The sequence below is a fragment of the Acomys minous genome (assembly GCF_964271855.1).
Source record: "Acomys minous genome assembly, chromosome: 16".
In the NCBI taxonomy this organism is placed as follows: Eukaryota; Metazoa; Chordata; class Mammalia; order Rodentia; family Muridae; genus Acomys; species Acomys minous.
This window is the reverse complement of record NC_140498.1, coordinates 46,301,664-46,373,206: the sequence shown is the minus strand read 5'-3', so window position 1 is coordinate 46,373,206 and position 71,543 is coordinate 46,301,664. Positions and strand designations below refer to the sequence as shown.

The 71,543-nt window shown below is 48.0% G+C and overlaps 1 protein-coding gene and 2 long non-coding RNA genes across 5 annotated transcripts in view; 2 read left to right on the top strand and 1 right to left on the bottom strand.

Moving 5' to 3' along the window:
- Positions 1-5,814, top strand: part of LOC311586545 — a 7,448-nt gene extending 1,634 nt beyond the window's left edge. For both annotated transcript variants that reach the window (XR_014775570.1, XR_014775571.1), the window contains exons 3-4: positions 3,861-4,039; positions 5,157-5,814. This is a non-coding gene — a long non-coding RNA (uncharacterized lncRNA). The remainder of the gene's footprint in view (positions 1-3,860; positions 4,040-5,156) is intronic.
- A 6,025-nt stretch (positions 5,815-11,839) lies between these two features.
- TMEM114 (transmembrane protein 114) lies at positions 11,840-29,905 on the top strand. The gene is made up of 4 exons (XM_084764762.1): positions 11,840-12,549; positions 12,840-12,917; positions 25,463-25,600; positions 29,401-29,905. The coding sequence occupies exons 1-4, from the start codon at positions 12,333-12,335 to the stop codon at positions 29,631-29,633; spliced, it is 666 nt and encodes a 221-aa protein (XP_084620888.1). The 5' UTR covers positions 11,840-12,332; the 3' UTR covers positions 29,634-29,905.
- A 23,048-nt stretch (positions 29,906-52,953) lies between these two features.
- LOC311587474 lies at positions 52,954-69,895 on the bottom strand. Of its 2 annotated transcripts, none has more exons than XR_014775876.1 (4): positions 67,675-69,895; positions 67,308-67,499; positions 54,424-54,517; positions 52,954-53,406 (listed from the first exon to the last, which is right to left on the bottom strand). It is a non-coding gene; the product is annotated as an uncharacterized lncRNA (long non-coding RNA). The 2 variants fall into 2 exon arrangements; XR_014775877.1 differs by having other exon boundaries at positions 69,603-69,895.
- Positions 69,896-71,543: the final 1,648 nt, after the last annotated feature.

Sequence of the window (71,543 nt, the reverse complement as noted above, 5' to 3'; positions counted from 1 at the left end):
TACTTACCCATTTACTGAAGGATACACATAATGGTCAGAGAGTGAAAGAGTTGCCCAGCGCCATTCAGCTAATATGGGATGGAGGTGACATCTGAAGTGAGGGAGATTCCCTACTATTCTTAAAGTCTTTCCAATTTATCTCCTGTGTTGAACTACTGCCAGGGAGCTCATGTTAATCTGTGTTGACTGACCACCTCGTACATGTTAGTCTGGCTTCATGTTACTGGAATACAAAGTCACGGGCCAGCTCAGCGTTCCAAGTGTGCCTCTAGGTTTAGACAAACTCATGTTTGAGTTACACTCTGAGAGCTGGGTGATGTTAATCCACTTGTCAACTTCTCTGAGCCCTAGTGTTCTCATCGGTATGCATTTGTATTAGCAGATGTCTTTTGTAAGGCTGACATAGGATTCATAAAGGAGGTTCGCTGCAGGTGCCTGCCTCATTGTAATGTTCCAGCACCTTCATTAGCTGCTGGGGAGCTGGGGATATGCTCAATAGATAAGTTACTTAAATCACAAACAGAAGCACCAGAGGTCAGACTCCCCAGAACCCACGGAAAGCCTGATGCAGTAACACGGGCTGCAATTCCAGTGTTAGCATGGGGAGACAGGAGGCAGATATGAGGGTCTCAGAAGCTCCAGGGCCAGCTAGCCTGAGCTATGTAGTGATGGACAAGCAAGAGACCTTGTCTCAGACCAGGTGCAAGTGGACTGATTTTTTGAGGTTGTCCTCTGCCTTCCTCACATGTGCTATAGCACACACATGCCTGTACTCACGAACACTATTATGTACATGCATGCACATATGCACACACATACACACACACTCACATACATGCACACACACACACACACACACACACACACACACACACACACAGATGCTGCTAGCATGGATTTCCAAGAAAGGACTTTTCTTAGCTCTTCTTGCAGATAGGGAAACTTACTAGGCTCAAAGATGCAGCTGCTTCTCATTCTAGTCTGAGCTCCCAGTTTAAGTCACGTGTCACCTGCCAGCATCTTCTTGCTGGACCATCCAACCTGGGAAAGCCTGTGTAATAGAGGGACAGTAGCTCCAGCCTTCCTCTCCTGGCATTACAACAGGCAAGTTATGGGAAGATGGGATGTAGATCCGTGATCCCTGTTTATTTCGAGGTGATTACATCATACAGACCATGGAAAGTGTCTTCTCTGGAGCGATCTAATGAGAAGAGAAGGCTCAAGCTGAAATGGCTACGTGTGTGTCAGGATGTTGGAGTCCAGCTGACCAGCAGAGCATCCTGACCTCAGGCAAACAGTGCAGCAGTCATAATAATTGCAAATATCCTGGCTGTAACTGTGGGGTGCCTCAGTTGGCTTCTGATGGGTTTGCCTTACAGAGTAGGCAAGGCACTGTGCTTGCGGCAAGAGACGTTTTTTCCCCCGGAGTTCACTTACTCATTTCCGAAGTCAACAAATCCTCGTTGCACATCTACTGTGTGTTGTGGGCATACCTAAGAGCCGATGAGCTGAGCTGGGTAAGATCAATGCCATCCCTCTCTGATCAGTTCACAGTGTGTCCAGTGGCACGTACCAGGCACACCTAGGATGAGAGGTTTATTTTTGTATGCTCTAATGGAATTTGGGGGTGGGCATTTTTGGGGATGGGGTAGCTCCTCAGTGGTGCCTCCAGAGACTTATTTTTTCTGAGGGACTCTGTTTCGCCACTTGCATGATGGTTTAGTCTAATGGATGCAAAATGGCCACCGTAGATCCTGAGATTACATTGAGCCTCCAGCTAGACAAAAAGCCCTCGCTTCCCTGCGTACCCATCATCCCCTTGTGGGACTTCTTCCCAGAGGCTTCATTTTGACTGAATTGATGAAATTTTTGGCCTGTGGCCACCACTGGGTGAAAAAAATGTTCAGAAATGTGAGGGAGGACGAAGAAAAGGAGAGAGAGAGAGAGAGGAAGGGGAGGAAGAGGAAGAGGAGTAGGAGCCAGACTAGAGGAGGAGAGGAGGAGGAGAGACGTGATGTGAATCCTAGAGCGGTTCTGCAGGATCTGTTGTATTCCTTCATGAGGTTTACAGGTTGGAAGAGCAGACGGAACATAGTGAGCAAGCTCATCCTTAATTGCTGGCTGTTGGGCAGGGCTTGGTTGGTGTGTGTGTGTGTGTGTGTGTGTCGGGGAAGACAGTATCTCTCTTAGGCTGAGTAGGAATGAGATCCAGGGCCTTGTTTGCACATGCTAAGCAAGTGCTGCTGAGCCACGTGCCCAGCCCTGGCAGAGTGGTTTGTTTTGTTTTGTTTTTGAGACAGGATCTCACCAAGTATCTCCAACTGGCCTGGAATTTGCTTTGTAGACCAGGCTGGTCTTGAACTCACAAAGATTCCCCTGTTTCTGTGTCCTTAGGGCTGAACTAAGGGCATGAGCCACCATGCCTGGCCCCCTTGTTTTGAGACAGAGTCTCAGTTGGACTAGTACGTTTGATTGTTCTGCCTCAGTCTTCCCTGTGCTGGGATTTCAGGTGTGTGCTGTCACGCCTGGCTCTTGCAGGGGGTGTGTAAGTCGCTGGGAATGGCACTCCAGGCACTCTGCTCCTTGGCATGTGAATTGTTCATCTCATCCAAAGAAAACATCCGCTATGTTTTCTCATACTCATTTATAAATATTAAAATAGATTGTAATATATATATATTTAAAACACTTAAATCCAGTCTTCAATGGCTACTCAGCCTTCCTTCCTTCCTGCCTTTCTTCCTTCCTTCCTTCCCTTCTTCCTTCTGCCCTTCCCTCCTTCCTTCCTTCCTTCCTTCCTTCCTTCCTTCCTTCCTTCAGATTGGATCTAGACCTTACTACTCAAGTACTATGTCCCAATACTCTTTACTTTAAAATGTATTTATTTACTCATTTGGGTGCCCCTTATGCTATGTCCCAACACGCTTTACTTTAAAATGTATTTATTTACTCATTTGGGTGCACCTTAGTTTGGTTTTTATTGCTGTGATTAACACCATGATCCAAAGCAATGTGGGAAAGGAGAGGGCTTATTTCAGTTTACATTTCCACATCACACTCTATCTCTGAAGGAAAGTCAGGGCAGGAACTCGAGGCGGGCATCTGGACGCTGGGCTGTAGAGGCTTGCTGCCTGCTGGCTTGCTCCCATGGCTTGCTCAGCCTGCATTCTCAAACCACCAGGACTACCTGACAAGGAGTCGTACAGCTCCCAGTGAGCTGGGCCTACCCACACAAATCATCAGTCAAGAAAATGCACTTACACACCTGCTGTTAGGCCAACCTTATGGAGGCATTTTCTCTGTTGAGAGTCCCTCTTTCCAAATGGCTCTAGCTTATTTGAAGCTGACAAAATACTAACCAGGATGACGTGTGTGTGTGTGTGTGTGTGTGTGTGTGTGTGTGTGTGTGTGTATGTATGTGTTTATGTGTGTGTGTGAGAGTGAAAGAGAGATAGAGACAGACAGACCGAAGAGAAAAACAGAGACACACAGAGAGAAAAAGAGACAAAGAAAGACAGAAACAGAGATACAGAGGCAGAGATAAAGATAGAGACAGAGAAAGAGAAAAACAGAGACAGACAGAGATAAACAGGCACACAGAGAGACAAACAGACAGAGACAGACACATAGCGGCAGAGACAGAGATAGAGACAGACAGACAAAGACACAGAGAGAGACAGCATACCTGTAGGGGTCAGGAGACAACTTTCTCTTCTCCTGTGGTTTCTGATGGTTGCACTCAGGTTGCTTGTGCACTAAGCACCCCTAGTTATTTCACTGGCCCTCTATTGCTTCTTATTTTCAGATAGTCTCACTAAGTTGCCCAGGTTAGCCTTGAACTCTCCATCCTTTTGCCTCAGCCTCCTTAGCAGCTGTGATGACAGGCCTGCACCACCAGGCCAGGTGTTCAGTGATGAACAGATTCCAGCTGTGGACCCCGGTGACTCACTTGGCTCCTCTGGAAGCTGGACTGGACTACATTCCAAGCTTCTTCAATCCCCAGGAGACTATGGGGCTGTTTATTCTCCATTCCCCTCAGGTGAGGCTGGGAGCTCTTCCTGGGGTTGTGACTGCATTGGCCTTTGCCTTCCCACCTCAGCAGGGAGGGACCACAGCAAGGACCAGGATGCTATCAGCATGAACTGAAAGTGGAGGCTTCAGGAGATGGGGTGGGCATCAACCCCATCTAACCAACCTTGGTGAGGCCAAGGCCCCAAGTTGACAATTTCTGATGGATTGATTCATTGATTATGGTTTTTTAAGGGTGGATCTCATGCAGACCAGGCTGGGCTCAAGTTCACTGTAGCTAAGGATGACCTTGAACTCCTGAACCAAGCAACTAATTAGCCGAACAAACACACCTTACACCCATCTGTGTTCCACAAAGCATCCTCCTTTCCTGTTCTCCGTGCAAGCTCTCCATCCATCCTCCAGGGAAAAGCAGCTGCTCCCATCTTATGTCCCCTCTAGGGAAAGATGCCTCTGTTCCCTAAGAATTAACTGCAGAGTCAGATGTTCCTAGGGAAAAAAGGACTAAAATTATAAGACTCACAGGCTTTTTAATTAATGACTTTCAATCTTCCCTTCTGCCATTTTATTTATCTGATTTCTTTTTATTTTTGCAGTGTTAGTGGTTGACCTGGGGTTCCACACAAACTAGGTTAATGTTTAGTTCCCAGCTTCCTCTACTTAAAAAAAGAAATTGAGATAGGCTCTTGTTAAGTTGCCCAGGCTGGCCTTGAACTTCTGACCTTCTTGGCTCGGCCTCTAGCACAGCTGGATGACAGGTCTGCACCACCAGATTGGTCGTTGTTACTTTTCTTTATATTTATAGGAGTCAGAACCTTGCATATAAAGCAGCCCACGTGTTAAAAGAGCAGACCACCCAGAATTAGTAGCTGCTCTGGCATGTGCCCCTCTGATCTACCATGGCCCCAAATGCCTGAAGACACTTACACCTGAAAACCCAGGGCAAAGTGTCTTTGTGCTGTGTGTGCATGTGCGCGCGCGCGCTTGTGCGCATGTTTGTATGTTCAGGTGTGTGTGCAGATGCATGTGTGACAGGGTGCACATGCATGTATGTGCACTTATGTATGATGGCTAGAGGACAGCCTTGGTTGGCTTTTCTCAGGCGCTATTATCTTTTCTTTTGACAGGGTCTCTCATTGGTCTGCATCTGGCACAGGAGGTCAGGGAGCCCCAGGGATCCACTCATTTCTGCCACTCCAGCACTGGCATTACAGGAATACACCTCCAAGCTTGTTTTTTTTTTTCCTTTATGGGTTCTAAGGATCGAATTCAGTTCCTCATGCTTGCAAGACAAGTACTTGACCAACCAAACTATATCTTCAGCTTTTTTGAGGTTTTTTTTTTTGTTTTTTTTTTTTTTGGTTAAGGCAGAGCCTTATGTTGTTTTCAGTTTGCTGTATAGCTGAGGATAGCCTTGAACTCCTGATCCTCTTTGATGCTGGGACTGCAGGCATGCACTGCCGTGCCTGGCTGTGAGATGGACACAGACCCTCATCTTCTCACTTGCTGGCTTGTTGCCAGCTCCCCATCCTCCGTCATGCCACCTCCAGGACGTTTTGCTCCACCAGGTGGTAGTGGAGGCAGTCTAAGGAGCCAGTAGCTTAAAGGTCCATAGGTGAGAAAGAATTTCATATGGTCCAGGTAACTTAAAGATTGGGTCTGTGGGGCTGGAGAGATGGCTCAGCGGTTAAGAGCACTGACTGCTCTTCCAGAGGTCATGAGTTCAATTCCCAGCAACCACATGGTGGCTCACAACCATCTATAATGTGATCGGATGTGCACTGTATACATAATAAATAAATCTTAAAATAAATAAATAAATAATAAATAATTCTTAAAAAAAAAAAAAAAGGACTGGGTATGTGAGGCTGGAGTTGCCCAGGTGCACTGGTACCCCCAGGTGGTCCTAGGAGATAGCACTGGGCAGTGTAAACTTGTCCATCATGTCCAAAAGTTTGGTTGTGGCTACAGATGCACACCTATGTCCATCTCCTAATGACAGATGGGCTTTCCAGATTCAGAAGACTCCATCGGGAAGGATGGAAGCTTCTTATTTTGGATGATGGGGTCAGTGAGCTGTAGACTCACAGAGTGGAACTAAGGCAAAAGCAGTGACCACTTGTGCCTTAGCAACCTGGATCCGGAGAGAAAGAAAGAGGGTGGTGATGGCTGCAGGTAGCCCGAGTCCCCGCAGACCAGGTCTGGCCACCCGTGCATGGCTGACTAGTGCTCTCCACGAATTCACAAACTCCAGGGCCTTTATAGGATATGATCTTCCCTGGAAACAACAGTTTCTGATGAGTTCGGGGTGGCCAGTGACTACTGTCCTCATACAAAGACTGGACAACGGGAAGAGGGCCCTGTGATTGGAAAGACACTGCCAGCCAGAACTTTACAGATAAACTGGGGTTACAGGGAAAGTGACCTACCCAAGTTTACGTGTTGGTAAGCCAGAGAGATGGAGAGTCACCCCAAGTCCTGTTGATTCAAACATATATGACTTTCCTTTGATGCTCCAGGCTTCATGGTGAAAGATGAATTCCAATGTGGTGTTTAGATCCTTTAGAGAAAAAAGGCTGATTGAGAGCAGATATAATGCACATGGAGACTTATCATATTATCTTACATGATATGGGATGGGTAGATAAAAAATACTCCCATCTGTATACCAGAGAGGCTGAGAACCTGGTGGCAGCACAGTTCGTGAAGCTGCAGGTCTCAATAGTCCCACTGCAGCATGGAAGGGATGTGAGAGTCCTTGAGGACAGTTGGTTTTCAGCCCACATTAGAAAGTGTAAGAAGCTGGGTTCTGATGTCAGTGGAGGTGGTGGCGGTGGTGATGGTGGTGGCTGTGGTGGCTGCAGTGGCAGGGACAGCTGTGATGGCTATGGCATTGGCAGCGACGGCAGCAGCAGCAGTAGTAGCCATGAGAGAAGGAGAGAGGTGCTCTCAGCAGGAAGTTAAGCCAGGCAGGCAGCTGCATGGTTTTTTGTTTTCGTTTCATTTATGTTTTCTGTTTTTCTCCTCTCTGATCTCTTTCCCTCTTTACATCTGCTCTCACAGCTGGAAGGTGCTACTCACCCCTCCCCCCACCCAAGCTAACCCTCCCACACAGCGCCCTCACAGACCCACTCAGAGGCGTGCTTAGCAGATTCCAGATCTAACCAAGTTAGTAAGCACCATCATCACCGGTCCCGACATCTCCCCTACCTCCTCCTCTCCACCGTCAGTGGTGCATTCCACAGCCTGTAGTGACATTGGTCTGAAGCTCCTCACAGGACTTTTGCCCACAGCAGCTCGTCTCATCTCAGCGTTGTTCTTCTGGGGTTGCTGAGGTGATTAAGGCTGGGGAAGCAAGTTCTCGGGGCTCTCACAGGCTGCTGGATGCTGGCTTAAGATGCGTCCCTAGCCTGGGGAATCCACGCTGGCAACTGCTCTTCGCCTCTCTGCCCCTGGCTAGCAGGGTGTCTGGGAACATTTTCACCTTCAGTGGACTGGCGCTCAGCTCCTGCATCAGGACTCATCACATTTGACCAGGGCTCTGTAGCTGACTGGCTCAGCCATGATGCCGTGCAGTGTTTGATATGGTCTCCCCTGCCAAATACCTCAGCATTATTAAGAAACATTATTGACTGGTCCCTTGAGAGTGGCTAGGCACAGTTCAGCTAGATTATGTTAAAATCCTCAGGAGGAAAATGGATTTTTCAAAATCTACAAAGTTATCTTTTCACAGAATCCTCTCAGGATGTCTTCTAGAGGCGAGGAGTCCAGTAGGGGACATGCTCCTGCTACGTTAAGGGATATCCAGTGGTTTCATACCTGTGATTGTTCACACTGTTGGTTCTGGTCCATATATCTTGGTTTTCCTCCCAGAGCCAACTGGGTTCACCGCACAAAATGCAGGATACCTAGTTAAATTTGAACTTCAGACAAATCTATCACACACTACTTTTTTTTTTTAATCTCACAGATATTCTTTTGAGAGGAGTGATGGTGTTTGATCTAAGCCAGGCCAGCCTTGACCTCCTTATGTATTGGAAGATGGCCTTGAACTCTTGATTCTTCTGCCCCAGTTTTCCACTTGTTGAGATCTCCATGTGGAAACTGTGCAGCATGAATCTGAAGTTCTGATTTAACTGGGCATCTCCTGTTCTTATTGTCTATCCCCACAGCCATGGCCCCCTCAACTCAATCAAGTGGGTTATGGTGGCACTCTGCACAGGTGGCCCAAGGATGGCCAACCAGCACGTTATATCCTTCAGAGCCGTAGGGGTAATTAATTTATGTAACCAGAAGATATAAGCATTCAACCAAACAATGGGCCAATGAGTTTGATGTTCCTGAAAATCTGGTTGGCACCACTGAGAAAAACAGTCCTTTTTCTGTTGTTGGGCTGCTAGGCTGTGACAAGTGTCTCCAGTGCCCCAAGGGAGAGCCAAACTGAAGAAGTAAGCCAGAGGTCAAGAGAGAGGGGGAGAAGGAAAAAGGAGGCAGGGAGGAGATGGGGGAGATGGGGGAGGGGAAAGGGCAGAAAGCATGTTAGATGTAAGTAGGCTTTCTGGGTTGTAGTCGAGTTTTACCTTTGTAAAGCTGTTGGTGTGATTCTTTTCGGTGATGTTTCAAATGAAAATGATTTTAAAAGTTTGGCCGAGTTTAGAAGCAAAGCTGAGGTCAGTGGCATTTGTCGTGCAGCTCAGGACCTACTTTTGAATTCCTTTCACAGCCATGTGAGGGACTCTAGTTTCAAATCATGATATTCAGATCCACGGAGAGACCCCGTCTCAACAAATAGGGTGCAGCATGTTGGAAGGAGATGCTCAAAGTTGACTTCCGGCTTCCATGTGCGCACCACACAGACATGTGCTTAGTGGTGACAGTTAGGGGGAAGATGGTCTTACGGAAGACGGCGGATAGGGATGGTGGGGCAGAGGAGATGCCATTTTGCAGTGGATAGCTCTGTTAGCTGGTAACTGTGAGTCCAGGGTCACTTCTCCCCAAAAGAAAGGCCAGGCTGCTGTCACAAGAATAAAGATCTGTGTGGAACGCTAGAGTTATCATCACCAGCATGAGGCATTAGGGAGTGGTGAGGAGCATTTTAGAAAGGCAGACGATGGTGTAGTTACAAATTACGGGGTGCTTCCAATTTTCAGGGGGGGCCTATTTTTCTGATTTGTGGGCCGCTTCTGTCTACAAGTTCTGTTCTGGGTTCTGTAAATCTGAAGATAAGTAGCTGCTCAAAAGGTCCCATGGCTGATGTCCTCCCAAGGACTGTTTGCTCTGCTGTGATAGCTTGGGATACAAAAGATCTTTTATTCAGGGGACAGGGAAAGATAGAAAGAGGTTACTTTTGCCAGAGGAGCAGGGAATGAAGAGAAGCCAGCGGCCTCAGAGGATGGGAGAGATAACATTCGCGCAGGAATGGTGTTTAACCCATTAGGTGGCTTCAGTCAGAGGGAATCATTTACAGGAAAGCTGGTCGGAGAAATGCATGACCCGGCTGGGTGACTTCCGCATTTAGTGACTTTTGGAAAGCCAATGAAGAACAAGTGAAGTCGAGGGTCTAATTGAGGTGTCCTGGGTAACACACATGTGGCTGAGGATGACGATGAGGGTGAGAAGGATGAAGATTAAGATGGCTTTGGGAATGAGGGAAACAATGACAGTACAAGTCTCCTCATTGATTTGGTGCTGTCCTTCCCCATTCTAACCTCTCAGTTAAAAACGCTGCATACGCTTCCTTCCCTGGTCATCATGCTACAGCCTAGCCCAAGTTCCTGGGATCCCCTGCTTTTTCTGTTATACCTCCCAACTCCTCTTAAAATTTGTTGTGTGTCGTTGTGTGTGTAACGTGTGTGCATTCTCATACATGCCATGGAGACTGGGGATCGGGGATGTCAGGCTGTATATTGCTTTGTTGATTTCAGACTGGGTTTCGCACTGCATTTGGAGCTAGGCTGGGAGTCAGCAAGCCTTGGCCACCCTCATGTCCTTGTCCTTCCCACCCAGAGCTGGGCCTTCAGTGTATCCTTGTGCAGCAAGGGTTCTCAGCTGTGGAGCAACCTCCCCAGCGCCTACCCCCCGCCCCCATCACCGTAACTCTTCTTGCTTCTTGCCGTTTGTTGGCACACATTACTATCACAGCTATTGAGGCCCCACCCCCACCCCCATGTAGGTTAGACATTTCTCCTACTTTAGATTGTCCAGTGATTTAAGCTGAGCTCTGAAGTCCCAGGGCCCCCTCCTGAGTCTGCAGACCTGCACACCACTGCCCCCGTACCTTTCTCATCTCGCTCTTCTACCCACCTTTCCCTCCCTAGATTCTTGAAACTTCTCTAGGATGTATGAAAACATTGACACTTCTAAAAGCCCAATAGGCTGCAGTCTTCTTCCTGTCTTGGGACCAATGTCACTTTCTCAAAGAGAGTAACTGACACCTCCCCCTCTGGTTACTCACCCCAACAACCACCACTCAGGCTGTTCTGAGCACACTTTGATGATCCCAGGCTTGGACATAGTCTATTCACTTTTGGACTTTGGCATGGCAGTTCTTTCAGACTATGTGTGCGTGTGCGATCTATCTATCTATCTATCTATCTATCTATCTATCTATCTATCTCAGTGTCAAGGTTTGATCTCTCAGCCAAGAGAGCAGCAATGGGGGTCCATTGGCAGCCGCAGCCCCCAAGGCAGCTCTTAGAAGCTGCTTTCTTCACTCCCACTCCATGCACACATGAGTGGTTTCTCTGGGTGTCTAGCTTTAGGAGGGCTGGGAAGTCTAGGTTGTGTTTGAGCTGCTCACACCTTTCTTCTCAGTATGGGCCCTCATGCCAGACCCTGCCAGACATGCTGGCTTTGGAAGCATTTCCTGAAGGAATGAAAGGTTCTGTGCTGACTAAGAAGATGCTAGGGTTGAGAACACTGATGATGGTAAGGAAGAGGACCGTCATGGTGTTTGTGCTGCTGCTGGTAACAGTGGTGATGATGGCTGTTGTTGGTGTTGGTGGGGGGAGGGTGGGAATAGTTGTTGGTGATGGTGATGGTGGGGTTGGTTGGTGGTGGTAACAAAGATGGTGGAGTAAGGGTAGGATGGGTGGTGGTGATGGTGTAAGGGTAGAAATGGTTGCTGGTGATGAAGATGGTGGGGCCAGGGTGGGAATAGTTGTTGTTGGTAATGGTGATGGTGGAGTTGGTTGTTGTTGGTGATGGTGGGGTTGGTTGGTGGTGGTGATGAAGATGGTGGGGTAAGGGTGGGATGGGTGGTGGTCATGGTGATGGTGGGGAGAGGTTGAATATGGTTGTGGTTGGTGATAGTGATGTGGAGTGAGGCAGGGATGCAGTGGTGATGGTGATGGGGTGAGGGCAATGGTGGAGATGGTGAGGGTGATGTAGTCATGATGGTGGTGGTAGCAGTGGTGAGCAAGGTGGGGGGTGGGGGTTAGGGTCGTGGTATTAGTGGTGAGAGAGGTGGTGGCTGTGATGATAACTTTGGTGACAAAGAAAATAGTCATGGAACCTAACCTTCCGTATCGCTTCAAAGAACTTTTGTACAACAACAACAACAACAACAACAACAACAACAACAACAACAACAACAACAACGCCTTTTCCTTTTATTGCCAGACCAGAAAAATTACTTGAAGGTGGATTTTGGAAACAAAATCTCTTCTGGAAAAGGAATTGCAGGAGAATATGTAACCCCAGACTTGAGAATGTCACCCCCCCACCCCACCCCAACTCCTTAGCGTCTGAAGTCCGGCCTCTTCACTGCACCGCCCCCTTGGTACCTCCCTCAGTCCAGCCTGCTTGCTTTAAGAGCCCATCTTCACGAGGTTTTAGGGCACTGGCCCTGAACTGGAGCTGCCGGAAGCTAAGTTAGACCCGAGCTGAACTGTGGGGAGGGCTGAGGTCGATCGCATCAGAGGCAGGGAGCGGCTCGAGAGGCTCGTGGAGAGTGAGGCAGCAAAGTATGAGTGGGGAGAAGAGTACAGAACTAGAAGGAAGGGGATTCTGAGACTGAGCACCCAGCAAGCGCAGGCTGGAGCTGAGGGAGGAGGCGGCGACAGTGCTGGTGTGTGACCCATGCTCCGAGGACAGTCGGAAGGCACCAGGGTGGAGGGCTGCAGGACCGGGGAGCCCTGAGATCGCGGGTCTGAACCGGAGCACGTGCGAGTGTGATCGCTCTGGTGAGGGTGGTGGAGCCGGAGTTTGAGCCTGGTGCCAGATCCACGCTGGAGAATTTAGGGTGCAGCGAACAGACGAGGAGCGTAGCCAGGAGCCGCCGCCTGGGGGCCCTACGCTGGGAGATGCGGGTGCGCCTGGGCGCTCTGGCAGGCGCGGCGGCACTGAGCGGGGTGCTCAGCTTCGTGCTGCTGGCGGCGGCTATTGGCACCGACTTCTGGTACATCATCGACACCGAGAGGCTGGAGAGGAGCAGCCCGGGAGCTCAGGATCGGGGACCCACCAACCGCAGCCAGCAGGAGTCTCTGAGTTCCCACTCGGGACTCTGGCGGACTTGCCGGGGTAAGGGTCCTCCTCAAGAGTCCGCATTCTCTCACTGGGGTGTAGGACCTGCAAGCCTGGGACTTGTTGCTTGGCTCACACGCTTTAGCGGTTCCGGGGCCGGGGCGGGGGGGGGCATGGACAGAGAGTCTGGTCTGCAAAAATTGCAAGGTCTAGCTCGGCTCACAAGTGCACAGTACTCTCCACTTGCTTTCTTGGGTGGAAGACATCTAGGGCGACTTTGGGGCGGGGGATCGGGGAGGGGGGAGAGAATGCCAGGGTTCTGCCCATTAATTCCTTCTTCGCATCAGTCCAGAGCTGCATGCCGCTGATGAACCCCTTCTGGCAGGGGAATGTGACCGTCAGCGACTCCAGCCGACAGCTTCTCAGTAAGTCAAGGGATAATGGAATGAGGGAGGGGACAGTCCCTTTCGGCCCCTCTCAGTTTTGACACTCTTCTCCAAACTTGGGTTCCTGAACTGCTGTGGTCAGGGAGCCTTTGACCACAGGGCCTGAGAAGTGGGTGGGGCTATGCCGGGGGCGGGGCCACCTTGCTCTCCCCTCGAAGTGTACGAAATTCATCCAAATCAACCTGCAGCTCTATGTACCGTTGACCTAGAGAGAACTCAAATACAGTCGCGGAGTCGCTGCAGAGAGAGGTCCTCCTTACACTAGCAATTGCGTTTGAGCGGCCACAGAATGAAGGTGTGGGGAGCCTAAGCCGATGTCCTTGCATGCTGAACGCTGAATGAAATGTCTTATTCCATACACTGAGGGACAGCTTATCAGTGGAAAGTGTGTGTGTGTGTGTGTGTGTGGGATTCACGGCAGGTACTTAGGAGGGGTCGAACAGTCTGTTCCCTGAAGGGCCACTGCATGTGCCTTTGTTGGTGTCTGGTTTTCCCAGCAACCGAATCCCTCATCTCCACCCCACATAGAGCCTGGAACTTAGAGAAGGGAGGCTCAAAAGAAGGGAGGGGAACGGCTTGATGGCACTTGTGGTAGGAGGGAAACAAAGGGAGTATTTTGTTTATTGAAACTTCGGGCTGTCCAGACACTCAGCCAAGAGCTTTCCATCGCTGTCCTTGATTCTCACATCCACTCTGTGAATGTGGGACCTCCATTTTCTCTCCACCCCCACTTCAGTGCTGGGCTTTAAATCCAGGCTCATGTTCACACAGGCAAATGCTCTCTACCACTGAGCTCTGTCCCCAGGCCCCCTCTTTCCTCCTTTCCAGCTTTTACTTTGAGCAGAGTGTTCTAAACTGACCCTGAACACACTCCGTGACTCAGTCAGGTCTTGGACTTGCAATTTTCCTGTGTCAGCCACCCGAGCAGCTGGGACCTTCGCCAGCCTGGGTGTCACATCCATTTTTTGGCTTTCCCTTGGAAACTGAGTCCAGGAAGGGTCTCATAGAAGGGATCTGAGCGGAGAAGGAGGATGGGCATCCATAGGCTTTGGACGTGCGCGGCCTTGGACAGGCTGCCGGAGGCTTAGCGAGTGAGCCTTAGCCTGCCTCTCTGTGTCATTTATTCCCTAGCCTTTCCCTCTGCATCCCAGGATTCCTCCTTCCACAGGACTCTGTACACCTAGATTCCTCCTCTTCCTGATGTCTCTCTGCTCCCGCCTACCAACTTAGCTTGCCTAATTCCTTGTCACTGTACAGGTCGTTTGGCTTTTTTTTGGGGTATAGAACCTTTCATTAGACTGTAAACCCCATGAAGGCAGGGACTATCTCTATCTTGCCAACTGTTGAAATGTCAGTACTTAGCACAGAACCTAGCAGACAGCAGCTCACAAAACAAAAGTCCGATGAACAAACATGACGGTGAAGGCAAGCCACATTATGGGTCAAATACATAGATGTGACTGAGTGGATGGCCCTGTGATTGGATGGGCGAAAGGTTGAGTGAACGACTGGGTGAGTGAGGGACTGGATGGATGGATGAGGGGATGACTGGATAGAAGGATTACTGAATGGCTGGATGGAAGGGCGAGTGAGTGACTGGATGGATGGGTGGATGGGTGGATGGATGGATGGATGGATGGATGGGTGGATGGATGGGTGGATAGATGGGTGGATGGATGGGTGGGTGGATGGATGGATGGATGGATGGGTGGATGGGTGGATGGATGGATGGATGGATGGGTGGATGGATGGGTGGATGGATGGATGGATGGGTGGATGGATGGGTGGATGGATGGATGGATGGATGGATGGGTGGATGGATGGGTGGATGGATGGATGGATGGATGGATGGATGGGTGGATGGGTGGATGGATGGATGGATGGATGGATGGGTAGATGGATGGGTGGATGGATGGGTGGATGGATGGATGGATGGATGGGTGGATGGATGGATGGATGGATGGATGGATGGATGGATGGGTGGATGGATGGATGGGTGGATAGATGGGTGGATGGATGGGTGGGTGGATGGATGGATGGATGGATGGGTGGATGGGTGGATGGATGGATGGATGGATGGGTGGATGGATGGGTGGATGGGTGGGTGGATGGATGGGTGGATGGATGGATGGATGGATGGATGGATGGATGGGTGGATAGATGGGTGGATGGATGGGTGGGTGGATGGATGGATGGATGGATGGGTGGATGGGTGGATGGATGGATGGATGGATGGATGGGTGGATGGATGGGTGGATGGATGGATGGATGGGTGGATGGATGGGTGGATGGATGGATGGATGGATGGATGGGTGGATGGATGGGTGGATGGATGGATGGATGGATGGATGGGTGGATGGGTGGATGGATGGATGGATAGATGGATGGATGGGTAGATGGATGGGTGGATGGATGGGTGGATGGATGGATGGATGGATGGGTGGATGGATGGATGGATGGATGGGTGGATGGATGGATGGATGGATGGATGGATGGGTGGATGGATGGGTGGATGGATGGATGGATGGATGGATGGGTGGATGATGGATGGATGGGTGGATGGATGGATGGATGGGTGGGTGGATGGATAGATGGATGGGTGGATGGATGGGTGGATGGATAGGTGGATGGATGGATGGATGGATGGATGGGTGGATGGGTGGATGGATGGATGGGTGGATGGATGGATGGATAGATAGATGGGTGGATGGATGGATGGATGGATGAATGGATGGGTGGATGGATGGACAGGCACATAGGTGAATGGACCAGAACTGTTTCTCCCAAGTCCAGTAACATTCTGGGAAATATTTTACCACTAGCTTTCCTGGGAAAACTTAAGTTTAAAGCCCTTGACTTATAGTATTAGCCCATTTCTGTGGTGTAAACAGTCCCACTGTGACCAGTTAAAAATTGTCAGCATAATATTATCTGCTCACAAAATCCCCCCACATCTTAACTGGCTCTTGTCAGCTGCTTCTCAGTCCTGCTCCAGCACAACTCTGTGTAAGTAAGTTCCCACTGCCAGAAGTTTCCCCTGTGTGGGAACTGAGGAGGGGGACAGGCAGTCTGTACTGCCATGTACACCAGCTGCACTGAGAGGTGCTTCAAGAACCATCTAGATTCTCTGTGTGAGGCACGGGAGGGAGAACGGGTCTGGTCCTAACTCAGTGCCTTCTCTGGTCCTCTTGATCCTGGAGTAGGTCTCTTGGCCTTTCTAAGGCTCACTTCCACACTGATCAAAATGGGATGTCAAATCCATAAAGGGTGCTGTCAGGACCCTACAAAAGGAGAATGAAAATACGTGAAACGCTTAGGAGACGGAGGCAGGAAGACCACAAGTTTAAAGACTGTTGAGCTCCAATGTGAGTTCAGTGTCAGCCTGGGCAATTTATGCTAAACTAGTAGTTTTAAAAGGCCTGGAGGTATAGCTCAGTGACTTGACTAGGATGCACAAAGTCCTGGGCTCTATCCCAGCACAGAGGAAGAAATTAATAACAACGGTAAAATAAGACATTGCATGAGCGAGCATCACCTCACCCAAGACCTCACTTTGTTTTTCAGTTGTGGGTCTATAGGGCAGCCTGCTGCCTCAGGGAAGGGCTTGTCAGACTCATGGCTAGCTCTCAGCAGTCACTCACTTTCCCACTAAAGCCCCTTTGATCAGTAGACACATTGGCGACCCTGCCAGGCTGGGTGCTGTCATTTGCCCACTGTGTCCTGCTCACAGGTGAAGCCAGTAGCTAGATAGTTGTCACTGGGCTGGCTTTCCTTTGCCACAGGCAGAAGTGTCAGTCAGCAGCTTCTTAGCTCCTCTTAGCTCTCCACCTCAGATGTACGTCTAAGCAGCCCCTTTATGTGGGACATTTCTTGGGCATTTCCTCCACCTGTCTGGGCCTCAGCTCTCTCTTGTGAGGGTAGCAGCCATCTTCTTTTTAATATTTTTTAAACACCTCTATTACACAGAGTTTTTTTAAAAAATTATGTTTACTATTATTCTGTGTGATGTCTGTGTATAGATCAGAGGCAACTTCGTGAATTGGTTCTCGTCTTCCACCTTGTTGTGAGTTCTGGGGAGTGTACTCAGGTCATCTGGGTTGCATGGCAAGCACTTTAACCACTGGGCCATCCTGCCAGCCTCCTTCTGATCTCACAGTGAGGATGGGATTTGAGAGCTGCCTTTAACAAGTCCGGGGTTACATATACATCCAGGAGCTGGGGCTGCTGCTGTTTCCATTGTATTATCCAGGAATGAGGGCAAGCTGCCCCTTCGGACTGCACACTCATTGCAATCACCCCCAGAGAGAGCTTTTTCTCAGAATTGGTTTTTTCCCCATAAATGGATTTTGTGTTTGGTCCAAGCTCTTTATGATGTAAAGATGTTCTAGTCATTTAAAGATCCGCTACACTGGCCAGAGAGACAGGCTGACAACAGAACACTGAGTCAGCCCCCTAAGCTGATCCTGGTGGGCATGGATGGGCAGAAAACCCAAGCCTGCCAAGGGAGCACTTTCACAGATTCTGACTCTAGAAGGAAGGCAGAGTGGTCAGGCAAATTCCATCACCATTGCCTTTTGATTCCATTTGGCCACCTGGGAGGAGGAGGGTGAGCAGATGGCCCAACTCCTTCTCTCTTCCATCCAGGGGGCAGAGAAAGCCATGTGCCCTAGTTTGATTTCTGTTACTGTGACAAACACCCTGACAAAAAGCAACTTAGGGAAGAAAGGGTTTATTTGGCTTACAATTCTAGTCCCCAGTCTACCACTGCCAGGAAGCCAAGGCAGGAATTTAGAGAATTGTGTCCACAGTCAAGGGCAAAGAGGGATGGGTGGGTTTTGGGTTGCTTGCTAGTACTCAGCCTTCCCTACTTTATGCCACCCAGAGCCCAGTGCATGAATTTATGCTTTGGATATTCAGGGTGGATCATCCTACTTAAACCACCAATCAAGACACGCCCACAGGCCAAATACAGCTAGATAATTCCTTGTTAAGACTGCTCTCAGATAAAAGCCAACCAGTTCGGCTTCCAGGGGTCGCAACCTTAGTGTCAGAGTCTTGATACCTGGATTGAGTATTTGCCTGGGTAAATACTTTTGTTCTTCAAGAGCCCAGTGAGCAGTGAGCAGGGTGTCAGCCAGGAATCTTTGGGTGGAAATGACAGATACACCAATTATGCCAACTTAAAGGGGAGAATGGCTGGCCCACGATTTTGAGTAGGTCCAGTGTGCTGGTATCCCAGGAACTCCCCTCCCTCCCTCTCAGAGCTTTGCTCTGAAGGGGGCGGGGTCTGTTTGGGGGCAGAGTCTTGCATCCTCCCCAAGGGAGGGGCTTCTGCTTTGCAGAAACTTCCAGCTCTCCCATTGGGCCAGGTCAGGTCATATGCCTGTGAGCTGAGCCCATTGGCTAAAGCTAAAAAGACACTGTATGCTGATTGGCCAAGCTGATATGTAGCTATTATTATTATTATTATTATTATTATTATTATTATTATTATTATTATTATTATTAATTTCCCTCTCTGAGACACGGTTTCTCTGTGTAGCCTTGGCTGTTCCAGAGCTCACTCTGTAGACCAAGGTGGCCTCTAACTCAAAGATCCTCTTGCTTTCGTCTCCAGAGTGTTGGGATTAAAAGCGTGAGCCTTATGACCACTTTTATTTTTTTATTTTTTGAGACAGGGTTCTCTGTGTAGTGTTGGCTGCCCTGGACTCGCTTTGTAGACCAGGCTGGCCTTGAATTCACAGTGATCTGCCTGCCTCTGCCTCCCCTGGGATTAAAGGCATGAGCTGCCATCATAATAAAGGGGCAGAAATGGCATCAGCCCCTCAAAAACAAGGCATAGAGAGTCTGAACTCTTGACTGCAACTTACCTGGTCATGGGAATTCTTAGCAGTCATCTGTGTTCCTAAGGGAGCTATTCTGAGAGGAAATGAGATCCTTTATGCAAAGATCCAGGCATAGGATCTGTATACAGAAGGAGCTCAATTAATCCCGAAATCTTTATTATATCCCTGAGCCTCAAGTTTCTCACTTGTAAAATGGAGCTAGTAATCGGAGATGTATTTATCTGTAGAGATTCTGGGGGTTGATTGGATGGCTCAGTGGGTGAAGAGCTTGCTGTGCAAGCCTAAGGGTTTGAGTTTTGTCCCTAGAACCCATGGAAATGTGGTAAGAGAAAGTTGACTCCACAAAGTGGCCCTCTGGGCACTACATGTGTGATATGATACAGATGATCTCTCAACACATGTGCACACACACAATAATGAAGTTTAAAAAAAAAGAATGTTTTGTGTGTGCATGTGTGTATGTGTGGTTTGTGTGTGTGTGTGTGTGTGTGTGTGTGTGTGTGTGTGAAGGTGTACATGCTAAGCATATACTTGGGTTTTTGTTGTTTTTTGTTTTGTATTTTTCAAGATAGGGTTTTTCTGCGTAATAGCCCTGGCTGTCCTGGACTCTCTTTGTAGACCAGGCTGGCCTCGAACTCACAAAGATCCACTTGCCTCTGGCTCCAGAGTGCTGGGATTAAAGGTGTGAGCCACCCCTGCCCGGCTGATGCTGGGGTTTTGAATTCAGGCCCTCACCCTAGCATAGCAAGCATTTCACCCACTGAGCCATTTTCCCACCCTGGTCCACTGATTTATTTGTTTATTTTATCCTAGCATTGAGTTATCTCTCTGACATTAAATATCATGAAATAGCTAGCTTCCTTGGGTCAAATGCTGCTCTTATCTCTTCACACTTACCAACTGCTTTAATCTCTACAACAGCCAGCCCAAGAGGTGATCAGTGTTATACCTATTATCAGACCCAGCTTTGTAGATAAGAAAACTTATGGCACAGAGAGAGTAGGTGAGTCACTTAAGTTTGCACAGTAGCTGGCCCATCTGGGACTTGAACCTGAGCAGTTTACCTCTACTCTGTTGGAAGGATGCTGAGTCACATTTCAGTACAGTGTGTGTACAAGAAGATAAGAGGACAGGGGAACTGGCTTAGTGTGTAGAGTGCTTGCCACAACAGCACGAGGACCTGAGTTTGATATCTAGAACCTACAAAACCCAACCCAAACACCAACCAAAACCAAACCAAACCAAAATTCATAACCTCCCTCAAAACAACAACAACCCCCCCCAAATCCCCCACAAACTGTGGTGCATGCTTGTTACTCTAGTTTTAGTAGGCAGGTAGGCAAGAGATAGGTGAGTCCCCCGGTTCTCTGTCTAGCCAGCCTAGCTGCTCCACAAGTTCCAGGCCAGTGAGAGACTCTGCTAAAAAAAAAAAATCAACCCAAAAGATGCTCTTAGAAATGACACCTGAGGTTGACCTCTGGCCTGAGCATGCACACTACACAGATGCACTCAGACCTGCACACACAGAAACATGTAAACACACACAGGTGCACACATGTGCTTTTCCAGGCCAGTCTTCAGTTGCATCTCATTTGAGTAGGTGACTATAATCACGCTGGTCAGAGGTTGGCTCAGAGGGTCAAATGCTTTTCGCATCAAAACAGGCCAGCATCAGAGGCTGACTGAGGGTTGGGAGCCTGGCCTGGCTACCTCTGAGGAGGTGAAGTCAGGGGGAAAAATGACTAGATTGGGTTGGCCGCTGCAGTGGGGGGGAGGGAGGGATTAAGCTGGGTGCAAAATGAGAGCGGAAGTGAGGGGGTGCAAGAGGGAGAAGGTGGGGGCTGGGGAGGCAGAGCTGGAAAGGAGGACGTAAAATAAATATGCAAAGTCAAGAAACTCTGGGCACAGGAGGGAAAGAAAGCGTGATTTCCTCTGCGTGGTGCTATGGGCAAGGTAGATGCAGACAGTGAGTGAGGCCAGAGCCCAGCAGTCTGTCCAGGCTTAGATATGGAATCTCCTCTCATGATCTCCATTTGTGGAGAGGTCACCAAGTGGGGAGGGCAGAGAGCGGTCACCGGGTGGCCAGGCACCAGCTGTATCGGTGGAGAATGTGTGGAGGGGTTTGATCGAATGAGCTTTAGGAGGAGCAGGTTGGAGGAAGTGACGGAGGAGTGCTGTGTCACTGTCCCCTTCCTTCCTCTCTGCTTCTTGCCTGCCCAGAGGCGAGTGGCCCTCCTCTGCTATGACGTTTCTGCCCTGTCACCAGCCTGAGAGCCAGGGAGCCAGGTGAGCATGGACCGAAACCTTGGAAACTCTGAGCCCAAATCAACCTTTCTTCTTTTTATTTATTTTCCCCCCTCTCTCAGATATTTTGTCACAGCAATGGAAAGCTGACAAATGCGGGGCCACAACTCCTCAGGAGCATGAAGGCTTGGGTATGAAGGTGGCCTTTCTGGGGTGTCTATAGAAAGCCAACCAGTCCCGTCTTTAAAACACTCAAACAGCTGGTTCCACTTCTAGCCTCTCTGTGAGGTTTCAAGGATGAGCTACACCATAGCTTGTTTGAAGCAGTGGAAATAAGAAAGCCCCAGTGGGTTGGATGGAGCATGACTAGACATTTATGTGAATGCACAATGTCAAGGAAAATTATGTCGCCTACAAGAAGACTGGATTAATGTGCTAGAACATTAAGCTGCAGGAAGAGACGAACGTCTTGGTCACATGGTGTTACAGGCAGGGGGATGCTGTCTGCCGCCGTGTCTCAGCTGCATTAGTCAGTGTTCCCTTATCAGGACACCTGACACGATCTACTGGTGAGCACAGAAAGTTTATGTTTGCTCATGGATCTGAAGGTCACACTGTGCTCTCAACTGGGCCCATCGCTTTGGAGCTGTGGTGACACACTGTTGGTGGGAACACTTGGCTGAGCAAAAGTGCTCGCTCCACAGCCGGGATGTAAGAATGAGACAGGGGCCAGGGTCTTACCATGTCCTGCTGACCTCATCCCTCACTCCAGGCCCCAGATCTTCCTGTTCTCATCACTTCCTGATAGAGCCAAGCTGGGGACCAAGCTCTGAAGACACTTGTCCTACCCACGCCAGTATAATACGTAGATCTATAGTGACACCGTAAAACCAGCTGTAATGTAATGATAGCGTGGTCGCCGTCGCCATAGCTACCACTCATGAGCACCCACTCTTGGCATATAGGATACTCCTGTATATCACCCAAGGTATGGTAGCGTGGTAAATGATGCCACTAACACATAGAGGTGCCTGGGTCTGAGAGATGGTTCAGTGGGCGTGGCACTTGCCTCGCAAGCCTTGTAGGACCCACGAGCATTAGTTTCTTTTCTGGTGCCATGATAGAATATCCAGGACAAACACAACTTAATGGAGAAAAGGCTTATTTTGGCTCACGATTCCAGGGGGATAGAGTCCACCATGGTGTGGAGGGCCTGGCGGCAGGCAGGCAGGGATGATGGCAGGAGCAGGAGGCCAGCTGGTCACACTGCATCTACCTAAGGAAGAAAATGCTGAATAGAAGATGGAGCCAGGCTGTAGAACCTCAAAGCCCACTGGACCTCTTCTGGCAGGGCTCCATTTCCCAGTGGTTCCTCAGCCTTCCCACACACTGCCTCCGGCTGAGGACAAAGTGTTCAGAGGCATTAGCCTATGGGGAGGCGTTCACATTCAAACCACAAGACCCCATATCGGTGGAGGGAGAGCGAGCCGACTCCACACCCCCATCCTCTGACTCCCACACATACGCCACGTTAAGTGGATACATTTAGAAAAGGCGTGCCGTGTCCTCAGCTCCAGAGTTGGTGAATGATTTTTTGGGGGGTGGGGTGGGGAGCAACACTGCAGATGAGGTTGAGGATCTCAAGTTGAAGTCCTCTTGGGTTGAAGAGTGGATGTCCCTGCAAGAGGAAAAGCAAAGAGCCAGAAGGTGGAGGTTGAGCCCGGAGTGGGGCTGCCTAATGTTACTGCCTGCTGTCTAATAGTTGCTGCCTCGTTGTAGGACCATACCCCACAGAGGGAACCGGGACCATGATTTCAAACACACTTGACTCCAAAACCTAGCAACCCTGGTGCTTGTTGTTTTGGCAAGATCTCGTGTAGCCCAGGCTGGCCAGGCATGCTCTATGTAGCTGAGGATGACTTTGAATTTCTGATCCTTCTGCCTCTACCTCTCAACCTGCTTCGATTATAGGCATGTACCATAATGACTGGTTTAAATTATTTTTGGTTTTTGAGCTGATGATGATAAGGATGATGATGATGGTGGTGGTGATGATGATGATGATGATGATGATGATGATTATAAGGATGATGATGAAGAATGTGTATGGGTGTCTTGTCTATGCATCACCTGTGTGCAGTGCCCATGGAGGCCAGAAGAGGTTGTTAGACACCCCCCCCTCCACACCCCTGCTTAGAACTGCACTTACAAGCGGTTGTTAGTTGCCATGTGGGTCCTTGGAATTGAACCCGGCTCCTCTGGGAGAGCTGCTGATGTTTTTAACTGCTGAGCCGCCTCTTCAAATGTGCCCGGTTTTGTTTGGTGTTAGGAATGGAAAATGGCTTCATGAGTGGTAGGCAAGCACGGTGCAGAGCTACATCCCCAGAACCACCATCCCCCCCCACTCCCCGAGGCCTCCCCCCACCCCCTCCCCCTGCTCTGTGAACCCCCCCCACAAGCTTTTATGCTACGCAGCTGGTGGACGTTGGAGCCGGAAGATGCAAGAGATACAGGAGGTTATCAAAGAGTAAGTTTTGATTTGGGCCTCACTTTGTTTCCTCTGTGGCACATCTCCACCTGCAGCTGTCCCCGTGTCTGTCCCCTACCTGTGCTGCTACAAATATCCTTCTCCTGCACTGGGCTGTGATGTCCAGGGAGGATGGAGGTTGATGTCAGGTGGCTTCCTTGGTTGCTCTCTCCCTTAGTTCTTGAGGCAGTTCCCCATTGACTCTGAAGCTCACCAATCCAGGGACCACTGACTGGCCAACAGCTGCAAAAATCCCTCTTTCCAACTAGACACTTGGGAGGCAGAGGCAGTGAAATTTCTGAGTTTGAGGCCAGCCTGGTCTGCGGAATGAGTTCCAGGGCAGCCAGGGATACATAGAGAAACCCTGTCTCGGAAAACAAAACAAAAGGGAATCCATCTTTCCATATGCCCATCACCGGGGTCACAGATAGGTGCTGCTGCGGGACCTCACTTTTCCAAGTGCTAAGGCTCCAAACTCAGGTCCCTATTTTTTTTCACAGCAGGTGTTTGATGGATGGAACTATCTCCTCAACCCCTGGATGATTGGTTTTTACAATTTTTTTTTTCATGTACTGAGTCCTCAACGCACAGGCTTAGAGGATGGGGCTATTTGTTGCCTTTCCATTCGACAGATGAGAATACTGAGGTTTGCAAAGCTGCATCCCAGCTTGCTATGGTCCCCTGGCTTTCAGATGGTGGAGCAGACACCCCAGTGAGGGCAATGCGGGCAGCCAGTTCTTGGCAGATCCTGAGACAATCGAGGGACACACATGACTCAGCTCGTCTCAGTGCTGGTGTGTGCCTGAGGCTGAGGTGGTTATTTGATGGCTTTTTGATGATTGCGTGGCTCTTAGAAACGCTGTGATCTGGATGATGATGCTGTGTGCAGTCGATCCCTTCATCCCCAGCAGGTCCTGTCTGTGAATTGTTCTTCTTTGTCGCTGGACCATAGAGTTGGGCTCATGGCAGACACCATTTATTCATCTGCTGAAATTAATACGTCCTGGGGGCTGAGAAGCTGGCTTAGTGAGTAAACAGCTTTGTGACACAAGTGTGAGGACCTGAGTGTGAATCTCTAGCACCCACATAAAAGGTCAAACTTGACAACTTCCACCCAGTCTGTACTATTTTCACATCGCAGCCAAGCCCCCAGATCACCAGAGACGGCCTGTATGTCAGAGTTTTAAAATCTTGTTCATTATTGTATATGTGTGGTGTTTGGGCACATGTGAGGACAACCTTGTAGAGCTGGCTTTCTCCTCCTACCTTTATGTGGGATATAAAACTCGGCTAATATGGCGAGAGCTTTTACCCACAGAGCCATCTCTCTGGTCCTTGTATGATCTTTTATTATTAAGACCACCAAAGGTTTGGGGTGTGTAGTTTTTTTTTCTTGGACATAGGATGAAATTAGATCCACTTCCCCAAATAAAATGAGTCATGTTGCCTCAAATTTATGAAGTGTCTGTAATTTGGGGGAAGAGCTAGAGGCAGAGCCAGAATATGGGTATAGGTTTTTTTTATAAAATGGCCTTTCTCCATTTCCTCTGCCCACTCACCGGCTCACCCATTAGCCACTGTCCTCAGCCTAGGAAGGAACAAGATTTTCCAGGAGCCTTGGTGTTTATTTTGGAGACTTGTTTATTTGCATACTCATTAGAATGTCAAGCCCTTGATTTTGCACTGAGATAAGTAAATAATACAACACTGCTCTCTAGGGGTCACAGGGAGAAAGTGCAAAGATGTTCACTGTATAGACCGTGCACACAGGGGTGTCCACTGTTCTTACTGTCATTTTGAAGTAGCTGGTGGTAGTCCTACTATTGTGGGCACGTGGTAAACGTATGTAAATCATTGAACCCTGGATACTAGTAACTCCATGTGACTGTCCCCCCTCTTCTCCTCAGCTATGCACGGGACATTTGTGATCTTGTTACCCTTCAGTCTGATCGTGATGGTGTTTGGGGGCATGACCGGGTTCCTGAGCTTCCTCCTCCGCACCCACCTCCTCCTCATGCTCTCTGGGATGCTCTTTCTGTTTGGAGGTAGGTGTCTGCCTGCCTGAGGGCCAGGCTCTACACCTGCACGGGTGACGAGTGCTGTGCCATAACCCCCTTCAGGGGCAAGTCTCCCTTTCTGTAAAACCCCAAAATGGAGAGGCAGTTTCCACCCGGTCTGCATAGCCAAGGCCGCAGATCATCAGAGACTGCTAGTATGTTGGAGTTTTTCCTCCTCCAAGGATCCCAAGGAACAATCTTTCTTGTGTGTGTGTGTGTGTGTGTGTGTGTGTGTGTGTGTGTGTGTCTGTCTGTCTGTCTGTCTGTCTGTCTGTCTGTCTGTGTGCAGGAAGAGGAGGATCTGCCCATTATGACATAGATGGGAGGGGCAGTGGTTTCCAGCCTTGGACTCCTCATATCTCTGGTTCCAGGGAAGGAAGGGAAAGGTGGGGGAACTCAGCCTTGGGAGCCAAGCCCAATATCTTGCTGCAAAGCTGCCTGCCACCTCTGTCTGGTCTCCCAGTGATGGCCTTGGCTGACAAGAGGCCCCGGCACCCACTGTCTTTGTTCCCTTCTGCTGAGCAGCAGTTCTGTTGTGGGGAATCAGACTGACCCAGCACAGACGGATATGTTGTGCCTGATATCACTTGGCTGCAGTTTCTCAGTGAGCAGAGCTCACAGCGAGACAATACAACAGGAGTGGAAGCAGCAGAGGTGTCTGGGGGTGTGCTGCCTGAATGGCCCCCAACTTCATGTAGAGGGCATGGGATAAGTTCGGGGGTCTACTTCCATTCCGGGGATTACAGTCAGCACCCAAATGCTGTGCACTCACATACCATGCACCCATAGGCCCTGCACCCACATACTGCGCACCCATAGGCCCTGCACTTGAATGTGGCTGAGAGGGTAGATTTAGGTATTTCACCATAACCAAAGGCTGTGTGTGGCGACATATGACCCATGCTGCTCCAACACACACACACACACACACACACACACACACACACACACACACACCACCCCACAACCATGGGGCTCACACTGTGAAAATACACAAGGGTAACTGTCAGAAGGTGACACACATCAGGGTATGGTTGTGTACACCTGTCACCCCAACACTCAGGAAGCTGAGGCAGGAGGCTGCCAACTGAAATCCAGATAATAACACACAGAAGCTCCTAAAACCAGAAAACCAATACCAAATGAAACCATACCTCTCAAACCCGAATCCAAACCACAGCCCCCAAACCCCAAACCTATACTTAAACCAAACCTAACCAAACCAAACCAGATCAGTCAAATCCAAACCAAAGCTGGGCAGGCAGACATAGACCAAGGCAGTCCTGTTTACATGGCTGGCCAGAGGCTTTAGGAAAGCGAGACCCACACCCCAAATGGTTGCTCTCTGGCTCTCTGATTCAAAAGAAGAGAGAGACAGTGGCCTAGGGAATTGGTTCAATGTATAAGAACATTAGCTGTGAAGTAAGAATACCCAGTTTCAGATCCCCAAACCCACGGAACAAGCCAGGTTGTAGGAATGCGTATCGTCCCAGCATTCCAGAGTGCAGACTGAAGGGAGCTGACAGTCAGTTTGGCTCCAGGTTCAGTGAGAGATCCTGTCTCAAGGGGATTAGGTGGGGAGTGACAGAAGAAGATGCCCTCTTCTGGCCTTCGAATGTGTAGACACATGTGCATATCACACAGACAGACAGACAGACAGACAGACACACACACACACACACACACACACACACACATACACACACACACACGAGAAAGATTGTTCCTTGGGAACCTTGGAGGAAGAAAATCAAGGAAGGCACAGCTGATGTGAAGCATTATCTACGCATGGTAATTCGTGGTCCTGGCTGTGGTGGGTCCCTCAGTGGCTAATTCTCATAACAGTTCCCTCAGGTGAGGCTCTGGTGGTGGCCCTCTCTGACCCGGAGGCACAAACCAGCTTGTATGGCTGGAGCCATCAAGGGACTGAATCATTCATTTAATACTTCAAAGTTAAAAGGCCACATAAGGGGCTGCAATGGGCCCAGTAGGAGCACTGGCTTAGCACGTGCATGGCCCTGGGTTCCATCCCCAGCACTACAGAACCAGAGCAAAATAAATAACAAAACCCAGGTGTGGCCAGTTGCCAACACCCTGGACCAATGTCTTACGGAGACCTACTGTGTGCCAGCACGGTAGATGCCTGGGGAAAGAAAAGCAGGCTTGGGGACCACCCTCCAGCAATCACAGCCTGATGAGAGACCCCAAAGGCAAGCTGCAACTGTGACTTGGGCTGTGACGCTGTGGGGTCACAGGGGTGAATCTTGTTCAGGCTCATCCAGAACTAGCTAGCAGTAGGAAGTACTTCCTCTGGCAGGAGGGAATGGGGGGGGGGGGAGGGAAGAGTGCAGCAGGCAGGGCTCTGGCTCAGCAAGGGCTTTGCAGACAGGGAGAGCTCTGGGGAGACCCCTGGCTGGGTTGGGGGAAGAGGAGATAGGCTCAGCAGGACTCAGGGTGGTGGCAGCTATTTGGTCAGTCCTGCACAACAGAGGGAGGGGGAAAGAGGAGGGAAGAAAGGAGGGATGGAGGAGAAAGTGAGGGAGACAGAGGAGGGAGATGAAGGTAGAGGGGAGGACAATGCGGGAGGAGGGAGGTAAGAATTGAGGGAGGATGGAGATAGAGGAAAAGGAGGTTTATGGGACCCTCCCCCCACCCCCGACAGCTCTTATGTCAAAGGAACTGTGTGTGTATGTGTGTGTGTGTGTGTGTGTGTATGTGTGTGTGTGTGTGTGTGTATGTGTGTGTGTGTATGTGTGTGTGTGTGTGTATGTGTGTGTGTGTGTATGTGTGTGTGTGTGTATGTGTGTGTGTGTATGTGTGTGTGTGTGTGTATGTGTGTGTGTGGGTGTATGTGTGTGTGTGTATGTGTGTGTGTGTGTATGTGTGTGTGTGTGTATGTGTGTGTGTGTATGTGTGTGTGTGTATGTGTGTGTGTATGTGTGTGTGTGTGTGTATGTGTGTGTGTATGTGTGTGTGTGTGTGTGTGTATGTGTGTGTGTGTGTGTGTGTATGTGTGTGTGTGTATGTGTGTGTGTGTGTGTGTGTATGTGTGTGTGTGTATGTGTGTGTGTGTATGTGTGTGTGTGTGTGTGTGTGTGTGTGTGTGTGTGTGTGTGTGTGTGTTTCTGGAGCTGAATATTAGTGGCCATGACCTGGGCACACAGATTTAGGTCTCCACAAGTACTTTACAATGAAGTAGCGGTTCCTGGAGTGTTTTATAGGAACAGAATAAAGAGAGCTGTGAATCAAGACTCTTTTTAAATATGCGTTGGGCAGGTGAGTTACAGCATGGTGGGGAGAATGCTGCTGCTGTAGGACTTGGGTGCTCCCTGACGACACTCTAAGCCCTTTGATTGGTACAACCCTCCACTTCACTGACATTTTAACCAATCAGCCGTTACAGACAAAGCTTCCTTCCAGGAGTTTTCACAAAGGAGGTAGAAGAAGGTGTGTGGTGGGATGGTGAGAGGTGGAGGAGTTAGAGGAAGATGGAGGAAGGATGAAGGAGGGAGCTGGATGGAGGGAGGAGCTGGGTGGAGGAGGAGTAGGGAGGAGGGACTGGGTGGAGGAGAGACTGGGTGGAGGAGGAGTGGGGAGGAGGGACTGGGTGGAGGAAGAGGAGTAGGGAGGAGGGACTGGGTGGAGGAGAGACTGGGTGGAGGAGGGACTGGGTGGAGGAGGGACTGGGTGGAGGAAGAGGAGTAGGGAGGAGGGACTGGGTGGAGGAAGAGTAGGGAGGAGGGGCAGGTTAGGAGGTTCTTAATGACTGTCCTGGTCTTTCTCTGCAGCCATGGTGACCCTCACGGGAATCAGCATCTACATTGCGTACTCAGCCGCTGCCTTCCGAGAGGCTGTATGCCTCCTGGAGGAGAGGACCCTGCTGGATCAGGTGGACATACGCTTTGGCTGGTCCCTGGCCCTTGGCTGGATTAGCTTTGTGTCTGAGCTGCTCACCGGGGTGGCCTTCCTGGTAGCTACACGTGTGCTCAGCCTGAGACAGAGGCAGGACCAAGCTATCTGAGTTTGATCAATCCAGGAGGAGCAGGCCTTTTGGACCTATCTCAGTGGATAGCAACCTTTTCTTCCTCAAATGCCACTGACAGAGGCTAGAGGGCCAGTGGTGGCCCGCTGTGGATGAGCTCCCTCTGGATGCTGTCTTTGTGCTATCTGGGCGGCCTATTCTGCTATGCTGTGTGTGTGTATGTGTGTGTTGGACCGGAAGAGGAGAGGGAGTTTGGAACCCATATCCTCTGAAATAAATGCCAATCCTAGCCACCTCGGAGCTTTGCAACTCTGCCCCTACTCTGTCTCCCCTGGCTTCATTTTGTCCTCGGCCCCGCCCTTTGGATCAGCGTCTTTATGAGAAAATGCTGGGTGGATTGGAGAGGGTCCTTAACTTAAGTTGTGCAAAGGTGCATTGAGACACCGGCATACTTGGCTCTTCAAGGGTCACCTTTGCCTTCCAGCACAGCTTCTCTGAGCAGGCTCAGGGTCCCAGGGGGCTGGGAAGCGGGGGAGCTTTACCTCAGATGCTGCCTTGAACTTCACACAACCTGGACACAGACAGGAGGGCACAATGTGGTCCCAGGTCACTCCAGTCAGTATGTGGGGGATGGGGAGGGAGGGGGAGCTGAGGGAGAAGTTGAGGGAGCAGAGGAGGGAAGTGAGGGTGGAGGAGGAAAGTACAGAGCGGAGAAGGGGAGTGGAAGAGGGGAGGGAGGGTGGAAGGGAGGGAAAACAGGGAGGGGAGTTGGGGTGGAGGAGTTGGGAAGAGTCCTACCTAATTCTAATTCTTAGAATTTAGAGACCCCCCTAGGCCACTCCACTCAGCCAGGCAGTGTGGGTCCTCTGTACCTCTCCAGGGTTTCCAGGAGACCACCCCCCCCCCCAAGATGAAGAGGGGCAGGTGACAGCCACAGTCGGTAAGAATGGCCCTCAAAACCACAGTCTACCCCTTGGACGGTCACTTCTGTGTCTGTGTCTAATCTGAAAGCCTGGTGTCAGCCCTTTGCAGGACTGAGAAAAGGGGCTCTCTGTGTTGGTGAAGCTTGGCCATGCTCAGCGGGAGTCACTGGGAACCCCAGCCCACAGATGGGAGATGCGGAGCCTTGGGGTAAAGGAGCTCCAGGAGTTGCCAGTGGGTCAATGAGCCGTGGCCATCGGTGGGGGTTAGTAGACCGCAACACCATTCTCAGCATCATGACACTATATCTTCATAATGGCACCATCCTCACATGGCATTGACATCAAATGGCACCATTGCAGTCACCAATAGCATCACTGCTCTTGTGTGACATCAACATCCTAATGACTGTCTTAGTTACTTTTCTATTCCTGCAACAAAACACCACAGCCAAGGAAAGTTATAAAAGAAAATGTTCAAGTTGGGGCTCATGGTTTCATAGGGTTCAAACCCATGACCATCATGTTAGGAAGATGACGGCAGGCAGGCAGGCAGGCAGACATGGCACTGGGACAGTAGTGGAGTGCTTATAACTTTATCCAAAAGTAGGAGGCAGAGACAGCTAACTGGAAATGGGGTGAGCTTTTGAAACCTCAAAGGCCATTCCCAGTGACACACCTTCAACACAGCCACACCTCCTAATCTGTCCCAAACAGTTCCACCAACTGAGGATTAAGTAGTCACACATATGAGTCTATGCGGACCATTCTCAATCAACCACAATGGCACTACCAACTTCATGACATCACTGTCACTACCAGCATGACATCAACTTTATCAGGGCATTATAGTCTTCAGCCATGACACCATCTTTACCATGCCATTCCTCATATGACATCATCATCTCCATCGTGATGTCATCTTCAGACCATTTAGTCAGTCAACAAACACTTGCGAGACTGGGGTGCAATGATTGTAGCACCAGCCCTAATCTCTGAGCTGACATGTTGTTGAGGAAAGAGGCATGGGAAACACATAGTACTATGAATATATATTTAGCAGGATGTCGATAAGTAAACTGAGGCACAGGCAGCCTATGTTAACTGCCCCAGAGGCACAAGGTGGCAAAGGGTTGCAATGGGACTGAAACTCAGACCTGGGAATTCCAGAACAATTCAATGCTTTCCTGAAAACATCTATGCCAGTATCTTCTTCTTTGTCCAGGGACCTAGGACATGGGACATCTTCTGTTTATTCGGGAGAAGTGTAAACAGCATCTAGGCAGTCCCGACTAGCCAACAAACAAACCCTGCCAGAGGCTGGCAGCTGTCCAGGCTAGGACGTTTTTTAAAATTTTTTTGCAGTGGCTGTTACTAGAAGAACGGTCTTTGCTGCCATCTGCTGGTCACATGATAGAATTGTGCTGGAGGAACAGCTACTGAGGCTAAGGATATTTGTTAAAAATAATGAGTGTGACCAGGTGCAGGCAGTGCAGCCGTTCTCAGCTCCGGTGGTGCTCTCCACACTAAGCCTCTTGGTTCCGTTTAGAGACAGTGTTGCTCCTTACGACTGGAGGACGTGGTGCTACCGACGGGTAGAGCATGGGAGCTGAAGGGCAGTGCCTTCCTGTTCTATCTGTCAATAATAGAGCTGAGGCCAAGAAGCCTGCTAAATGAACAGGAAGGAATAATACCAAAGCAGTGCGCAGCCATGGAACCAAAAGCATCAAAGAGAAGAAATCCCTTCATTTATTCACTGAGGCTTATAGACATTACGGTGTCAATAAAGACGTCAAGCCTGGGGACACATTAGTGGGCGGTGGTTTTGTCAACTTAACAAAATGTGGCCTCACCTGGGAAGACTGTGTTTGGGGGATTGTCTACATCAGGCTGGCCTGTGGCCGATGGTCTTGAGTGCCTTTGTTCATGAGGGAAGACCCAGCCCTAAGCGGACTGTGCTGGGTAGAGAAGTTGAGCTGAGTTCAAACGTGCACACCTTTATTGTGTTCTGCCCTTGGCTGGCTGTGACGTGACTAGCTGATTCAAGTCCCTGCCTTAATTTCCCTGCAACGATGGATCATAACTTGGAGTTGCTTTTTGCCCAGATATATTTTGTGACAGAAATGGAAATGCAATGGGAAGAGTGGGACTGTGGGAAGGGCCCCCTGGCCTCACCCTGTTATAGGGAAACACGCAATGAACAAGATCCAGGAGCACACAGCAATCAGGCTGTGGGTAATGTCAAGATAACAAAACACAGTGACCAGCCAGGAGACATCTCTTCCTGGGTAAGGAAGCAACAGACCAGGCAGGCCACGGCAGGAGATGAGGTCCTGCTGTGGGGACAAGGCGGCATGTTTGGAGGCAATGAGAGAGAGAGAAGGGGGCGGGGCTATAATCACGGCTAGGGATCTGCTGATATTCCACTCTGTTTTCTCATCTTCTGACTTGGGTTTGAGAGCCCGTGGGTGTCTCTGGCATCCAGGTCCCAGGTCTGCACTCAGATTCTCCCCACCAGGGACGTCTAACATCTTCACAGAAAGGTCTCGAACTCATAGTGCTTGGGCCTCAACGGTGTCCAGTGGTATAAAAGTCTTAAAAGAAATTTTAAGTTAAAACATTCCTTCTATTCTATGTGTATGAGTATTTTGCATGCATGTATGTCTGTTCACCACACACGTGCCTGGTGCCTGCAGAGGCCAGAAGACAGAATTGGATCTCTGGGAACTGGAGTTGCAGATGGTTGTGAGTTACCACGTGGGTGCTGGGAATTGAACCTGCATCATCTGGAAGAGCAGCCCGTGCTCAGAACTGCTGAGCCACCTCTCCTGCCTGGTGGAATTAATAATTCTAAGAGCTGGCCCAGACGATGCTAGTCCAGTTTTGTTCTTTAGCAGATGAGAACGGTGGTTTGAGGTCCCTTGGTCTGCCCTGTAGAGAGTTCATGGCAGGGAGCAGTGGGTACAGGAGAGCTTTGGAGGGATCAGAGGGTGGCTCCCTGGGAAGCAGGCTGGCATCCTTGTTGCCCTACACTCAGGGAAGAGGTTTCTATGTGTCAAAGGAGGAGGGAAAGGAGGAGGAACCAGTGGGAACATGGCCCTCTGGGTTGGCGGCTTGAGTCCACACCTGGCTAGACAGGATAAAGCAGTTCAGTCACCTCCTGAGTAAGGATGCTCAGTGTGACTGTGAAGATTCATTCACTTACTCACTCACCAGTGCACTTATCGAGGGCTTGTTCCCTGGCCCACCACAGAGTATCCTTACAGTGCATGAGTGACAGGGTCCTGACAGGAGCAGGGGTGACCCTAAAACAGCTGCACTGGGTGATGGTTTTGCTATTGACAATGAAGGCAGAACTTCCCACAAATGGAGGGGTGGTTAGAATCTCGGGTAAAAAGCCAATGGCCCTCCCCACCCACTTCCTTTTATAAGAGAGCAGTCAGTAAGCTGGGTCCAGATGGCATCCTGCAAACTGGCACAGCTGAAGGGTGGCGGCCATTTTGCTAGGCATACTGGATGGTTCAGGGTTGACTGAGTCCTGCCCTGGGGACAGTGGTCAGAGGTAGATAAATACCCTGCCTGGGTTTGGTGTTACCATTGACTTTTTTCACTATGGGTAAAACTCAGGCATGGCCAAATTCCTGGTGTGATGAGGGGCCCCAAGCCTTCTCACACAGGGAGGGACCATTCCTCGGCTGCCAGGAGCCTGAGACTGTGGTGAGCCCTGCTTTGGGAAGTTCCTCAGTCATGACACTGTCCCATACCCTCCAATGAAAAAAAAAAGCCCAGCATCACCTACGCTGCTCCCAACTCCTGAGGGCCAACAGCCTAGATTTAGTGTATAATGGGGGAGTGTGTGATCCATGGGCACGGCTGGTCCTCTAGTGATTTTTTTTTTGTCGTATCCTAGACACTCGACACCCAACAGCTGGCATGGGATATTAGGCCTCTGTGGATATCAGAGCAGAGTCATCATGTGCGTCTTGTTCTAACAACAGCCTGAGCCTTTCCAAATATTTACAAGAGAGGATCCCCTGGGAACTTACGGAGGGTTTGTGAGCAGAGGAGAGAGAGAGAGAGAGAGAGAGTGAGAGAGAGAGAGAGAGAGTGAGAGATGGGGACACACACAGGAAAACCAGAGAGGCATAAAGACCCAGAGAGTCACCGCCCAGGACAGAAGCACATTCCGGGAGGACCATGTCTCCGGAGGTTACCTGTGTAAACGGTTGAGTGTGTTTGTGCCAGCCTGGGCTGAGAGCCCTCTGCAGGTCAGTCTGCTTGCTGTACACATATGCTCTCAGATCCAGGGAGCAGGTGAGAGAAGGATGCTGCGGCTGCGGGACTGCTCTTCAAGAAGGCACTGCGCTTGGTTTTCAGGAAAACTTTTCTTTACTAAGCAGGAAGTGCCCAGTCTAAAATCTGGCTACTAGGACAGGCTGGGACCCATCATGATGCGTCACACAGATTGTCATTTATACACACAGATAGGGGCTAGACTAGACTTCTGGGCAAGGAGTGTCTATGAAGGAGTGTCTGGATGGGGTTGATTAAGATGGAGGGGGAGACCCGTCAGGAGTGGTGGCACATGCCTTTAATTCCAGCACTCAGGAGGCAGAGGCAGGTAGATCTCTGTGAGTTCAAAGCCAGCTTGGTCTACAAAGTGAGTCCAGGAGAGCCAGGACTACACAAAGAAACCCTGTCTCTAAAAACAAACAAACAAAAAACCCCAAACAACAGCTACAAAAGATGGGGAGACCCACTTGGAATAGTGGGTTGGGTCCCCCACCCCTCAACAGAGGGTCACAATACGTGGACAAGTCCCATTAGACTTTCACAGGTAGGGAGGTAGGGAAATGTCTTGATGAAATGACTGCCACACAACTGTGAAGGCCTGAGTTAGGATCCCAGAAATCATGAAAAAGCTGGGCCTGGAAGCACGCGTATAACTGTAAATCAAACCTTGGGTGAACTCTGAAGCTCGTTGACTGGACAGCAAATTAATGTACTTCATTTAATTGGAGACCCTGTCTCAAAAGAGATAGAGAGATTGAGAAAAGTTACTTGAGTCTAGCCTCCATAGATCACAACACACACACACACACACACACACACACACACACACACACACACACACACACACACACACACACACACACACACACACACACACACACACTTTATACACGGGGGAACAAAAACTAGGAAAAATAAGTTTCGAAGGTCGCTACGAACTCCTACAGAGCTGTGTGGAGGGCGAAGCTTACAGAGAGACAAGATTCCTAGGCCCTGGCTATTTTAGGGCTTAGAAAGAGGCACCCAAGCCAGCTCCTGTCTCCATATTCTCTTTGCCCCCAAATACATCCCCACTCCCCAGAGAGCCATGCTCCTTGTCTTTCCTGTCCTGTCCTCCCTGTGAGCTCTGAAGTCACTGTACAGCACCCAGCCACCATCACAGTTATTTCATTAGCGTGAAAGACTTTCATCACATGCCTAGAGGACAAATTCTCAGCTAAGATCCACTCTTAGCTTTGGGGCTTGGGAGCCCCACTGGGCCTTTGAATGGGCTGGGGCTTGCTCTTTGACCCTCCAGCATCCTGATTTTTGAGGGTCGTGGAAATGAGCTAGTCTGGATGACAGAAAACTATTGTTTTAAAATTACCAGTATTATTAGTATAATCAGTATTATTATTATGTATGCCCAGCTAGCCATCAGTGAAGACACAGACACTTGTTATATTTTAAAATAGCCTTAGTTAACCTAGGGCTGGGCAGACATTAATCTTCTAAGCTACTTCCCATAGTGGGGCAGGCATGGGATCCCTGCCTCAATCCCATGCCATCTGCTTCTATCAATTTCTATCAAGCTACCTCCCATCCATAATCCGAAATACTTGTTAATGTTCTTCATCTGGGCCAAATTCCCCATCCATGCCGGCCATGTGCTTCTCCTCCATGTAACCCATGGCAACTTTCTTCTCCTCTGGTCTTTCTCCTTCATCCTTGTGGCGGTCTCTCTTTTTCTTCCCAGAATTCCTCTCTCTCTCTCTCTCTCTCTCTCTCTCTCTCTCTCTCTCTCTCTCTCTCTCAGCTTAGCCACAGCTCTAGCTCCCCTGCCCTGCCCAGGTGGGATGGCTTTTTATTAATTAAAAGGTGGGTCATAGAGACAGCAAGCAGTAACTAGCATCAAAATACATTAGATCACCTCCAACAGAAAACCCACGGTCATGAGATCTGTTCAGAATATTTGGCCAGAACGTGTCAATTTCCTGAGGAAGTACACCTTGCACCCTCAGAGACTGGCTCTACAGAAGACAGAAAGGAAAGCCTGGTCTCCAAGAAATGAGTGGTGGCCTTGAGTTTGAATCTAAGCCCTGTCACTTAGTAAGGCTCGTAACTGGGGATGGGTGACAGAGCATGTACCTTAGCTGCTCTGCATGTAGAGAGACCCAGTACCTGATTCTCAGTTATAAAATGGTGCATTTAAAGGGCCGGACCGTGCGCCTCATGCACAGCAAACGTGTCTGAGTTCCGGACGACACTTCCCAAGTGATTGTTCCTCACCGTCACCTTCATTAGACTCAGACTCACCCTGTAAATACACCTCTGCATGCTTATGATGATGTTTTCAGATAGGTTTGACTGAGGAAATGGATCAAAGGGGAAAAGAGGCACCAGGCTGAGGACCAGCACCCTTCTCTACATCCCAACTGCAGATCCAGCACAACTCCTGCCTCCTGTTCCTGCCACTTCCTTCCCAACCAGGATGGACCATGTGCTCTCAAACCACGGTCCCCAAAGCAGTCCTTCCCCCTTCATGTTGCTGTTGGCACAATACTGGCACTAGTTGCTATTGTGTTTTGTCACAGCAATGATAAAATTAACTAATACAGCTCCTATTATTTGCTGACTCAAGGCCAGTAGTTCCCCATGTGCCAGCTACATTATATGGGGCCCATGAAATCCTTTCTTTATAAAGGAAGAGATGGTGGCACGTGCCAGCAATCCCAGCACTCGGGAGGCAGAGGCAAGAGGACCAAGAGCTGAAGCGCAGCCTTGGCCACATAGTGAGTCTGATGTCAGCCTGGACTATATTAATAAAACCAAAATCCAAAACAAAACAAAGACGATTCCAAGGAGAGTAAAACTATACCAAAAGCTCACGAAGCCATCGACAGTGACATAAAACAGGGTGAGTAAGTAGGTCTTTATCAAGATGTGGTCTCTACATATGCTCAACCACGTTCATAACAGCTTTATTCATAATGGCCAGAACCTGGAAACAGCCTAAATGTCCCTCAGTCGAAGAATGGATAAAGAAACTGTGGTACATTTATGCTATGGAATATGACTCAGCTATTAAAAACAAGAAAATCTTGAAATTTGTGGAAAAATGGGTGGAACTAGAAACGATCATCCTGAGTGAGTTGACCCAGACCCAGAAAGACTCACGTGGTGTATACTCACTTATAGTTGGACACTAGCCCGACAGGGCTGTCCCCTGAAAGTCTTCACTTACCAGGAGCTTGGGATAGGTGTGGAGACTTCCTACAGGGACTCTAGGTGAGAGAAGTATGGGAGAATAGGGAAATAGAAGGATCCAGAGGGTCCTAGAAACCTACAAGAAGAACATCATGATGGTTGGATCTGGACCCGGGGTGGGGGGGGGAGGTCTGCTCAAGCTACTTCACCAACCAAAGACAATACATGCAGTAAACATTGAACCTCTACTCCGATCTAGCCAAGGGACAGGACATTCTCCACAGTTGTGTGGAGAGCGGGGACTGACTTTGACATGAACTCTGGTGCCCCATATTTGACCACTTCCCCTTGGTAGGGAGGCCTGGTGGCACTCAGGGAAAGAATAGGAAGGCTACCAAGATGAGACTTGATAGGCTGTGACCATATGATGGGGGAGGAGGTCCCCTTCTGTCACAGACCTAGGGGAGGGGAGTAGGGTGAAAGAGGGAGAGAGGGAGGAGCGGGAAGAGACAAGCAAGAGGATAAGAATTGAGAGGTAATCTGAATAAATTAATAAAAAAAAAGGAAAAAAATGTGGTCCCTAGACAAGAAACTTGAGCGTGACAGGGGAACTCATCACACATGCCAGTCCTCAGCCTCCGCACTAGAAAGGTCCCTTTGAGAGACGTTCCAAGGAGCCTGCGCTTTAGCTGACAAGTGGGTGATTCTGAGACATAGCAAGGCTTGAAGAGTATCAAACTAGATGAGCCAAGATGAAGCTGGACCACAGTGGGTTATCAATGGAGGGCACAGCCAAAGGAAAGAAATAGTGAGGAAACAAAGAGGACTTAATGGAGAGAAGCTCTCAGAGCACCAGTGGGAATACTTGTGGCCCAGGCTACGTTTCCACGCTGAACATCCCGTGAGAAGATGCCGGAGAGAGGGATAAACCCTAAGATGCTGGGAATCAGAGTAACTGCGCAGGAGAGACACACTCATATTTTATTCACATCTCAGAGGAGAACAGTGGATGTTTCTAGGGGAAGCTATTTTTCAAATGTCTGTAGACTTGATCGGGTTGAAAAAAAAGTACAAATTAATTTAAACGCATCGTTGAACTCCCCATAACTTTTGCTGTGATGTGTTTTCGCAGTCACTTGGCACTGAAACAGCTGCTGTGCAACTTCTGAGTGTGGGAAAGAGGTCCCCTTATGTAAAAGGAGAGGGGTGGTGGCCTGGAGGGGAAATACTTGCCCAGCTGTGTCCTTCTTTGTCTCAGTGGGTCAGTCATCCATAGACCCATCTGCCTTTGTGTGATGTCAAGTCACTCAGCATCCTTGGAGTTTAGCATATGTGGCCCCACTCTACCTATGAACTCCTACATATCCATGAATACCCTGCTCAAATATAATCCCATGTTCATTACCCCCCGCCTCTGGTTTTTCAAGACAGGGTTTCTCTGCGTAGCCTTGGTTTTCCTAGACTCACTTTGTAGACTAGGCTAGCCTTGAACTCACATTGGTCCACCTGCCTCTGCCTCCAGAGTGCTATGATTAAAAGTGTGTGCCACCACGCCTGGCTTCATAACTTTTCTTTCTTTATTTCCCTTTCCTTTCCTTTTTTTTTTTTTTGTTGTTGGTTTTTCGAGACACGGTCTCTCTGTGTAGCCTTGGCTGTCCTGGACTCTCTTTGTAGACCAGGCTGGCCTCGAACTTACAGCGATCCTCCTACCTCTGCCTCCTGAGCGCTGGGATTAAAGGTGTGCACCACTATACTTGTCTTCCTTCCTTCCTTCCTTCCTTCCTTCCTTCTTTCTTTTCTTCCTTTTGGTCTTTAACAGGATTTAAAAAATATTTTATGTATTTATTTTATGTATGAGTACTCTATCTGAATATACACCAGTGTGCTGGAAGAAGGGTTCAGTCTCCAGTATAGTTGGTTGTGAGCCACCATGTGGTTGCTGGGAATTGAACTCAGAACCTCTAGAAGAGTAGACAGTGCCCTTAACCTCTGAGCCATCTCTCCAGCCCCCTTTCATTACTTTTCTTATTCCTGTGTCATGATACTGTGCAAAAGCACATTAAGGGAGAATTTATTTTTATGCTTTCATGGTGTAAAAGGCATGGCGCTCGAGTGACAGCAGGAGTTTGGGGCAGCTCCATCTTGGCAGACCAGGAAGCCCAGAGGGCCGAGGATGAGACAGGGCTTTACTGCAACCCTAAGCTCTGCTCCCAGAGACCGACTTCTCCAATAAGCCCTCGTGTCTTACAGAGCACACAGACAAGTACCACTACCAGATAGTATTCAAACACACAAACAAGACTGCCTGCCCCTCCACCCCCACCCCTTTACCTAAGAAGTCTAATGTTCTACTTTTCCTGTTCCCAAGATACCCTGGGGCACTTGAAAGCTATGGCAGGTGTCTGCTCCGTGTTGCAGTCACTCCCTGATGGACAGTGAGGGGCCGTGGGGTGAGGGAGCCCGGCCTTTTCTTCTCTGCATACACAAGCCCTCACTCTAATGCCAGGCTCACAGATAACAGTCAACAGATGTTTGCCCAGGCCTTGTTTGCTGCTCATACTTGCTGTTCATCTGACTGCTGTGCTCTCTGCGAAGTGAGCAGGGAAAACATGCCCTTGTATATAAAGTAGCTTGAACAGCGAGGGTGGATAAGAGGGAGAGGATCAGAACATTGCAACTAGAAAACATCAACAACAAATGAATCGAGTGAGGGAAGAAGAAAATTAATCACCGCTGACAACAATAACAACAACAACAACAGCCCTCCTAGGCTGATACTTTTGCAATGTTTCGGCACCATGAGATTTAGTTCGAAGCTTCCTGGTTGGCTAGGCAAAAAAAAAAAAAAAAAAAAAAAAGAAAAAAAAGAAAAAAAAAAAAGAAGAAGAAGCTATTGGCTTATGCATGTCAAATTGACTAAAGAATTAGAGTAATTCACTAAGGAAGATAAAGGGTCTCAAACAAGAGATTTACAATATAGGATTCTATACAATTGACATCAACAAAATGTCAGATTTGTATCTATGTAGTGTGTCCTAGGGACACATACTCTATTGTGAACACACACACTGTGGATGCTGGGCTACACTCACCAACAAGCTGCCTTTTGCACAGGAGGGGAAGGAGATCCACACCACAGCAATAGTCGGGTATGCTCTGAGGTAGAGCAGGAACTGCAAAGCTTGGAGAGCCCAAGGCAGAAACCTTGTCTGTGATGAACAGGAGAAGGCTTTGGGGAGGAACTGTTGGCTGGATAATTAAGTTTAAAACAATGACATCATCTGAGAGGATGGAGGTTGGAAGTGAAGGGTCTGGGAGGGTGATTGGCAGCCTCACTAATGCATAGTTTTGGGGGAGGAGAGTGCATTGGAGAAATGGCAGGAAATTCATTAAGTCTGAGATGCAGGGTGGAGGAGAGACAACAGAGGAAACGGGTGAGGTGAGGCTTGAATGTGAGATGTCTACAGGCCCACGTGTTGAACATATGGCCCCTCGCTGCCGGTGATGCTGTTTTGGAAGCCTGTGGAATTTCTAGGAGGTGGAGCCTCTCTGGAAGAAGATGGTCACTGAGGGCAGGCCTGGAGGTTTTATAGTCTTACAGACTGAACATCGAGTGTCATCAGCCCTCTCCTGCCTTCCCTGCCACGACAGACTGTATCTTCACAAACTGTGAGCCAAAAGAAACCCTCCCTTCCAAACATCACGTGTTTGGTCACACCAACAGGACAGTTAACTAATACACAAGGCAAACCAGCTCTTGTGAGGGTCTCAACCGCACCAAAAGCTCTTAGTCTTTGAGATCTATAGGGCAGGCCATGGGGAATTATGGGAGGATTTTAAATAGACAAACGACACAGCCTAAGTTATGCATTTAAAGATGCAAAAAACAACCACTTTATTGCCCCTTCCTCACCCCATGACTAGCGCCTAGCTTTCTCTGTAGGCAGCCCAAGATGGTTCTGACTTTTCTTTGCAACAAGGCCGAGGGCTCTGGAACACTGAAGTTTGAACTGACACCAATTATGCTGCAAGGGTGAAAATTAATTAAAAGTTTTCAAAGGGTTGTGCTCAGTACTCTTCTCTCTTTTGTGTTATCAGCAACGCTGCTTCTCCTGGCTGGGAGTTACGCAGTACAACGATTTCGTGTTGCCTGTAGGGTAATTATGTCAACTATATGAGCGATGATAAGCGGCAGTTCGTATTGTGCTGTGATTAATCTCCATACATTCTGGCATTCCAATCTGCCCGCGGAAGACAGAGCTTGGGATTCTCTGGTGCAGAGGGAGGGAGGATTCAGGGATGAGCGGCAAGGACTGAGGAGACGAAACCCAGGTGATTCCAGATTGCGGTTTCCCAGTTCCTTCAAAGCGCTTGCAAACTCCAGGCTCAACTCCCTCATTCCCAGCCCCACTCACACACACGACGCAAGGATGCTCCGTGCCTTTGAGAGGCCATCTAATATACACACAGCGCTCTTCAAACCCTGCCCTTCCCAAGCTATCTAAATGTTGTGGCCAAGCACCTACCTTGCAAGAGACCTCTTAAAAGAGACAGTTTCTAGAGTGAATCCTGGCCACGGCAGGCATGGCCCCAGGAGTGTGAGGCAGTGGAGAGCGCGGGGCACATTGCACCCACAGTCAGGAGGCAGAGAGCAACAATTCTAAGACCCTGTGCAGAGGCTGCTGCCTCCAGAGTTTAGGGTGTGTCTTCTCACTCCAAGTAAGTGAGTCAGACAATCCTTCATAGATGTGCACAGAGCGTTGTATCCAGGGGATGCTAGGCAACCAGTATTAACCATTGTACTCTCCTGCCCCACTCAGAACCAGCTCAAGAAGACTCTCGGGGTGGGGGGGGGGGAGGAATATCCATTTTCAATGCTGCGCCCCTGAGGAATTCTTACATATTGAACATCCCAGGCCTTTGTGAGCCCCAGGCTGAAGATGGACATTCTCCAAGATGGTGTCAGAGAGGCAGACGTGGGATTTACAACGACCTCAGCTGACGATGTTCTACAGTGCAGAACTGCGCTGCAGATTTATCATATTGATTATACAAGCAACTGGAAGACGGTAGTTTGACGCTTACAGTAAATAAAGAGAAACAAAATACTACTTATTCCAGTTTCATCATTTACACTGTGTGCACCAAACGATCACATTCACACCACAACCCGTAAATGTGTATAATTATTATGAATTATGTAAAAATAAAATTAAAAAATGCCCTGTGGCTTAAGCCTCTTACTGCCCCTTCCTGTTCCTCCTCCTCCCTCCTCCCCACCTCCTCTTCCTCCCCCCTCCTCCCTTTCTGCTATATTCCCCTTCTCCTATTCGTCCCCTTTCTTCTCATGTATTTGAGACAAGGTAACTCAGCTTCTTGGGAAGCGTAGGCAGTAAGATCACAAGCTCAAGGCCTGACTGGGGTATAGAGTGAATTTATGACAAGCCTGGGCAACTTAGCAAGACCGTGTCTCAAAATAAATATTAAAAAAAAAAAAGGAGGGATGGAAAAGGCAGTTGAGGCTAACTCTCTTGCCTGGCATTCATGAGGCTCCAGGTTTAAACCCCAGCACTCTCCCTGTCATTTTACCGTGGGTCACCAAGGGAATCCGTAGCTTTCTCAGATTTTATTTTCTTTTTTGAGACAGTGTCTCATGTAGCCCAGGCTGGTTTTGAACTCTCTATGTAGATGAAGATGACCTTGAACTTCTGATCCTGCTGCACCCACATCTTAGAGCTCGTGTTACCTTAGAGTGAGGTACCGTGACTTGCTCGTGTGATTCGGAAGACTGAATGCTGGGCTTTGTGTGTGCCAGGCAAGCCTTCTACTTGCTAAGTTACATCTCCAGCCCTTGGGTTTTTCTTTTGAGATGGGGTGTGTCCAGGCTTATGATCCCAAGGGCAGGGACCACAGGTGTGCATCAAAATACCCATCTTCTCCAGTTGTGAACAAAACTGAAGCAGACAAGAGCTGGATTATTTCCACCCAGGCGTTGGATGAAGCATTTCCTGCAAACTATTGAAAGAAAGCAACAAAGCCAATTCCATGGCTGCCCATCCCACCGCAGCCCAGGTCTGTCTCTTTGAATCCTACAGCCTCCCAGAATCTTTCCCATTCTCTGTGTTACACCATCTTCCTCCACGGACAGGAAAAGGATGCTGTGACCCACGCAGGGCTCTTTCTGGTCTATGACTTATTGATGGCGGAAGTGAAAATTTCATTAGAACAGACTGCCGTTGCTCATTTGTTTGTCACATTTTCATTTTGTATTTTAAAACATTACTAAAAACAACATCATTAATTATTTTCTGAAATGTCAAATACATTAAGATATGGAGTGCAAAGCTGTGGCTTTGTCTCATAGCAGAGAGAGGAGCTGTTTTAAAAGGTCACCTCCTGGCTATGTTGAGACCTCTTCTTTGCCTGAAATTGACCAAAGCTAAACTACTCTCACCTCCCACTTCTCCATTCTTCTTTCTCTTGTTTTTTCTTTTCCTCCCCCCCCTTCCTTTTCTGCCTTCTCCTCCCTCTCTGCACCCCCCTTTCTTATTTATTTGAGATAGGGTCCCAGGTTACACTGGTTGGATTTGAACCTGCTGTAGCAGGCTGGTCTGGAACGCTCAATTACCCTCCTGTACCCTCTGGCTCTTGGGATTATGGATGTGCACGATCACATCTGGAGATTTTATTGGTCACTCCCGTCTTTTTTTTTTCTTTTATTTTTTTGGTACTGAGATATTATTCAGTACTACTTGGTGGGATTCTACCTTAAGGCTGTAGTCCGTGTTGAATTTTAGTTCCCCCACTCTCCAGCCCCAAATAGGTCCTGCTGCTGTCCGTGAGACGGACACGGTGGCAACAGAGGCCACACACAAGATCTGCTTACCATGTCCTCAGGGCACCTCTTATCCCCACATGGTCACACTCAGTGGAGCATCTCTGTCCAGGGCTTCTTCTCAGATTGGCGCCTGTCTCTCCTCCAGTCTTCCCCAAAGGGATGTCTCAGTCCTGTGTCTGGCAGATCTGCCTGTCAATGCTGGTTCCAGTTGGTGAAGGGGCTTGAATGCAGTCTTCCTGGAATGGTTGATTTTGGTTGAAAACTAGAATGAATCTGAAGTCAACTAGTAGACACACCTCTGGGCAGGTCTGTGGGGGGGGCCCATTCCCAGAAAAGATTGAGGAAAGAAGACCCTCCCGTAGGGAGTGCTGTGCCTCTTTTGACTCAGTTTAAAAAAACAGTGGTGTTTACCTGCCTATCCTTCCCTTTTTATTGATCAGTGCATCTATCCTGTTGCTGCTGCTGCTGCTGCTGCTGCTGCTGCTGCTGCTGCTGCTGCTGTTGCTGTTGCCATCCATGCTGATGAACTCTGGCCTTCCAATGTGGTCTGAAGATTAACAGTTCTCCAGGAATCCTCCAGGCACTGAGCATCTGATTGGGCTGCCGAGGCATCCAGCCTCATGGACCAACCAGTTATCAGGGTCTCAGCCTTTCCAGTGTGCACATAGCCTCTGTTAGGCTGCCCAGCACCTACTATGCTAGCCAGTCGAATACATACTCCTTATAATTAAATGTTTATTCTGTGTGTTCTATTCCTCTAGAGAGCCACAACTGATACATTTTCCTAGGGATATCAAACATCTATTGCCACCATGCTCAATGGGGACTCTGTTCACATATATGATATGTTCTGTGATATTCAGATTGTAACAGAAAACTCAAATGGAAAAAGAATGGAAAAGACCATAAAAATCCAACTCATGAATATAATATTGTAATAAAAGAATATGTTCATTTGATAAATGTTTATAATGCTCTTCATCATATACCAGGTATTAAGCTGGGAACTGGGGACACATGATGATCTAATTTTAAAGAGATAAAAATATATGTTAAGAAATTATGTAATTCAAATATGACCCCAGTTCTTAGACTTTAATAAAACTATGTATGCATATATAATGAAGCAGGTAAAAAGAATACAATACATACACATGCCCTTCTGCTTCCAGCTGGTAACGCTTGCTTATGGGATTTTCCTGCAAGGACACACATCAGTTCTTCTGTGATGACTTATCTTGGTTGTCAATGTGACACACCAGGGAAGAGCAATGGTGACCAGGGACCTCAGCAGAATTCCTGTGATACGACTGGCCTGTGGGCATATCTGTGGGGGCATTTTCTAGATTGCTGATTGATGTAGGAAGGCCTGGGCCACTGTGGGTCCCACCACCTTTAGGAAGGTGGTCCTGGGTTGTTCAAGAAAGCAGGTTGAGCGCGAGCCAGAGAGAGCAAGCTGGTAAGCAGAATTCCTCTGCAGCTTCTGCCTCAGTTCCTGCCTGTAGGTTCCTGCGTGAGTTCCTGCCCTGGCTTTCCTGGAAATGGATTCTACATGTAACCTAAAATAAATCCCTTCATGAGTTGTTTTTGGCCACAATGTTTAATCACAGCAACAAAAAGCAAACTAGGACACCGTCTAAGAAGCTGCTTACACACCCTCTAATTTTACTGGCACGTTGCGTTGCTTTCCTTCTCCGATCCCGTCCTTCCTCCTCCTCCTCCTCTCTCTCCCCCTCCCTTCCTCTCTTTCTTAGCCCCCCAACCCCCTTCAGAATTAGAGTGAATACCCAGCACCCTAACTCTTCTTTTTACCTTTAGCCTGTCTTGGCGAGTGTGCCATAGCAGTACATGGGAAGCTTTGTTTTCTTTTCGGTAACTGCTTTGGAATAGAGCCTTGGCATCTGTGGTGAGTGACTAGCAGGGAGTCAACACAACAGAACCATGATGCAAGTCCCTGTGGCCCTGGGAAGAACCTCCCAACACTGATTACAGTCTGCCGGGCACGACGTTGGCATCTGATGCCAAGCAGAATCTTCTTGTGGGGGGACCTGTGTCTACATGGGAAGGTGTTTATGAAGCTATCAGCACTAGTTAAATGCAGGCTGTGTTTATTATGATGCTGCATTTATATTTTGAGGAAAATAAGAACGGGCACTTCTTACAAGCATAATGAAGGAAATCCCTGGTGCTCGCCACTTGTGCTGTGGCCTTAACTACCAGTTGGAGGTGGTGACACAGACCACGAGCAAAGGTGACAACCCACACCCCAGCTCTAGGTCCACATCCTCCTTGGTCCTTGTTTCCTTAGCTGAGTGCCCAGCACATTATGTGTGCTTAAGATGTGGCATCAGGCAAGAGGAAAAGTGTGTGAAGGTGAAGGAACATGAGACACTCTGCCAGTGGAACCTTAGAGTCCATGTGACACACCCCAGACCTCACTTTTTATCACCAATCTTAGTAACAGATTCACTACCACTTCCCTCATTGTATGGCCTGATGTTAAGATAAAAAAAAATGAAGTACCTTCACCCAGGTCACACATATGTACATACACACAAACACAAACAAACACACATGCAATACACACATACACACATGTGCACACACACACTCACAAACACACATGTGCATACACATGCACATATCCACACACTTGCATACACATGAAAAGTACATGTGCACACATACTTTAACACACACACATGCACACATACACAAGTGTACACACACACACTCTGTGAAGTTCTTTTAGAAAATTTGGCCTCTAGGCAAGAAAAATAATAAAATGATCAGTAGCTTAGAACCCATTTCAATCCCTTCATACTTTTTCATATTTTTGCATCTATTTTATTTCATCTATTTATTTTTTAGAAATGGTCATACTATGTAGTCCAGTTTGAAGTTGAACCCACAATATCTGGCCCTGAACTTCTGTGTAGGTGTCTTCAGTGCTAACCATTACAGGTGTGTGGCATCATGTGAATAGATTTTGTCTTTCCTTTTATGGCAGGGACAAAGAAGGCCTGAGAACAGAAAGGTCTTGAGCAAGGTGCCTGGGACTTTTTATTAGAAGTCATTTCCAGATCTGGAGCTTGGCACTTGGCAGTCTTTTTCACCTTCTTGTCTTTCTTCTTTGCCTGCATGAGAATTGTGCGGAGACCCAAACTCCAGGTGTCTCCCATTCCGAAGGACGCAGGGTAATGTCGCATTCATCACTGGCCTCATAAGCTCAGTGCCTACTGTTTGGAAATCCTTTTTTTCTTTGACAAATGATATATTTCATTTATTCCTCATGATCTTCTTGCATTATTTCAATATTATTAATACTTGGCAAATATATTAAAAAAGTAATAAACTGGCAATTATGATTGTGCTATGGACCCTAAACTGCAGTTATTCATTACATTTCAATTATTAACTTCACTTCAAATGTCTTTCAGCAAAGATTGCAACAGAAAAAAATATATAGAGATATACCCCAACGAGGCTCTGCACCCTGGTTTCTAGAGGCTCATGTTTCACTCCGACTTGACATTTTTCTGATTTATCCACTATCTCAGGGCTAGATGAGTCATAATAATAAAAAAAAATCCCGTCTCATTTAATAAACAATAATGATCTATACTTTGTATTTATATAGTACTTTTTAACTCCTCCTGGTGTGTTAGTTTCCATGACTACATTCAATTTCAGGACCATGCTGAGGAAATACCCTCTGGATATCCCCTAATTTAATGATAGGGGACACTGGGCACAGAAAGACTCAGGGATGGGGCAGAGCCAGCACCCGGATCATGACCTTTTTATCATCTACATCCCCTCCAACAGCACCTCCTCAGAGCATCTTGGTACCAGCCTTAGTGGCAAACTCTGACCTATAGATGAAGCCAATCACTGAGCACAGTGAGGATGCTGACCACAAAAGGAGTAGCTGTCTCATGACCCCGACCATGGCTATGGCTACAAGGACAGACAGAGCACATGCTACTTTGTCAAGTTTCCTTAAGGACCCAATGGGGGAAGAGATACAATAATACAATGATCCCATCTTATGGAAACTCTGTCCCCCAAATCCCAAAGACCAGTAGTTAGGTGGACAGTCATAACCATAGCAACAATAACAAAAATGGCGATAATGATGTTAGCAACATAAACCCAAGTTTGAGCATGTGCTGACAGATTCATAGGCTTCATAAATGAAGATTTATGAACGTCCTGTCTGCATGTACACCTGCAGGCCAGAAGAGGGCACCAGATCTCATTATAGATGGTTGTGAGCCACCATGTGGTTGCTGGGAAGTGAACTCAGGACCTTTGGAAGAACAGCCAGTGCTCTTAACCTCTGCGCCATCTCTCTAGGCCATAAATGGCGATATTGAAGGCCAAATGAATCGCTTCAAGTGAGAAACAACAACCATCTTGCCCATTTCACCTCTTCATCCAGCACCCACAAAAAGCACTGATGCCATTTTTTTTAACCCCAAAGGAAGCATAGTGAACAGAAGCAAGGCAGGTGCAGGTGCCTTGGGGTGTCCCTCCTTTGGGAATGTGGCTCAATATTCATCCTCTGAGCAAACCTGTATCCTCCACATTGTGGCCTCTCCTACTTCCCCCGCGGGAGCGGAATGAGTGATTGCTGTGAAGAACATGAGGGATTCTGTTTCTTTAAAATAAGCAAATTGTGTTAAATTTTAATGGTGGTCATTATGGGCTGGGTTGCCTGTGGTCTGAAGCGAGTCCTCTAGTCTCCTTTGAAGAATCCCATTTGCACAGATTAATTGCCTGCAATTTTGTCCTGCACATCCTCATCTCAGTCACTGGCACTGTGAAACCTTGTCCCCATCTGGGAAGAGCTCGATGATGTAGCACTTTGGCCTTTAAAATATGCACAATAAATATTTTAGATTTGCTGATGAATGGCTGGCTCTCATGGCAAGGCTGCCGAGTTTGCAGGGACAGAATGGTGGAAGAAGTTGAACAAGTTTTAAAGTGAGAGTCACCTTCAGGCTTCATAGGGAGGTGCTGGGTGTGAGGCATGCGCGGTGGGTTTTCGGTCGGAACCTCATGGCGGAGTTACAATGGAGATGTCCTCTCTTTCTTGTGGGCAGGCCTCCCAGGCTGACTCCTTTGCAAGGAACACTTAATGGATGCTTTATAGTTCTTTGAAGAACTTGATTCCGTGAGGTACCCAGTGAGAATCTTAAAGCTACAGAGTAGATCACGTCTCTTGTCTGCTGTGGTGGTTACTGTTAATTGTCAACTTAATAGAGTCCAGAGTCATCTGGAGACAGTCTTTGGAGCAAACACATGAGCGATTATCTTGATTAATTTACATTGATTTAGGAAGAAGGTCCGTCTTGATTGTGGTGGGGACTGATCCCACTCCCCCAAGTGTATAAAATGGAGCAAGAGAGTTGAGTACTGCAATGCATTCGCTTTGTTTCCTGATTGTGGATGCCACGTGACCAGAGGCTTTACGCTCCTGCCACCTTGGCTTTCTCCAGCATGGATGGGACCTTGAACTGTGAGCTAAGATATGCACCCTCTTTCCTTAGGCTGCTACAGTCAGGGTATTTTATTACAGCAAGGAGAAAGCAATTGAGGCACCTACTTAAAATATTCTACTGTTTCCCGACAATGTGATATAAAGCCCTATGCGACCCCTTCTGTATCTCCTCACCCACTCATTTCCTCTCACTCATCACACGCTCCCTCGCAGGGTTGTTGGTTGTCTTCTATGAATGCACCACTTCCTGTCTCCCACAAGACTTCTGCGTTTGCTCCTCCCTCTTCCCATGATGCTCCGTCTACTGGATCCTTTTAATCTTTTACATATCCATTCATATGTTCCCATAGATGCCAGGGACAATATTAGATTAAAAAAATTTTTTTTGTTTATTTTATGTGTATGGGTGTTTTGCTAGCTCTTATGTTTGCGCGCCACATGGGTGCAGTTCTTGTGGAGGCTGGAAGAGGGCAGCAGATGGTGTAGTAATTTGAGCTACAGATGGTTGTGAGCCACATGTGGGTGCTGGGATTTGAACTCTGGTTCTTTGAAAGAACAGCAAGTGCTCTTAGCCACTGACTCATCTCTCTAGTCTCAAGAGGGGATCTTTTTTTTTAATGTTACACTTTTAAACATTAATTTATTCAGATTGCATCTCAATTGCTATCCCATCACTTGTATCCTCCTGTTCCTCCCTCCCTCCCGCTTTCACCCTATTCCTCTCCCCTAGGTCTGTGACTGAGGGGGGCCTCCTCCCCTTTTATATGGTCATAGGCTATCAAGTCTCATCTTGGTAGCCTGATTATTCTTCCTCTGAGTGCTACCAGGCCTCCCTACCAAGGGGAAGTGGTCAAATATGGGGTACCAGAGTTCATGTCACAGTCAGTCGGAGAGGGGATATTCTTAACCAGCTCATCAAGTGTCCTTCCCCTCAACTAGTCTCTACCCTGCTGGCTTATTGTAGCAACTCTAGTCACCATTTTAACTTTTGCTCTCTTTATCTATCTGTGGTTTCCCTGTTTGTAATTGATCTTGTTCTGTTTGATGCAGCTCCATTAAAATGGGGGAGTTTGCTTACATTGCTCATTGCTGTGACCCTGCAGCCTGGGCTGTAGACCACCCATTTCCATGCCCAGAGAATGCCTGCTGAATGAGCGAGTGCCAATGTTCTGAGAAGTGGAGATTTTTCTGGGAGTTGTGTGCCGAGCACCAGACTCCCAAGGTGCGCGCTTCTTGATGTTCCAAAAGCTGGACACCAGTGTGGGACCCAGACACGGCCAGCTGCGATCAGTTTCCAGTTTTGGTCATAATGTTGGGGGTCAGATCTTGAGCACTTAGAGCTTTTGTTTCTTAAATTTATTTTATTTTTTAAACATTTTGGGCAGGGTTTCACTACATAGCTCAGGCTATCCCACTCAGATCTTGGTATATTACTCAGACTAGCCTTAAACATTTAAAAAATATTTTTTTTTCATTATGCAGGGCTGGAGGGGTGAGGCTATGCAAGGCCTCTAGAGTGCAGATGATGCTGTTGCCCACTTCGGATACTGAATGCACAGCTTCAGTGTTTACTGTTACCCACCTGGGTTTTGGTCTCGCTTTGATCCGATCTTTCCTTGCTATCTTCCCGTTTCTCCATTTTGGAACGGGGAATGCTTATTCTGTGCTATTGTAAGTTGAAAGCATGTAACGTGTTTTTAATTGTGCAGAGGCTGGCAGTTAGTAGACTGTGTTGAGTCTCACTGGAGACGTTGGACTTTGCACCAGTCTTGGAAAGGTAAGGCCGTGGGGAAGTTGCAGGTTCGATTGCCTATGCTTTGCATTCTGAGATGACCGTAAGCCTGTGGGAGGCAGGGAGGAATACTCTGGGTTGAGTGTGAAATGTCTTCCTTGCTTCTCGCCTGGCAGCACTGCGTGGGAGGCTGTGGTCCACTGGGGGGCAGATCTAAGGCTTGTAGCTCACCCTTGCTTCTTTTTTCTTTTCTGCTTCCCGATCCGTCCAGATGTGAGCAAGCTGCCTTACATTCCTGCCAGCACAGCTGCTAGGTGTTCCTGTCCCACCGCCTTCTTTGCCACACTGAATTCACTAAGCAATGTGAGCCCAAATGAGTTCTTTTGCAAGGAAAAGTAGCCAGAGACGTTCAACTTGGTCTCTCATACATATGGGGCAGGTTTTCTGTTTCACAATAGGGCATCTGCCAAGATTTTTTTTCTTCTTTTTTGTAGGTGACAGATTGTCCTACCCCCTTTTGTGTAAAGAATCTGATTTTTTTTTGGGTTATTCTGGTTTCCTTTCTGTTGCTGTGACAAATACTCTGACCAAAAGCAATCTGGAGGGGGAAAGGGTTTGCTTCGCTTACACTTCCAAGTCACAGTCTATCGTGAGGAGAGTCAGGGTAGGGTCTTGGAGCAGAAAGCATGGAGGAAACCAGGACAAAGCAGAAACCATGCTGTCTGTGGGCTCAGCCCTGCTCATGCCCACGGACGTGTGCTCAGCTAGTTCTGTAATACAATCAGGATGTCTAGAGATGGTGTCACCCACAGTGGACTGGCCTTCTCCCATCAATTATCAATCAAGATGATGCACCCACAGGCCAATATAGTCAAGGCAATTCTTTAATCAAGGCTGTCATCCTCTCAGGTAACTTTAGGATGCATCAAACCGGACAATTAAAGTCATCTAAGACATGGGTTAGTCAAGCAGCAGCCCATGGACCTTCCAAGAGTCTCTTTTTATCATTTCTCTGAGTCATCTAACAGACTCTACAGCTGTTACACCAAACATGACGCTGCCTATTTACCTGAGTTCCCCTCTATGCTTCTGGAAAAACGCACATCTCTTTCTGTAGGACATTTCGTCTCAGATGGGGTTTCTGAGATCAGGAAAGGCTAAGTACACTTCTGCGTTGGTCTGTGAGGTCTCTGGGCTCTGCGGCAGTACCCTTCAGCAGTGACTCCGGAGAGAAAGCAGTACGACTTCTCCCGGCGACGGCTCTCTGTGCAGTTCCAAACAGGGCCATAAAAAGCGGTCCTTGATTTCCCAGCTGCATCACTTCTTCTTCCCGTGTCCTAAGAAGGAGTTGGAATGGGATAAGTTATGTGTTGTGGTTTTAGGCATTAATGAATATGAGAAACTAAATTATTGAATTTTGCAATGCAAATTATATTTTGAACACAAATTCTTCATTTCTGAATGCTAAGGACTCATAAAGAATGTCAATGGTTTATGAATTAGGCCATTAGCATGCAATTTGTGATTCAAACAGCACACCAGCGCCGTGTAATAAGTAACTACATAAAGACTACTGTTGTTGTCTAGATTTTCAAAATATTTTGCTTGGTGCATTAGAAAGTTTTTAAAAAGCTTTAAGATCTCCTTCCTCCATCTTTTTTCTGCTTTTCCTCCTTCTAGCCAACCATGCTTTTCTCCCTCCCTCCCTCCCTCCCTCCCTCCCTCCCTCCCTCCCTCCCTTCCTCCCTCCCTCCCTCCCTCCCTCCTTCCCTCCCAGCCTTCCATCCCCAATCCCTGGCTCCCCCCACCCCCACCACTCTATTCTCTCTCCTGTTCCCACTCTCTTTCTTCTCACTCCTATGTCTTCTGTGCCTCCTCCCCTCTTTCCTTCCTTCTCTCCCTACCTTCCCGTTTTGTTTTTTTTTGTTGTTCTCTCCTTCAATTAGATGATTACATTGGTACTTTTACCCATCTCCATCATTTCCTAGGTTAGACTGAGAAATCTAGAGAAGTCTTAAGAAAGTGACACTCAGCAGGGCAGGGGTGGCACACTCCTGTAATCCCAGCACTCTGGGAGGCAGAGGCAGGAGGATCTCTGTGAGTTTGAGGCCAGCCTGGTCTACAAAATGAGTCCAGGACAGCCAAGGCTACACAGAGAAAACTCTGTCTTGAAGACAACAACAACAACAACAACAACAACAACAACAACAACAACAGAAAAAAAAAACCAAAAGAACATGACACTCCCAGTAATTTGGGATGCAGACAGTGAGACCCAGAGAGTAAAGGGAGGGGTCTAAGGTCCTACAAGGGTACAGCCATGTGGAGCCAGTTCTCTGGCTTCCAACACTCACCTGTCCAGCTGACTCATTCATGCTACTGTGTGACTGACTTATTTCAGACACCTTTCTTACAGCAGCTTTTCATGGAGAGGTTAGGGCACGGCTTCTGTGAGGGAAGAGAGAGTGGGAAAGAGGCAAGAAAGTGAAGGATTAAAAAAGGATGTACAAGAAGAAAATTATGATAGGCAGATTTGGGCCCGGGGGTCCCGCTCAAACTATGGCACCAGCCAAGGACAATACAGGTCATAAACTTCGAACCCCTACCCAGATCTAGCCAATGGACAGGACATTCTCCACACGTACTCTGGTGCCTCATATTTGGTCATGTCCCCTGAATGGGGAGACCTGGTGGCACTCAGAGGAAGGATAGCAGGCTACCAAGGAGAGACTTGATACCCTATGAGCATATACAGGGGGAGGAAGTCCCCCTCAGTCACAGTCATAGGGGAGGGGAGTAAGGGGAAAATGGGAGGGAGGGAGGAATGGGAGGATACAAGGAATGGGATAACCATTGAGATGTAATATGAATAAATTAATAAAATAAAATAAAAAAAAACCAAAAAAAAAAAAAAAAAAGGATGTAGCTGGGTCAAACTGCAAATTCCTTCAATTCTGACGACAAGTGGAATAGCGTGGAAGAAACTTTTAGTGTCGTTGGAGGTATGGGCTTTAGAGCCAATATGAACTATTTTCTGATATGGCGAGCACCTCATCACTCAGAGGAGAGTATGGCTCCAAGTTCACTGACATCTAAGGACCCAGCATTCCGGTACCTTTGCGTGGTTAGGCACAGGTGCCCTGGAGAATCATCTGGGGAAGTTGTGCTTGTTTGAAAGAAATTGTCCCCAAAGGTTCATGCATTTGCATGCTTAGTCCCCAGCTGATGAGCTGTCAGGGAAGGGACAGGAGGGGGGAGGGGTGGCTTTTTTGGAGGACGTGCATTAGTAGGGGTGGGCTTTGAGGTTTCAAAAGCCCAAACCAGGTCCGGTGTCTTTCCCTCGCTCTGTCTGCTGTTCAGGATGTATCTCGGCCACTTCTCTAGGACCGTGTCTGCCTGTGTGCTGCTATGTTCCCCATCAAGATGACAAAACCTCTGAAACTGTAAGTGAGCTGCAAATTAAATGCTTCCTTTGATAAGAGTTGCCCTGGCCATGGTGTCTTTTCACAGCAATAGAACCATGGCTAAGACAAGAGTTTTAAGACTTTGCACATCCACAGTGCACTGCTACCCAATTAAATCTGAGAGTAGGACCCATGCACAGATGTTTTGAAGAATTCTCTTTAAGAATGCTACTGTTGAATCAGGGTTTTGAGCTACCACTGTGGTCCTGTGTTTCTATTCTCCCATATTTAGAAGCCACCAAGAGAGTCAACCACCAGTGATGGCTCCTAGCTTTGTCTCCACAATCCAGCTCAGTTCATTTGGAGAGGGCCTGGGAACCAGTGTTTGTTTGACACATCACCCGGATGGTGCTGCTGCTGGAAGGACCACAGTTTTAGAAGCATCTCCATTCTCTTCAGCAAGTGACCCCAGTGCTCCACATACAGCTTTACTTCTTGAGGTGACAGGAGACAGCTCCACTGGTGGGTTCAGTGGCAGAGCTGTGAAGCAAGCCACACCCCCAGATACCTCTGCGAGTCCCAAGCAGGGTCATCTGGCCATCACACCACGGGGGGGGGGTAGCCCCTTTAGGGGTGTATACGCATGATCACATGACCCAGTGCCCCCTCTTGGAGGGGACAAAGACAAGTGAAGCACACCCAGAAGATGACAGAAGGCAACATGTTACCTGCGGCAGGTAAAGCAAACTGTGGTGCCACACACAAAGCAATGGTCTCTCTAAACTAAGGCAGTATGAGAATTTTCAGTGGGCTTTTTTTTTTTACATATTTATATAGCAGAGCATATGCTGAGGAAGACACACGTGTGAACATCCTCGGGGTAAGCTGGGTTATATATAAGTCACAGGTTTCTGAAAAAGAAAGCTGATGGATTCTAGGACTTCTGAGCATGCTCAGTTTGGTACTAAAATGAGCTAATGCACTCTAGGGCACCTAAAAGGATGAACCCGATTGGCTTGGTTATCTTGACTGGTTCCTCTGAAGTTTCTCCAAAGAGTTTTAGCGGAAACAAAAGGAGTCCCTTCAAAACTGCCTTAGCATCACTGAGAGAGGTGAGGGTGGGGCAACTTTCTCCCCAAGCAACTGTAGAAGCCCTCAGAAGGCGTCTGCAGTGCCGGATAATCCTGGCTGTGGAGCAGGATGCTTTTGTAATGAATAAAGCACTTTCTTTCTTGCCAGATTAAAAGAATATTATTTGTGTGTCTGTGTGTATGTGAATGTATGCCTTTGTGTGCACGCCCAGGAGCCTGGAAGAAGGCCTCAGACTCCCTGGAGTTGCAGTCACAGGCATTTGTGATCTGCCTGGGAACTGAACTTGGGTCCTCTGGAGAAGCAGCAAGTGCCCCTCTTCTTCCCTGATTGAGAAAGGTTTCTACCTGCTTCTTGCCCAGATGCAATTTTTTTTTTTAGGTAGAGATGATGCTGGGGATTTTGCTATGTCCTGCAAAGCAAAGGACCCTTAAAGCTCTCTTGAGAGAGTTTCCCTCCTCATCTTGTGAGAGAAACTTCAAAAGCTCAGTTCTAATGAAGAACTAGTATCTTCCTGGGACACCTGCAGAAGTCTTCGCCCACAGAGAGGGTGAACCAGAGCGCTCAGATGCCCAAAGGCAAGATCGACTTCCCAAGAGCCCTTGCACTTCTGATAACGGAGGGTCTCGGGCATCAGACCCAGGGAGTGTGCTCCGTGAGTGATGGCCATGGGGCAAAGAGCTCACCTTGGGTGATAAAATATTTAGAATCTCACTTCATACCCCTATGTTTTATAAAGAAGACGACTCATGCATTTTTAAATTATTTTGTAAATCATGTCGATGGCTGACAGTGCAGATTTACCACTGTGGCTGCAATTTAAATACCAGGTTACCCCCTCATTATGTTAACAGAGAGAAAAGCCAGAGAGTTCTTCCCTCTGATCTGTCAGGAGCCTGCAGAGCTTCTCCTGATGAAAGCGCCATGGCCCTGCTCTAGATCCTAGAGATGCTCCCCCATGGTGGGAAGGGTGGAAAGGCCTGCGGTTGGGCACTCCTCGGGAGGAGCAAGGCGGACGGTGGGGGGCAGGCAGGTGGTGCCTATTAACTAGAACAGAGTACTGCACGGGCAGCGTGGCCTCCACAGCGGAGGGGCCAAGTGCACTTGCTTTTCCTTATCAGAACTTAAGAATTCCTCAAAAGTGGTGTGTGTGTGTGCATGCATTTGGAGTGAGCATATTCATACCGGAAACTGTCGTAGAATTATACTTTAATTCTAGGTGATGACAAGGGAGAAAGAACAGCTTGTTGAAAGTAGCTCCCAGACCCAGGGCATCTTAGGAGGTCTTACGGGAATAGCCTTGTACATGTGTATTGATTTTTGTTTTCTTTTGAATTATTTACTTTTTTAAAAATCAGAATTATTTTCATATAAAATATTGTGATCATGCTTTTCCTTTCTCCAGTGTCTCCCAGATATTCTCTACCTTCCTACTTACTTAATTTTATGTTCTCTTTCTCTCTTAAAACAAACAAAAACAAACAAACAAACAAACAAACAAACCCCAGAAACCTCAACCCAACCCAACTCAACCCAAAACAACAACAAACATGCACACATAAGACCCCCACAAAGTGCAGAAATGGAAATTAAAAATAAACAAGCAAAAGGCCAATAGGATTAAAAACAATTCCCAAACAAAGCAAAATGAGAAAAAAAATCCACAAAAGTACCCTTAAGTTTTTTTTGTGTTGGCTAACCACTCTTGAATATAGGCATGGCCTGGAGTGTAGTTAATATTCCCAATGAGACTCCATTGTAGAAAAGTACTTTTTTTCCTTTGCAAGTGGCTATCAATTATAGATACCTTCTGGAAGGCGTTGTTTCGTTGTTGTCAACTATCACCTCTAGATCTTATCATCTTTCTGATTCCTCTTCTGCCCAGGTCCGTGTGTAGGGCTTTGATGAAGCCCTATTTAGGACTGAGCGGTCCAAAGTGTCCCATTCTCTGCGCGTTACCCACGTGTAGGTCTCTGAGTTAGTCTTTATCTACTGGAAGAAGACGTTTTTCTGTTAACTGATCAAGGCACTGACCTATGGGTAGAGCAGTATGTCTTTAGATGCTTTATTGCCATGCTCCTTTAGCATAATAACAGTAGTAGCACTGGAGCCGTGACCTATCAAGCCTTAGGTTCTTAGCCAATTTAGCAGTGTCAGCTGTGGGTTCTAGTTCATGAAGTGAGCTAGAATTAAATCCAGTCAAACGGTGGTTGGCTGCTTTGATAACATTTGTGCCGCTATTGGATGAGTATATATATATATATATCTTGCAGGTAGGCTGCTGTTAACAGTGTGCAGGGTTTGCAGCTAGTAGAAGCATGCAGAATACCTTCCAGGGCCATGAACACTGGCACTGGTAGGAGGGAAGGTTCTAGTTAGGCACCAACTTGACTTCTGTGTTTGATGAAAAGTGTAAATGTTGACTTCAGCAATAGGGCCTCACCGTTAGGTTTCAGAGGACGACTAATAGCCTTGACAATAGCTTGTGATGCTTAGGAGTTTCCATGAGGCCCCTTTGGCCAACAACTTGAGGAGACGTAACCTTGTGTTTCAGTCCTTGCTCTACTGCTGAGAAGAGACGTCATGACCGTGGAAACTCTTATAAAGGAAAAACATTTATCTAGAGCTTTCCTACAGTTTCAGAGGGTTACTCTATTGTTATTATGGCGAGAAGCGTGGTACATGTGGGCAGACACGGTGTTGGAGTGGTAGGTGAGAGCTCCACATCTGGATATCCAGGCAGCAGGAAGACAGACACACACTGGGGTTGGCTTGAACTTTTGAAACCTTCAAAGTCCACCTCAGCCACACACTTTCTCCAACAAGACCTACTCCAATAAAGCCACACCTTCTAATTCCTCTTAAGTGGTACCACTCCCAAGTGACCAAGCACTCAAATATATTAGCCTATGGAGGCCAGTCTCAGTCAGACCACCACATCATGTCTGACACTGTAGGTTTTACTTATTTAGGAAGGTTCTACAGTCATGGACCTCCATATGGTTTTTCAAATGGCCTTTAGTGTTATTCGTCCCTCCTTTATTCTTCTCTTCCACCCTGTTCTCCATTTAATCCTTCTATTATCTTTTCCTCTTCATCTCTCCATTGCAATATGTTCTATTTCCCCTTCCTTGAGAGCCTCCTCTGCCCCACGAGTCCCTTACCACATACATAGTCTCTGAGGTGATTCAAGTTGTTGCAGAGAAATGGAAGGCTTAAAAGCTGACACCACATATCAGAGAAAACATAGAATAGTTGTCTTTTCATGTCTGGGTTACCTCACTCTGGATAATTGTAGATTTACCTGAAATTCAATACTTCCATTGTTCTTAATAGCAGAATAATATTCCATTGTATAAACGCACCACGTTTTGTTGCCTTTTATTACTTATTTACTTCTTTGAATTCCTTTTGCAAAAATGCTTCAGTTTCGTTTTACTCATATGAATGCTTTGCGTGCATGTCTGTCTGTCTGTGCACTGTGTGAGTCCATGATGTCTGTGGAAGCCGGATGAAGGCATGTGGAATCGATCTATTAGATAGCTGTGAGCCAACACGTGAGGGCTGGGAATCGAACCAGGTTCTCTGGAAGAGCAGCAAACGCTCTTAATCACAGAACTATCGATCCAGTCCCTAATTATTGAAATGTGTGTGTGTGTGTGTGTGTGTGTGTGTGGTGGGTTCAGGGGGTACAAATATCTGAAGAGGCCAGAGGTGTCAGATTCGCTGGAGCTGTAGGTGCGGATGTCTGTGTGGGCTCACATTTTGACAGTTTGGTCTCTGGATTATTGCACTTTTTTTTTTTGGCATGTGTGTATACATGGGTGTGGATAGTGTGTGCGTATGTCAGCTGCATGTGGATTTACATACTTGGAGGTTAGAGACCAAGCCCGAGTGTCAACCTGTTGGAATTGTCCACTCTGCTTTTTGAGACTAGGCCTCTCACTGGCCTGGAACTTACCACCCAGGCGAGGCTGACTATCCAGTGAGCTCCAGGGATCCATCTGCCCCGCCTCTCCGGTGCTGTGATTACAAGTGTGTAGCACCACACCTGGCTTTTGTGTTTTTGTTCTTATATGTGTTCTGGGGGTCAAGCTGAGGTCCTTGTGTTTGTGAGGCAATCATTAAGCGAACCATCTCCCCAACAAAGGGGGATAGTTCCATCCAAGAGGTTTTGCACTGCCTGGCTCATCTGCCTGATAAATCTCTCTCTTACCACCTGGGCTCGTCTCATAGGAGGGAGGACGGGGTCTTGAATGCAGGTTGTTTGACTATAGAATCCACCCACTTAACCACTTCCTTAAACATCTCTCGTAGGAACTCATTCCAAGTCCAAGACTCACCCCTGATTCCATTTTCCCTCCGTCTTCTCACCATTGCTTAAATCTAGCCATTATTTAGTTGTTCTCAACACTCCAGAAAGACACTCTAGACCCTTACCAACCTCGCTCAGGTTCTCCTAATCCCTTGGCAACCAGTCATCTGCTGCTGTGTTTATAAATTTGCCTTGGCTGACGTTCAGTGAAGATAAGGTCAGCCAATATATTGCCTTTTTGTCTGGTCTCTTCTGCTTTATCGTGTTTCCGTGCTTTTAAACTCCTAGGTATTGCTGATAGCATGATGTTTGTGAGTTGGTGTGTGTGTGTGTGTGTGAGTGTGTGTGTGTATGTGTGTGTGAGACGGAAGTTTTTGTCAGCTTGCCAGAAACCTAGCTCACAAGGGAAGAACGCCTCAATTGAGAGACTGGCGAGATCAGGTTGGCTGGTAGGCGTGTCTGGAAGGGGGCTATCTTGATTGCTAATTGTTGTAGGATCCCCAGCCTATTGTGGGGACCATCATTTTGTGGGCTGGCCTGGAACTGTATGAGAGTGTAGAAATCTCGATGAGGATCAAGCAAGCAGAAAGCAAGAGTGAGTTATTCTCTATGCTCTTGGTTGTGGATGTGATGTGACTGGCTGCTTGAATCCTCCCTGCCTTGAATTTCTCAAAATGACTGAGTGTAACTTGGAATTGTAAGCCAACCCCACTTTCCTCCCACATGTTTTTTCCCCCTCACAGTGTTTGTCATTGCAACAGAAATGAAACTAGGACAGTGGGGGAAATCACTCAATTTGTACTTATAACCTTTCTTGTATTCCAGGCATGGGAGGGCATTATTTAGCAAGGCCGGATGTTAGCGGGAAGTGGAGCCTGCAGCGATAGGAAGGATTTGGTCCATCGTGTGAAGGCTGTTGGTGCACATGCTGATAGGCTCCATCTTTTCAGTGCATCCTTCTGCTTCTGGTTCTTGCCTGGAGGTACCCTGCCCTCTCTCTGTCACGGATGCGTTGGGGCTAGAGGGAGCACGCTCACCTTTCAGTACCAGTTATGCGATTCTCCTGATAATGAGGCCTTCTAGATTATCAAGGTACTTTCGGCTCTGTATCAAGTTAGGTGGGTCTTGGCTACAGTCCCTGTGGGACTGTTGGAGGACACTCCCAATCCTGTCATAGGCATGAAGGGAGAATTTCAGTGAGCACTTACTATACACCTCTTCTGTGCTTTTTGTGTGTTCTTGTGAGTATATGGGCGCTCAGGTGGACAGGTATCAGGGGGCGATGCTGGGCATCTCTCTGCTATTCCGTCTTGCTTTTTGAGACAGCATCTTGCATTGAACCTGAAGCTCACTGAGCTGTCTATGCTGGCTGGCCAGAGAGCTCCGGAGAGCCCTCCATTTCTGCTTCCTCAGTTCTGGGATACAGCCATAGGTCACCAGTCTCAGCATTTACGTGGGTGCTGGGGCTGAATTTGGGTCCTCCCACTTGTGCAGCAAGCACGGAGCCATCTCTCCCTCCCTGGGCTGTGGTTATGATCGTTGTCTCACACCCATTCCAGAATGTTCCCCAAAGGCTTTCTGTTTTACCTCCACTGTTCAGTGGAGGAAGTCAAGGCACAGAGCAGGAGATAGAGCCAACTCTAACCAACTCTCATGCCGTTGAGTCAAAATTCAGCTCTAGGTCTAATTTCAAATCCTAAACTCTTTCTCTTGGCACACAAAAAAGCCAAGGATCTGGATCCGGTTACTCCGTGCAGTTTGATGGCTTTGACGGGCTCTGGATTTACTGTTTTTAGGTTATTTGGCTCGTGAGTGCAGGAATGGCCTGTGGCAAGTTAAGATTAAAAAGCGAGACATTTAAGGAAAGATAAGGATTATGAAGAAGGTACAGGACAGTCAAGGATCAATAAAGATGTGGCTGGAGCAGTACCTCAGCCGTTAAGGGTGTGCACTGCTCTTGCAGAGGGCTTGTACAGCGGGCAGCTCACAGCTGCCGACAAGCCCAGTGCTGGGCAATCTGATGCCTCTGTGGCTTCTGAGAGCGCCTGCACTTTGACCCTTCCAACCCAACAAATCCAGAACTGAAAATGGAAAATGTTAGGGTGGGAGAAGGCTCGGAGTTAAGATAACTTAGCCCTCTTCTAGAGGACCAAGTCTCAGAACCCTTGTCTGATGGCTCGCAACCCCCTACAACTCCAGTCCCAGGTGATGCCTCACTTCTGGCTTCTGTAAGAATCTGCACTGACACCCATGTGCCCGCATATAGAGAAGCACACATACACAGAGTTAAAAGTAATAAAAATAAACCTTAATAAAAGGAATCAGGCCCGCTCTGGGGACATGACCTAAGGACTCTGTGATGCTTGCTGCTGGGGCACTGTGACTTAACTCCAATGACACAGATTCTAAATCCCCATCTTCCAAATGTCAAAGGCCCAATGGGAGATCTGACTTTTTCAGCTCCAATAAAGTGCTCGTGGCTGGCACCATTTGGCTGTGGCTGGATGAAAGAGGAGGAGCCTTACAGATATCCCACAGGTCTTGGGGTGTTAATTCTGAAAGTTTTTGCCACCACTTTTTGTTTTTCATCGCTCACAAAGAAAACTTTCAGTATATGCTCTTGCTTTATTTTTTAGACAACTTTTAAAAAATATTTATTTATTATTATTATTATGTATACAGTGTTCTGCCTGCATTCACACCTGCATATAGGCCAGAAGAGGGGCTCAGATCACATTCCAGATGGTTGTGAACCACCATGTGGCTGCTGGGAATTGAACTCAGGACCTTTGGAAGAGCAGGCGACACTCTTAACCATTGAACCATCTCTCCGGCCCCCGCTCTGGCTTGTGAGACAAATCAAAACAAGAATGTAGAGACCCGAAAAGAGAATTCTTCGGAAATACTGACTTTAAAGGTACAGTGAACCCGTGCTCACTTGGTCCAGATAGTGAATACCAGGGCTGGAGAGATGGCTGACGGGAGAGATGCAAGTGTGAGGACTTGAGTTCAATACCCAGTAGGCACACACAAGGCGAGCTTGTATCAGTAAGCCAATCACTTGCTCGCCGGCCAGTCTAGTCAAACTAGTGAGCACCAGGGTCAGTGAGAGATCTCATCTCAAAATCTATGTGGATACTGATAGAGAAAGACCCCCGATGCCTGTACACACCATGCACGCACACATACCACATGCATATGTGTACACACAGAGAGAAATTGGAACAACATAAGTGGGAACAAAGAATAGGACATGCAAAATGAGTGATAAAAACAGTACAAATGGCTGGTCATGGTGGCACATGCCTTTAATCCCAGTACTCGGGAGGCAAAGGTAAGGCAGGCAGATCTCTGTGAGTTCGAGGCCAGCCTGGTGTACTGAGTGAGTTCAGGACAGCCAAGGACATTACACAGAGAAACCCTGTCTCATAAGATCAAAACCAACTAACTAGCCAAACAAAACAATAAACACCTATCCCACGCCAGGAAGCTAAATACTGCCTGTTCTGATTGTGTGAGCCTACATTGTCCAGGAGAAGCCACGGCAAACTCATCTGGAGAGTGCAAGCTCGCATCTTGACTGTGCCACGGCACAGACGGATTCTAGGTCTGCAAGAACAATCAGAGTGCCTTGTTCCTGTCCATCACAGCATGGGAACATCAGCCTCGGCGTCAATTTGTTAGAGGGCGACATCAGCGACAACTGAAGCAGAGTGTCATTAGCGGACAAGATGATTCCATCAAAAGCGAATCTCACAAACAATACATCGCTGTTTGTCATCGAGACACTCAGTCCACCAGGGGCTGCTCCCCAAACTCCCATAATCAATTTCTGCTAATTTACCAATTCTGAAGCTCTGCAAGGGTGCTGGTAATTTCATATTTTACACACCCACAGAGGTTACGGTAATTGATTCAGTTCTGGAAAGTGTTGTAATGACTTTGAATGAACTTGAAAGATTTTGCATTTGTTTTCGGAGGCTGTTAGAGAAAGTGATTCAAAGTCTGCCACACGGGCACAATTTGTAAAGGTTGGACAGGAAGGGCGACGGATTAGCTTTCCTTGCAGACAGCCATCTTCTCGTTGTAACCGCCCTGCTCACAAGGCGGGCTGGACTCACACACAGACACTGCCTTTCTTTTCGATCTGTGTCTTCATGATGGTGAAAATCACCTCTGAACATCTGAAGGGTGTGAGGGGGTGGGGTGGGGTGGGGGGCGGGGAGGTCAATTACTGAAAAAGAATCCACTTAGAATGACTTGGGTTTCTGAATTCTATTTTTTTTTTAAAGCAAATACTCTAAAAGTAAGTTAGCAAAAGCAAGAAATAGTAGAATTTTTTTTTCTTGATTTTGGTAACTGCTGAAAAACTGTAACACACAAACACACATTCTGCCCCCCCCCCAGAGGCGAGGTAAAGGGGGGGATTTCCTCCAACTTCACTTTGCTCCGACGACGACGACGACCCTAGGTTGTGTATCCTGCCTGTCTCCTTCAGCCTGATCAAGGGTGAATTGAACCAAGACACCGGGAAAAGAGCCCTTCAGCCCCCTTACAGTGACACCCGAAGTGGTTATTGTTTTCTGTTTCTGGGTCCTTATGCTATGTTGAACATGCTTTTGAGGAATATGCTTCATTAATTATTTTTGGATAATATCTTACCCATTCTTTGAAAATAGTATATATTTGACAATGTATTTTGTCCTTGTGGGCCCAAAACTACCTCCCCAACTATCCCTGCCCTCCCATATCCTGTCTCCTGATACTATCTCTGTCCTTTTAAAAATTATTATTAATAACCCTGAGTTATTAATCTTCCTATGTGCACATGGGTATGGGGTCATCCACTGTGTCATGGGCCACCTACCAAAGGCCACATCCCTTGGTAGCCGACAATTGCCAATACTTCCTCAGCGTGGGTGGAGCCTTGGGGCGGCCTTCCCCGGTCCTTGATGAAGATGAAGCCTTCACGGCTTGACCTTGTGCAGGTAAGCACAGCTGCTGGCCGAGTCCCATGCAGAAGCCAGCGTTGCACAATTATCTTTCCCACCCACAGGCTCTTTCCCTGAACATTTTATCTTAGACTGTAAGAACACTACATCTGGATGAATCCCCCGAAGGTTCCTCAACACAGACGATGCAGCGGAGGCTCAGCAGGGCACCACAGCTTGCCTATGCTTCCTTGCATTGTGTCCATAAATACTCTACCGTCCCGCCATTCCTCCCCAGTGGTGTGCTGGCAAATTCTCAATGGCCAGATTTGTCTAGTTTTAAATAGTTAAAATGTTTATTCTTTATATTTCAGATGAGTCGAGATGCACTTCATTCTGTTTGTACAGCACACAGCTGCCCTTTCTTTCACTTCCCATTAGCCTCCCTTACGCCTCCTCCAGTACCCTGAGTCCCATTCCTGACCCTAAGTGGTTCTTATACTTTTATTTGTTAGGTATGGTTTTAAAAATTTAGATTCTGCACATGAGAGACAACATGTGACATTTTCTGTCTCTGCCTCCATTATTCTCTCTTGTTCTTCTTCTGCACTATCACTCTTTTGCTTTCATATCACACACACACACATACACATACACACACATACACACATATACACATACAAACACATACACAGATACACACATACACACATACACATACACACATACAAAAATATACATATACACACATACACACATATGCATACAGATACACACATACACACATACACACATATACACATATACATACATACACACACATACACATACACGTATACACACACATATACATACACACATACACATATATACACATACACACTCATACACACATATACACACATATACACATACACACATACACACACACATATACACATACACACGTACACACATATACACATACACACGTACACACATATACACACATATACACATACACACAGATACACACACATACACATACACGCACTCACATACACACAGGGTCTTCTCATAAGAAAGAACATGCTATTTGTTTTTTTGGAGTTTGACTTACTTCATGTAAGATGATGATCTCCATTTCTGCACAATTTTTTTTAATGATTTAATAAAACTCCATTTGTACACATACCTCATTAAAGTTACTATTTTTAAAGCTATTTTACTAGAGACTTTGCATATCTATGTGTGTGTGTAATTGTACTTTGCTCTGATTCATCTCCCTCGCTATCTACCCTTCTCTCCGCTTCAGTCCCAACATGATGGTTCCCAACTCACCCTCCAAACCCTTCTGCTTTCATGTAATGCTATAGCGTATTTAAATAATCATGCATTTTAAGTGTTTAAAACTTATGTAAATGACTGTGTTGCCTGCATGCTCAGACTCTGTGTGCCGTGTGCGTGCAGTGCCCGTGGAAACCAGAAGAGGACATGGGACCCCTTGGGACTGGACTTACAGGTGATTGTGAGCTTCCCATGTGGGTGCTGAGGATTGCACTTGGAGCCTCTGGAGGAACAACCAGTGCTCTGAACTGAGGAGCCATTTCTCCAGTCCGTCCTCATCATGCATCTTTCGATGGACGTCTAGGCCAGCAGCCAGTTTCCAAGGAAGCACTGCACAAAGATCTGACCGTAGATTCTGATCATGACTATGGTGAAAAAATTTTCCATAGTGAGTTTCACTGACATGAAGTGTTAAAGCAAGGAAGACAAATACATGGAGGTCTCTGATGCGGCTGTAATGCTGCCCGCCCCCGCCCCCTATGCCCCCATCCCCCTCCCCCCATCCCCCCACCCCATCAAGCTCTTCGCTGACCCAGTCACCTGTCTCCCTTTGTTCCTCATTTTTCAGTTGACTTCTCCCACGCCTGCGCAGACGGCTTTTCTCTGTAACCTCACTTTGCTCTCTGACTCTTGACGATGACTACATTGGCTCTGTCTTCTGATGTCCACCACAATTCGTACCCATATCCTCACCAAATCCTATACCTCGTCTCTGGCACCCTAATGAAACCAAAGTCATACTGAAACACAGCTAGATTCCTACAGGACCCACTTCTGAAACGCCGCAGTGCAGTAGCCAGCCATAGGGCTGGAACAGAACGGAGATGTTTGCTCACTGGTGGGGGGCGGGGCATTTTCAACACCTGAGTGCTCTGGTTAGCCAGTAAGCCGTAAAACCCACTCACACACGCCTACACCTGAGCACACACAGATGGACTCAGAGAAAACAAAGGGCTCTTCAGTGAGGAGGTAGCAGTTTGCAGAAGATGGTTGCCTCCTGGGATGGGCTCTGGAGCTCCAGGAGAAAACAAGAACCGCTGTTTATCACCGAGGAGCGACGAGGGTTTAGACACCCCGCACAGCTCCCCGAAGCACAATTAGGCCATATTGAAGACATTCTAATCTTCGTCTTGGAGGGGGCCTCTGAGACTGCTCCTGGGAGACGGCAGCAGAGCTAAATTTATAAGGAGAAAAGCGAACCAATGGGGAAGACGAAAACCTGCATCTTCAGGGAGCCATGAGGTAGTCAGAAGGCAGAAGGTGGTTAGGTGTGGGTGGAGCCTGCAGAGGATGGAGAAGGATGGAGGAAACTTGGGAGGAGGTAACCCGTCAAAGAGGAAACAGATTGGATGCGGGGGCGACAGTTAATCTTCTATCCCCACAGTAGAATTCTGGGTAGGATGCTGTGAATGGGGAGAGAGATGGCCAAAGTTGACTGCAAAGGCTGCCCTAGCCTCGCTGCTTTCCTTGTAAAGCCTTTTCATGGCCTCAGCCATGGACACTTGTCACTGGGCCTCTGGGTTGGCCTTTTTGATCCATTTCACCACCAAAACAAAAACAAAAGGTGAAAAAAAAAAAAAAGAAATGAGAAGGAGCCATGTTTACTGAGCTTTTACTGGGCATCGGTCACATCCCAGGGATCTTATGAGATATTAATTTCTATTTATTTATTTTACCATTTTTCATTGGCTTATGTGTGGTATGAATGTGTGTATCCGTGCTGTTTTGTATGTGTATGGGTGCACACACGTGTATGTGTGTGTGCAAATGTATACACATGTTATATGGAGACTCAAGGTTCACGATTTCATGCTGGAGATCATTCCTGATCACTCTTCTACCTTGTTAATTGAGGCGAGGTTTTTCAGTCAGACCCAGAGCTTAGGGATATGGCTAATTTTCGTACCCAGCTTGCTCTGGGAATCCCCCAGTCTCTGCTTTCTGAAGCCGGAATTACACACAGACTGCAATGCTCAACTGACATGTACTCGGGTTTCTTGGGACCTGAACTCTGATCCTCATGTTTGGGTGGCAAATGCTTTAACCACTGAGCAATCTCTCCAGTCCTGTTGGATACTTTGATATATGAGGATTCCCTGAGCCTTGAGCAGAACCATCAAGAAAGCATTGGTAATTCCATCTTAACTTTTAGAAATGCAGAGGCAAGTTGGGTTATCAGAATGAAGCATTAAATGCTCTTTCACTGCACCCCTAAGGAGAGGCTTTTGTCTAAAGGAGCCAGGTGGGACATCTGCCTTAGCTTCTGGGCGTGCTGGAATCTCCTCCTCCCCCTACCTTAGGACACCCATGCAGCCCACAGCCCCGGCAGAGTTTGTTTCTGATGACCGCCACATCCCCTGCCTGGCTCATTCCGTCTCTCTGCATGCTGCAGCCTGCAAAATGCCAGCAGACCTAGCTAATGTTCCTGAACAGCCCCTTCCGAGAGACTCGGACAACAGCCTAGTTACCTCCGACCAATGGCAGGCCAGCTCCCCGCTTGGGCTCCTCATCTAGAGGCATTCCATTTTTTTTCAGGAGTGTCAAGCAGGCGTCTGAGAGCTGCTGTGAAGGTAATTAGGAAATTTGGCCATGGAGACCCCGTTCTCCTGCTCCGTGGAAGAGAAAGAGGGGTGATGAAGGACCCGTGGATGCCTCTCTCTGCCGCGTCCCCGCCCCCACCCCCCGCAGCTCCTGCACTGTGCAGCTGGGAGAAAAATTATAGCTCCAGGGTGGGAAGCGAGAGGGCAGGGAAGTAACGGAAGGTGTGTGACATAGAACCCTGGGCTGGGCAGTTATTTCCTGTCTGTCTTTCAAACAAGCTCGGGGCTGGCGCGAGGCTGTCTTCTCTCTTTTCCTCCAGCCACAGTCCTTTTCTGTTGCCTCCTTCATTTCCAAACTCTCCCGCGATTGGTGAACACAGCTATTAAGATGAAATTGTGGCTCCTCTATCCACCAAGCCCAGAGGCCGTCTTTGCTTCTTCACTTTGCTTTATCCTCAAGTCCCGCCCACTGGCAGGTTCTGTTGCCTCAGCATCCACCACACCCATTGGATTATGGCCCTCCATGTCTGATGCTACCCTGCACAGCTCACCCCTAGACTACCATGGCAGTTCTTGAGCATACATGGAAAAAAAAAACGCAGAGTGGGTGCCTGTTCCTGCTGCATCCGCTGTGGACATTGTCCTCTGGACACTGCATGGCTGTTGTCATCTTCCCCCAGCAACTGTGATTAATCTCACAGGGCCCTCCCAACACCTAACCTGGGGATGTTCCCTCATTGGAGGAGGGGAGGGAAAGGGTCATTAGATCCGAGAGAAGTCGCCTGGGTGCATGTAATCCCCCTCCAGATGCACACGGTGCTAGAATATGAAGGTGGTGGTGAGGGTACCTCATCTTTGCAGTTTTGGGGAGGTTGTCATTCATGTCGGTGTGGGACTCTTTTTGGGGAGGGGGTGATGTAGCTGTTCTGAGGTTTCCCGTGCCCCTGTGACCAGCCACTCAGGTCTTGGAAGTTAGCTGTGCTGTTTAGATTTTTGTCAGTTTGTATCAAAAAGAGGCACCCGGGAGGAATGAGTCTTAGCTCAGGAACTGCCTCCTTCACGCTCGTCTGTGGGACATTTTTTTTTTTTTGATTGGCGACTGATGTGTGAGGGCTCCACCTGCTACGGGCAGTGCTATCCCTGCGAGGGTGGGCTTGGGCTCCCTAGGAAAGGCAGATGAACAAGCCAGAGCAAACCAGCAAGCAACATTCCTTCCTGGTCTCTGCTTCCGTTTGTAGAAACTAGTTTGTAGCTCCAGGCTCCTGCCTTGAGTTCCCACCTCAGCTTCAGCAACGGACTACACACTCTAAGATGAAATAAACCATTTTCTCTCCAGGTTGATTTCTGGTCAGGGTGTTTATCACAGACACAGAGAAATCCTTGATAGTCATTTACCCACCCAGCTGGGCGTGGCTGGAACGACTCCTTTGTTCTGTTGTTGCTGACTTTCCTTGGGTAGAGAGACGTCTATTTGTGTCTCCTTAAGGAAGAATCAGGTAGCACCACTTCAATCAACAATACACACAAATGCCTGCCTCTCTGGGTTTTCATCTTTACTGTTTCTCAGCAGTTACTCCAGTGCAAGCACCTGGCCTTCATCATGTTTCTGAAAGGCCACGCACTGGGCCTGTGTACTTTGCCATTGGATGGTTCTTCTTTGAGGCCACTGTGTGGCTGAGGTTACCTCCATGTCTGATATCATCTTTCCAGGAAGGTATTTTCTGAACACCTCTTCTACAGCTTAGTGATTACCTCTCTCTCCCCAGGAGAATACACCCCACTGCCCCCATTACTTCCCTAGCAGTAGAGGAGCCATGTAAGCTCAGAGACTTTTCTTCTCTGCCCATCATCAGAACAGGGACAAAGAAG

Excerpts from the sequence above, each read along its gene's own strand:
- TMEM114 (XM_084764762.1), top strand. The coding sequence starts at position 12,333 with ATGCGGGTGCGCCTGGGCGCTCTGGCAGGCGCGGCGGCACTGAGCGGG. Across the intron at positions 12,550-12,839 it reads ACTCTGGCGGACTTGCCGGG|TCCAGAGCTGCATGCCGCTG; the intron begins GTAAGGGTCCTC and ends TCTTCGCATCAG. Across the intron at positions 12,918-25,462 it reads CTCCAGCCGACAGCTTCTCA|CTATGCACGGGACATTTGTG; the intron begins GTAAGTCAAGGG and ends TCTTCTCCTCAG.